The sequence below is a fragment of the Myodes glareolus genome, chromosome 22, assembly GCF_982192425.1.
Source record: "Myodes glareolus chromosome 22, mMyoGla1.1, whole genome shotgun sequence".
NCBI classification, from domain to species: Eukaryota; Metazoa; Chordata; class Mammalia; order Rodentia; family Cricetidae; genus Myodes; species Myodes glareolus.
In genome coordinates this window covers 24,359,907-24,422,112 of record NC_142047.1, presented here as the reverse complement: position 1 = coordinate 24,422,112, position 62,206 = coordinate 24,359,907, and the positions used below count along the sequence as shown (strand labels likewise).

Genomic DNA, 62,206 nt, shown 5'->3' with positions numbered 1-62,206 from the left:
CCATGTGAGTGCAGGATCCCGCAGAAGCCAGAAGAGGGCGCCAGAGCCCCTCCCTGGAGCTGGAGTTACAGGCATTTGTAAACTACCTAACATGGATGTGAGGAACTAAACTCAGATTTTCTGGGAGAAGAGCAAACACCCTTAACCATTAACCAGCCCCCTAGAGATTTAACTTCTATGTGATTCAGCATTAATTGTTGAAGTGTTTTCCCCCTCAATGTTAAAGTATTTTCTCATACTCAAATTTTCATTCCTACAAAAGAAGCAGAGACTGTGGGTCATTTAGGATTCTTTAGGTTGTATTTCTTTTCTCCTTGCCCTGAGTACACTTACCCAGCCTTCCGTTTTAGCTGTAATGAGCACTGTGATGGGAGAGGATATCACACCAGGGAGGAATTGCCATTTACCCAGATGGAAATGGCCCTTCCGGGAACAAGCAGTGCCTAAACTGAGGTGACTCTGGCTGTCAGTCTCCGTCCAAACTCCTTCTTGCCTGTTTTGGGAGACTGGTCTCTTGCCTGTTTTCCCACAGGTTGGTGGGACTTGGTGGTCTGAAGGCCCCCAGCTGAGGCATCTATAGAAGCATTCCCCCTGTGGGAGCTCTGGGCGTCTGTGTGTTGCCATTGCTTTTAAATTTATTCTATTAATAATGTGTATGTTATGTGCATGATGGGTGTGGGTAGGGGGTGATCAGGATTTGCCACAGCACGTGGGTCAGAGGCAGTTCTTGCCCCCCATATTTACGTGGGTTCCAAGGACCAGACCTGCAGAGTGAGCACCTTTACCTGCCGAGCCATCTCAACGTCTCCATTTGACCTGCTAAAGATGTCCAAATGAGAATCTGGTGACCAGGAGGCTATGGGGACAGGGGCAGAGCTGGGGATCCTTTGTGTCCACTGAAAGGCCAGGCTTCACAGCTCCTTGGGGAGCCAGGCCCCTGTTGTTATCATCTGCCAGATAGAGTCAAAGGGGCATCTACAGTCCTCCAAAGAAGGGCCAGCCCTCCGTCTAACCTGCCAGAGGTGTTACTTGACTGCTTTGCCTATGGGATCCTGCTAGCTCCACCCCCCCATCCCCCCACCCCCTCCTGCAATGGCTGCCCCGTCCTGCGACTATATGTCTGTGTCCTTTCCTGAAGTTCTTTGGTGGCATTTGTTTGGCTCTGGTTGCAAGCGGTTGGGATTCTGATATAGACCCCAGCCTGGCAGGGCAGTGCAGATATTGTCATTGCCACACAGGTTGTGGCCACATGTCCTTTGCCAAAGCCTGTCCCCACGAGGACTGCAGTTGAGTTCCAAGGTGTCGTTCCAGGTGCCTTCTCACTGAACCATACAGTGCCCAGGTGGTGCCTGTCGGAGGGCTGGGGCGTCGCGAGGATTAAGTCTGAGGCTGAGTGGATGGATGAATTCTGCTCTTCGGCCTTCAGTTTCTTCAGCTGCTGTGAACGCTTGTCATTGCCCAATGTTAAAATGCCAGGAACGACCCAGACACCCCATTCTCTCCTGTCCTTCCCCCCATCACTTATCACAGTGGCTTCTGCCCTGTGTCTGTCTCAGTCAGTAGCGTGGCCTCACATGAGCTGTATCTGAGCTCACATTCATCTCCTGTCCCGTGTTTGACTGACGTCAGTTCAAAGAGCAAGTACCCACAATGGTGGCATTCCTGCATAGCTAACCCATTTGTCCAAGTCACCCCACACTTCTGGGTTCAAGTCCTAAGTCTCTCCCTGGCCTCTTTCAGGAGTGTGGCTCAGCATCCAGCCATGGGATCTCACTTGAACTGTGCAGTGACCAAGAGGGTTGAGGGTCCAGTAACTCTGGGCTGAACCAGGCTTAACTCTTGTGGGGACAAACCTAAAGCCGGCAGTCACCCACCTCACTAGAGCCCTCATCAGGGACTGGGTAAAAAGGGAACTTCCACTGGGAGCCAACCCTATGCCTGTCATATCTCCTTCTTTGGGCATAAAATTGTCATGATGTCATGAAGTTCTCTGAGAGGAAACCCCTCAAGAGCAGGGGACATGTGCCAAAGCCCTGGGTGGGGACTGTTCTGGTTGGCCAATAGGCTCCTGAAGTTCTCTGAATGGGAAGAAAGGATCTCAAGAGAAGAGGGTGGTATGGAGGGAGCAAATAAGAATGAAGATAGTTAGATAGATAGATAGATAGATAGATAGATAGATAGATAGATAGTCAGACAGACAAACACAAACAGACAGACAGAACATGTACTTTTTAGAGTCACTGTTTATCATGAAGGAAAAGAACACCATACACACCACCTGTTTACCTCTCCCCTTTGGGACCCCATCAGTTTTGTGGGCCATCACACACATCTAGGCACCCCAAACCTTGATCCCACCCCTGCCTGCCATATTCACGCAAGGTCAGCATTATGGGGGCTGGGAGGCAGTAGCATCTCCAGGCTACTTAAGGTCAATCAAGGACAGTCACCGCTCCCTGCAGCCGGACTACTGTCTCCACTCACTACCGGAATGCGCTCCTTGACAGGGAGTAAATAAACCTCAGACAAAGATCTTCAGTTTCTCCCTCTACCAAGTTCTGTCATTTGACCCCCTCATCACCCGACTTTCACGTCTTCTTCCCTCACAAGCATCCCATGACTGAACAAGGCCTGGCTCAGCCGAGGGTCTCTCTGTACGAGAGACAGAGGTGGCAGCTGGACAGGGTACAATGGATCAATGGAAGCATGCATAAAGTCACACACTGGGCAGGAAGATGACATACACCAGGACAGACAGACGGATGGAGGGGTGGGAGAGAGAGCAGGTGGACAGTAAGTGGAAAGCAATGAATGGATAAATAAAGAGTGGACAGCTGAGCCATATGGAAGGTAACAGAGTCATGAATAGATAGACAGATACATGACGGCAAAGGAATGGACAAGTGTGTGTCAGGACAAACGAACACTCCACTTTTCTCCTTGAACAGAAATTAAATCAAGCCAGAACCCCAAATGCGCTCTAGCTGGAGAGTCCCCACCCGACAGATGGCGATGCTGGGTGCATTTCCTTTACCCTAAGCGATCCTCCCTCAGCTGCTGGGACACCAAGAAAGGCAGAAGTGGCCAATACTGGCCCCTGGTGGTCACTATGGGAATGACAGCTCCTGAGCCTGGCTTGACCGCCCTAGAGTCTCAGCCGACGCTGATGACAGAGCAGACTGTACCCAAGAGGAGGCTCCATCAAAGAAACATCAAAGGCACCAGTGCCCTGCAGCTGCAGAGTATACGGCACTGGTCCCACTGTCCCATCACACCCCGAAGGACCCACTCCTGGCTAGCAGCTCTTGGAGGATGCCGGAGGAGAGCTGCCAGGGATGTCAGAGACAGGTGCCCAGCAGTCTAGGCGACATAGCCAAAGGCTATATCGTGGGGAAGTGGTCCAGGTGCCTCACATCTTTCTCTCGTCCACACCATCCTGAAGCATCAATCAGAGCCGCCTCAGTGATGCAGTTATGAAAACAAAGTCCCCAGGAGACAACAGAGGCTGGCCAAGCCAAGGCAGGCGGGTGCCAGCCTAGATTTGAGCACGGGCTGCCTAGGATCCATGCCCACACTTTCTCAGCCCGGCAATATTATTTAGAAGAGCCTTCTGGTTACCCTGGTGTGAGCACACACCTGCAACCTCCATGGAGAGGGCTGCCTGGGGGCTCACGCCCACCCTCGCCATTCCAGTAAGCAAGCAGAGTCTGCACCAAGCTAAGACACTGTGTGGCCTGGGGTGAGCTACCGCGCCTCTCTGAGTGTTTGTCTCCTCCTGTGAGCTAGTGGGTACAGATGATTTATTTCACAAGTCTATTGTGAAAAGCAAACGAGCTGATAAAATATTTATAGACAATCTGAGACATGGAAAGTCTTTCCTTGAAGGAAGAAAATGGAGTCCAGAGGAAGAAAGGCTTGAATTCTCGAAAGTAGAGATGTCTAGAGCTGGAAATGACTCAAGAGTTGAGAGAGATGGCTGCTCTTTCAAGGGACCTGAGTTTCGTTCCCAGCATGCACTTCGGACTGCTCACAACCCTTGTTAAGGCCAGACCCAGAGGATCTGATGCCCTCTCCTGGCCTCCACAGGCAACTGCATGCCCACGCACAGATCTTCACATAATTTTAAAAAATATTAACAATCCTTTTTTAAAAACAGAAATTCCCTACTCAGTACTATCTTTCCCCATTTCTCAAAACCTCTGTGAAGGGCTGGGGTCCTAGTACTTGTCCTCCACACACAAGGATCCTGAGCACCACAAGAAAGGAAGGAGAGAGAGGAAGGGTGAGGGAAGGAAGGAAGGAAGGAAGGAAGGAAGGAAGGAAGGAAGGAAGGAAGGAAGGAAGGAAGGAAGGAAGGAAGGAAGGAAGGAAGGAAAAGCAGCAGCCTCCTCCTCCACCTGCAAATAGACCATAAATTCCCAGGATTTCTCTGTCACCCGGAACTCTGTGCCCTTGTTGCCTTGCTTTGCCTAGATAACTCACTTAGCACAGTGTGTGTGCTGACTTCTTGGTTTAAAGGACACAGGGCTGTGTTCCCCAGGACTGTTTGCTCTTCAGCTCTTTCCCGCAGTGAGCAGAGCTGTGGTGATCAGCATTCACGGGTTTATAACGTTTCATTGTGTGGTGGGCAGGTGGCTTGTGTCCCACATTCTGCCATCACCACCAATGCTGTTAGGGCCTTTCGTGGGACCATGAGCGTCCTGCTGGGATCCTGAGAGAAGAGTAGCCAGAACAAGCTTGTGCCAGGGCATCGAGCTAATAAATGGGCTGGTTTGTTTCTACCACCAGCAAGCCTATCTGGGTTTCATTTGGGTTTTGTTTGTTTGTTTGAGGAGTTTTATATGAGTGTGATTTTGAGAAAAGATCTTACTGTACAGCCTTGCCTGTCCTAGACCTCACTATGTAGACTTCGGCTGGCCTAGAATTCACAGAGATTCGCCTGCCTCTGCCTACCAAGTGCTGAGATCAAAGGCATGTGCCACCACACTGGCCTGGTTTTAATTTTTCAGAGGTATATTTTTTTAGTTTTTCTTCTTTGTTATTGCCTTTTTACGTTTTGTTAGTTTTGAGGCCTATGTAGCTTAGGCTGGTCTGGAACTCACAATCTTTCTCTTCTCAGCCGCCCAAGTGCTGGTATTACAGCCTGCACCACTGCACCAAGCTAAACCTGCTTGTTTCTGTTTTGTCTCACTGACAAAATCAGTCTTGCCTGAAAAGAACAAAGGAAAATATCAAACACCGCTGGTCAAATGACCTCCTGATCAAGGATCTTTCTAGAATGTTACACCTAAACAGCTGGTAGTGGGTGGACCACAATGGGACTGCAGGAATGACATCCCAGTTCCTCTGAGACTGCCAAGAATAGTCTTTCTGGAGACCCACGTACATTGCACCCATGGCCCCTGGCAAGGTTGAATCTGAGTGAAGCCCTTGTCTTCCACCCACAAGACTCTTTCTCCCCCATCACTTTGTCTCATAAGTTGCTGGCATCTTCAGTCATGGGTGGCTTTGGACCCAAACTCTGAATGGTCACATGTCTGTCTATACCAAGTGCCTGAGCCCCTTACCCTCTTACTGTTGACTATACTCTTGACAACATTTAATAGTGTCGGATTTTGTCAGTTTGTGTGGCCTTGACTTCCTTTTGCTTGTTTACTTCCCAAGCCCTTTCCCTGGAGCCGTGTTCTTGGGAACACAGAATCCATGTGTCTGCTCTCTGCATTTAATCCCAGTATCCTTACCTTTCCTGTATGGTTTTTTTTTAAATTTTTTATTCTGTGAGGTTTTGTTTTGTTTGGCTTTTTATTGTTTTTATTGAGCTATATATTTTTCTCTACTCCACTCTCTTCCTCCCCACTTTAGTATCACTTACTTTTATTTATTTATTTATCATTTATTATGTATACAATATTCTGGCTGTGTGTATGCCTGCAGGCCAGAAAAGGGCACCCAACCTCATTACAGATGGTTGTGAGCCACCCTGTGGTTGCTGGGAATTGAACTCAGGACCTTTGGAAGAGCAGGCAATGCTCTTAACCACTGAGCCATCTCTCCAGCCCCCTCACTTACTTTTTAACACTAAATTTTAGTCCACTTATATTTAATGTAATTATTGATACATTTGGACAAATATTTACTATACTGCTTTTGGATATTATTTTTTATTGGTCTCACTTTTTTTTCTTTTCTTGCCTTAAAAAAAATAAACTGAGGGGGGTGGAGAGATAGTTCAGAAGTTAAGAGCACTGACTGCTCTTCCAGAGGTCCTGAGTTCAATTTCCAGCAACCACATGGTGGTTCACAAACTTCTGTAAGGAAATCTTCTGTAAGGTGCTCTCTTCTGGCCTGCAAGTATACATGCAAGCAGAACACTATGTGCACAGTAAATAAATAATTAAACAATAAAAAAATAAACTGAGCTTTGGGTTAGAGAGTAGACTCAGTGGTTAAGAGCACTTCTTGCTTTTGGAGAGGATCAGAGCTCAATTCTCAGCACCCATGGTGACTAACAACCATGTGCAACTCTGGTTCCAGGGAATCTGATGTCTTCTTCCGGTGTCCATGAGAACCAAGCACTCACGTGGTACACAGACATACATTCAGGCAATAATATACCCATACACAGGAGAAAAAAAAGCATTTTTTAAAAAACTGAATTTTATTTATTTTCTTTTCCTATACTACTTTTTCCCTCTCCCAGAGTGAAACGAATATCTCTCAGTTTTATTTTCTTAATTCTTACCCTTGAGGTTTTGTCATGTACATTTAAATGACAGCATCTAGTTGTATTAGCTCACTTTCCATGGCTTTAACAAAATACATGAGTCTAGGTGTTTTATACAAAGTGAGAACTGGTGATCAAATTGTTGTGACCTCTGTTAGCCTCAAGGTAGTGCCAGGAGCATGCCCAGAAAAGATCACATGGTAAGACAGGAAAAGATGAGGATCAGAGTTTACTCTCTGCAGAACAATTACCTGTCTGGGCGTGCTGACGTCTGCCTGTGACCCTAGCCTGGGAGGAGGTAGCAGGAGGAGCAGAAGTTCAAGGTCAAGCTTGACGTGACAGCACACGCCCATAATCACAGCACTCAGGAGGCTAGGCAGGCAAGTCTCTGAGTTCACAACCACCCTGGTCTACACATCGATCTCCAGGACAGCCAGGGCTACACAGAAAAACTCTGTCTCAAAAAACAAACAAATAATCAAAAAGGGGGGGGAAAAGAAAGAAAAGAAAAGGCCAGCCTGACCCCATAGTGAGTTTGTGCTCAGCCGGGGCTATGTGAGACAATGACAAAACAAAATAATCCACTCTCCTGGGAATCATATGGGCCCACGGATGCCATATGAATCTCTATCAAGGCCAGGTCTCCAAGTTACCTTCCACTAGCCCTTTCTGCCAGTGTCAGCCACACTTAAATCCTACACAAACCACAGCACTAATATCAATGTCTCAACAACCCACAAGGGCTGCTGACCGGCGCAGCACTCTTTCCTCTCTTGACTGCCACGCTATTCTCTGGGGTTTCAGATCCGTCTGTCTCTAACATCACAAATGAAGACACTATTTCACACACGTGAATGTAAGGGACCGTGTTACACCCAGTGTCCTGCACTCACCGTTCCTTCTTGTGTCTCAGCGCGATCTCCTGGAATCCCTTTCCTTGTTGAAATACGCTCTTCCTGAAATGTCGTAGATTGCTCTCAGCTTTTATTGACATTTAAATGTTAGAAGGAAAGGATTTTCCTTTGGGTCTTAGTTCATGAAAGGGCTGTTGGCTGCAGGCAATTCTAGCTAACATTTCCTTGTTTGTGGGGCAGTCTTTGTAGTCTCCCAGCCATGGTGGCTAAGCAGAAGCTCACTTAGCGTTCTGTCTATCCTGTCCTTTCTCAGTGACTGCTCTCCTCACTTCTCCAGATGTGTAAAACACGACTTCATTTTCACGCGTGCTACTTGAGACGCGCCGCACTCCCTGGTTCTGTGGGTCTGTTTCTGGTCGCTTCTAGAAAACCTGTAACTACTGCGTCTGTCATTCCTTCTAGTTTCCTCTTCCGGATTCCACTGCGAGATTTTCTGATTCTGCTCTCTGGGCCTGTGCCACTCTTCCCGTATTTCATGCCAAGGCTCTGTCACCGTGTAAACAATTCCCAGCTCACACCTTCATTCCCCTGTGGATTGTCTGTTAAATTTTAGATTTTAGAATTAGCCGGGTGGTGGTGGCGCACGCCTTTAATCTTAGCACTCGAGAGGCAGAGGCAGGCAGACCTCTGTGAGTTCAAGGCTAGTCTGGTCTACAAGAACTAGTTCCAGGACAGATTTCAAAGCCACAGAGACACCAGTCTTGAAAATAAAATAAATAAATAAATAAATAAATAAAACAAAAAGCAAAAAAGAATTTTTTTGTTTTTTGTTTTGTTTTTTTTTTGAGACAGTTTTTGTTGCTCCTCTCCCTTCCCTTCTTCTTCTTCCTCCTTCCCCTCCCCCCACATTTTTACTTGTCTTACTTATGTACACTTCCTGTCATTGAAGCTTTTATGTCTTTAAGCATCTCCCATGGCCTCTCAGTATTCCATTGCTCTTCCTTTCCCTTCTGTGGCCTGCCCCTCACGGTGACTCACCTCTAGTGATTTAGGAAGATAAATTTGAAAGCTTTTTTATTTGATATTACTCACAGATAAAATCCTCCTGACATAACCTAGGAATGTTTTCCTCCAGGTTGAGACCATCACCAATCTCTTATAGAGGTTTTCCCAACCCGAAACTACCCCAGCTCCTGGGAGCTTAATTTCAGAGGAGACTCACCTTCCCAACCTCCCTACCCCTAGGTTCCCCAAAGTTCACTACCACCAGGTGGGAAAAATGCTTTAAGAAACCCTGTCCCTTGGGGCTGGAGAGATGGTTCAGAGGTTATGAGCGCTGACTGTTCTTCCAGAGGACCCCAGTTCAATTTCCAGCACCCACATGACAACTCACAACTGTCTGTACCTCCAGTTCCAGGGAATCCAATACCCTCGCACAGATATACATGCAGGCAAAACACCAATGCACATAATATACAAACAATAAATTATTAAAAGAAGGAAGGAAGGAAAGAGAAAGAAAGAAAGAGAGAGAGAGAGAAGGAGGGGGGAGGGAGGAGGGAGGGAGAGGAGGGAGGGAGGGAGGAAAGAAAGAAAGAAAGAAAGAAAGAAAGAAAGAAAGAAAGAAAGAAAGGAAGGAAGGAAGGAAGAAAGGAAGGAAGGAAGGAAGGAAGGAAGGAAGGAAGGAAGGAGAAGGAGGGAGAGAGAAACCTTGCCCCAACAATGACCAGTTGGGGTCCACTTATTGACCCTCTCCTGCACCCCAAGCCCAATACCCCAGCACCCACCTGATGAAACCAGGGTTTCAGCCCCCACTTCTCACTTCTTTCATGTTTCTTCACAGTGCGCGTTACCAGCTGTCATATTTTATATCCGTTTGCTAAACTGCTCCTTGTAGGCCACCCCCACACTAGAATGTGATGACTTGTTCATTTATATATCCCTAGCAAGTAGTGCAGTGCCCAAAATATAAGTGCTAAACCATTATATGATGGCTGAATGAGCAAATGAGACACAGCACCTGTCTCCCAATGCTCTCCGTCTGGCAGCGGAGCCAGACAGGGACAGTTAGCTGCAAGACGGGAGAAAAGACTTCTGCTGTGGGGGAAGGGAGCGTGAAAAGAAAGCTCCATCCAGACTGCAGGTCAGGAGCTTCTCTGCCCGGGCTGGAGGGGGCTGGGGGTGGACCAAACTGAGATGCTGAAGACATGGAGCCATCATTCCACAAACAAAAGTCATCGGGGAGAATATTCCAGAAAAAGACCAGCTTCAAAGAGGAGAAGGATGCTCTCTGGGAAAATGAAAGTTGTTTGGTGTGGCAAGCCCAAGGGAAGCTGGGCTGGAGAGAGATGGCAGGTCAGACCTCGCTGTGCTCCCGAAATCCACCGGTAGTTTAGGAGTGAGGAGGAGAAGAGTGTGGGGTGCTTTCAGCTGTGGAGAGAACATGCTGAGGCTGCGGGGCAGGAAGTTCCCTCTGGCTTCTGGGGAGACAAAGGGGCCTAAAGGAGGCTCTGTTCAGAGGGGCGCTGGTTCTGAACCAGGGCTGATGAGGCAGTGGGACCCCTTGGGGATTCTGCTGGTGGAAGGACACACTGAGTGGGCTGAGTGAGTGGGCTCATTTGATGGGCAGAGGGGCTGCTCAGTTGGTGTTGGTTAGGGTGATCGGAAAGATGAAGAGCCCACAGCCCAGACTCCTGAACCAATACTTTTTAATTAAGGTTGGATTTAGCAAAACTAAAAATAGATATATGGGACATGAGGCGGAATTTGAATTTCAGATAGACGAGTTAACTTCTTAGTGTGAGCATGTCTTCAAAAGTAAAATCCCTTTGCATTATCTGGAATTCTCTCTTCAACAGCCACCGTTCACCCACGCCCATGCCTGATGAAATAACGGTGCTCAATAGTCCCAAGCCTTCCTGAGACCACGCCCACTGTCAGCCCTTCCTCGGAGCCTTTCTCTGAGCAGCATCCCCAAACTCCATCCCAGACCCTCCTGCCTTCCTTCCATCTGAAAGCCCAGAAGCTGGTCCTCCACCTATGCTGCATCTGTTGGGAACACTAAGGACGGCTAGAGCAGACCTGATGGCCCATACCTCCTCTAGCTGACCTAACTTCCCACCCCCACTGGGGTAGTTACTTGAAGTACTACTCCAGAGCCTGGACCTCAGTGGGGTGCAGAGCCACAGGCTAGGACTGACATTGTGATCATGTCCTCCTTTGGGTGGCTCTGGGTTTACCGGTTCTGAGAGGCCAGGTCCTTGGCTCAAGCAAGGCCCCTGTTTCACCTGGGTCATCTCTCCCACTCACCCAGTTGTCCAAAGATTCCTCAGTAACATGGAGACCAAACCCAAGGATCTCTATGTTGAACTAACCATGGGGGGTCTGGGGCAGGATCCAGCCTGGAGCCAGAGTGGAAAAGAGGCCTTCCCTGTGGTGCACATGAAAGATGTGGTAAATGGACCAGTGGAGGACTCAGAAACGGGGGGTGGAGACATGGCTAGCCTGGAGTTGTAGAGTGTAGGGAACATCATTGGTACAGTAGGGGCCAGGGTGGCTGAACAAGGTCCTCCTCCAAAAAAAGTCGGGGAGGAGGCCACAAGATGGAAGGATATACCTAAGGAGAAGCTGTGGGTCAAACAGCGCCAGGCCTGGGACCTAAACAGCTTCCCTCAGTTGAAGCTGTTCACAATAACGGGGGGTTTGAAGAGATGGTTTAGTACCCAAGAGCATTTGTGCACACACATGAGATCCTGAGTTCAGATCCCAGCACCTATGTAAAAAGTCAAGTATGTCACGTGAGCCTGTAACCCCAGTGCTGGGGGGGGGGGGGGCAGGAGGGGTATTGGGTGAAAGTAGAGGATTGCTGGGGTTGCTGGCCGTCAGCCTGGCTCCGTGATCACCGAGAAACCCTGTCTCAAGGGAATAAGGCAGAGAGTCAGAGAATAGGGCACCCAATATCCTTCTCTGGTTCCAGGACATATGTGTAAGGCTATTGCACCTGCATACATGTGTACACATACACCATACACAGAGAGAGATAATTAGAATAAAAATTATAATATAAATCTAATAATAGCAGTGACCACTTATTGAGGCCTCATGTAGTTAGACTTAAGTGGATTTTCTTTTACTGAATCTTCCAAATAGTTACTACTGCTGTCCCTGCTGTAGATGGGGAAACTAAGGTACAAAGAGGCTGAACAACTTGCCCGCAGCCACTGACCTGGCGTCTGATCCCAGGCAGCCTGGTCCAGAGCCTGTACACTCCCCAGCCAGTGAGGAGCTAAGTACGTGATTACCCAGAAACACTCAGAGGTCCCCCTGGGAAGATGGAGACATGATTACCCAGAAATGTCCAGGAAGGCAGAGGACCCTCCAGGAGGACGGCATCCAGCTCTGATTCCCTTTCTGTGGTTCAAGTACATGGTATACTTGATGTCTACCCCAGGCACCTACTCAGGTGCCAGGAACCCCCAACCATGACCTTGTTTGGCTGCACAGAGAAAGAGACAATGGATGTGTGAAAGCCAATGGTGTTGTAGGCCCCAGACTCTCCTACTGGTCGATGGGTCCTCAGACAGGTAGGTAACAGCTGCATTTCCAGGGGCAATTTTGGCACACAAGCCAACAGCGCCCCCTACTGTCCATCCTGGGGAAAGCACTGCCTCGCATCTGGTCTGACTGGCAGCACAGATGCTCTCCCATTGTGGGCAGAGTTTGTAGATTTTGAACACACACACACTCTCATGTCCACCAGGAAAATTTGGCCTACACAGTGGGCTAGCAGCTAGAGCCCTCAAGCCCAGCAGGCTCTGCTTCAGGGAAAGACACAGAGGCCTGGTCTTGGCTGTGTGGTTAAGGAGGGGGAAGGGCTGGATTTCTTGATCTTTGGAAAGATAGAAACTTGAAGTTTTCATCAGTTGGGACTGGCAAAAGGAAGAATGGCCCCAGAAACAGGCCACAACGCTGTATCTGTAAGCGCTGAGCAGGGTGCAAGGTGTGATCCAGTCTGGCGTAACCTCCTGGCTGGTAGACCATAGCCTGGCCAATGGAGTTGCACCCAGGCATGAAGGACCAGGGCGAGGAGACCCATGCTGCCTTCTGCCCTAGGTAATTCTGGGAGGTGAAAAGGATCCCTTGAGGGTACAGTGGACTCCGGTGTTCCACAACCTGCCCACCACCGTCCCTGGATGAGCCAAGGCCGTGGGCTGCTGGAAGCCGGAGAGGCTGAGGCTGCAGGCCGGAAGCTGGGTTAATGTGTCGTCTGGGAGAAGCTGACTGCCTCCATCTCCGCCTTGGCTTGGGCATCTGAGTGACGTCTTTGCGAACAGAACCACAGGAAGAGGAAGAAACCTGCAAGACAGGCTGGTCAATGAGAACGGCACCAGAACTAACAACCTCCTGTCGTTGGGGGATAAAGGGACAGACCCGGAGGGCACCTTCCTGCAGTTCAAAGGCCACTCTCGGGCTGGAGAGATGGCTCAGTGGTTAAGAGCACTGACTGCGCTTCCAGAGGACCTGAGTTCAATTCCCAGCAACCACATGGTGGCTCACAATCATCTGTAATGAGATCTGGTGCCCTTTTCTGGCAGGCAGGCGTACATGGAGGCAGAATGTTGTATACATAATAAATAAATCTTAAAAAAAAACAGAAAAAAAAAAAAACAAAGGCCACTCTCTCCTCTGGGCAGATATATCCCCAGATCAGCTTAAATGGAGCTGTGGACTCAACCATCACCCACCCCTTGACCTAGAGACCCTTGGTGACCAGCCCCCTACCAGTGCTTGCCACGCTGTGAGCTCCCGCAGCCCTACCATAGAGCGAGTTGAAGATGGTGAAGAGGAAGAGCTGAGGCAGCAGGAAGACACCAAAGGAGAAGAAGGCCAGGGCCCAGGTGGTGCCCAGGAGCACCGTGAGGCCCAGTACCATGACGGTGTCCCGGCAGGCCCAGGAGCTCAGCGCCTTCTTCTGCGCCCGTAACCTGCACAATATCCGCAGAGCCCAGGCCAGCACTACCAGGTTGAACAGAGAAGTGAGGCCACCATAGCCCATGACCAGGACTCTATGTACCATGGGACTGCGCACCCAACACCTGCAGGATAGGAGGAAAGGTCAGGATTAGCAGGACCCCAAGACCTGCAGGAGGGCAAGTGCACCTGAGCCTTGGGGCTGACTCTACCCCTGCCTGGTCTTGCTGTTCCAGGGATTGTAACTTGCCTGATAGTTCATATGCCCAAACCCCGAGCCCAGTTTCCCACCAGCCACCATGACGGGATCATCCGACACCGCCATCCACTTCCTGAAGTGCCTCCTCACAGCCACGGTATCTCAAGTCTCCTTTCCTCATCCTGCTGCCTCACCTCCTCTATGCCAACCTGATCAATGTCTTGTAGATCGCTGGTCTGGGCTCTCATTCTAGAAGCTTCCTCTTCCACTCCACCCACCACCGCCACCATCTTGCCACCACCTCTGTGTAATGGGACACACCTCCCTAGACATTTCCCCACCTAGAGCTAAGCAGTACGTGAAGCACCACCCCATGGTTTGCCGGGCAGATGCTCTAGCATGAAAGAGCTGGGGAGCAGAAGAGCGGTAGGGAAATCCCACAGAGGACACTGAACCTAGGGGTGCCTGCTGGGCCCTGACCTGGGCCTAGACCCTCCAAGAGGCCTTGGACTTTTCCTCTCTAGGACACTTCAAAAGAGGTGCTAATCTTTGCTTCGATCAGAGCATGCCCCATGGTCAGCATGGGTGATCCCAGGCAATCCTCATGACAGACCAGGAGCAGGCACCTAACCATCTCCATTCCATAGTTAAGACTTCTGCTTAGAAGCATACACGGGCTGGGGCAAGGGTTGAACTTGAAGCCCCTTAGTCTGGGACCTGAGTCTGGGTTCCTGTCACAATCACATATAGATACCCACCTCCTGGGGCCCTGATGCTGGAGTCACAGTGGCCTTGAACATCATTTACAAGAGTCATGCACATGGGTAAGCAGCATTATGCATCCTTCGCTTTTGCTGCTACAGAATATTCTAGCACGAGGCTCTACCACTGCTCACTACTCCAGCATCCCTGCTATATGACCAGACTGCGTTTGGAGAGTCATTTTAGTTTAGAGATGCAGACAGATGAAGGTGGGTAAATAACAAGTAGATAGAAAAGTAGATGATAGGTAGGTAGATAGATAGATGATAGAGAGATAGATGATAGATAATAGATAGATAGATAGATGATTGATAGATAATATATAGATGATAGTTAGATGATAGATAGATAGATAGATGATAGATAGATAGATAGATAGATAGATGATAGATAGATAGATAGATTGATAGATAATAGATAGATAGATAGATGATTGATAGATAGATGATAGATAGATAGATAGATAGATAATAGATAGATAGATAGATAGATGATAGATAGATAGATAGATAGATAGATAGATAGATAGATAGATAGATAGATAGATAGATAGATAACAGACAGACAGACACTGTGTGGAAGGCAGGCCTCTGGACATTATCTTATGTTAACTGAGGCAGGAAGACCCTCCCACTGGGAGGGTGTGAATGGTGCCACTCCCTGACTGGGATCCTGGGCTACAGAACTGGAGAAAGGCAGCAAAGCAGAAGCACACGTTCATCACTTCTGCCATCACATGCAGACATGTGACCAGCTGCTTCCGCTCCTGCCACCTCCACCTCTCCACCATGATAAGGGCTGCACCCTGAGACAGACAGTCAAAATCAAGTCTTCTCTGTTAACCTGCTGTCGTCAGAGTATTTTATCACAGCCATAGAAAAGTATCTAAGACAAAGCTGGGCGGTGGTGGCGCACGCCTTTAATCCCAGCACTCAGGAGGCAGATCTCTGTGAGTTCGAGGCCAGCCTGGTCTACAAGAGCTAGCTCCAGGACAGGCTCCAAAGCTACAGAAAAATCCTGTCTCAAAAAAAAAAAAAAAGAATCTAAGACAAATGATAGATCAATAAATGGATGGATGATGGATCGATGGATCAATGGATAGATCGATGGATGGATGGATGGAATGGATTGATTGATGGATCAATGGATGGATGGATGGATGGATAAATGGATGAATTGATGGATCAAAGGACAGATCGATGGATGGATGGACTGGATGAATGGACAAATGGATGGATGGATAGATAGATAGATAGATAGATAGATAGATAGATAGATAGATAGATAGATAGATAGATAGATAATAGATAATAGATAGATAATAGATAGATAGATAGATAGATAGATAGATAAATAGATAGATAGATAGATGAATGGATAAATATGTAGATATATACATAGATGGATAATACAGTTCTCTGAGTTTTTAATGGAAAATAAAAGTCACCAAAGCAGAATAACAATCTCCTGAAAGACAGAAAAGGGTGAGAGAAATGTAGTGTGAAGGTCCCCACTGGTTCACTGCTGTGTCCCTCTTAGGCACCTGTCAATGAAGCTCTTTTGTCCACACTGCACATGATACAATGAGATACATCTCTAAAGGTGCTCACCCCTTAGCAATATCCCTGCCACTTCCTACTCCTTTCCAGACTCCGGATCTGGGCAGTGTCCGGAGGACTGCCCTGGAGCTGCTGAGAGGCTAAGTCCCCACATTTAATAGATAACCTGGGATCTCACAGATGAGTTATTGAGCTGTCTGTGCCTCAGTTGCCCTATTTTGACCTAGGGCTGGCAGTGGGACTGAACCCTCACTGTGAGCATTGAACATACTCATCTATGAAGCCTGCCCCCACGAGCCCTCAACTATCCTGAGCTGCCAGAGAGAGCCATGGTGACTGGACTGTCAACTCTCCAGATGGCTTCAAGCGGGTCTTATTATTTTATTTACTGTTGTTATACATGCACAATGTTTGTGATGTGGGGGTCAAAGGACAGATTTGGGGTGTTAATTTTCTCCTTCCACCATAGATTCTGGGGATAGAATCAGGATGTAAGTTTGTGCTTTTACCCACAAGCTGTCTCACCCACCCTCCACGGGGGTCTCCTACACTACCTTGTACCCAGCTGTTGAAGGGTTTTGGAATAATAAACTTGATGTCCCTGGGTGTGAAAAGTCACAGCAGAGTTTGTCTTCACCCCAGGCCCTGTAGAAGATGAGTTTATTCCCCCATGGCATTCCCCACCCCTAGGCCCTACGCCAGCAGCACGGGAGCTGGAGTGCTGGCATTGTCCTTGCTCTGTGCAAGGAAGGAAGAGCTAAGCTGAGCCTGTCAGCTAAACAAGGTGGCCTGAGAGCCCAGCAGTCAAGTGCCAACTGAGCGAGGCAGCTCTGGGGCCTGCACTGGGTCAAACAACAAGACTAACCTTGTGGCCGTGTTATATATGGCCAAGTGTTGGCAGGACCTCCTAACTCAATGATTCTCAACCTTTGGGTCAGAACCCCCACAAAGGTGACTTACCAGGTATTTACATCACAATTAATTAACTGCAGCAAAATTACAGTTATCAAGCAGCAACGAAAATAATTGTATGGTTGGGGGCCACGGCGACATGAGGAACTGTACTAAAGGGTCACAGCATTAGGAAGGCTGAGAACCATTGTAACTGGCCTTGGAGGTTCTGCAAGTATTGGTGTCCACTCAATGGCTTCCTAGTCAATCGGCACAGAGCAAGCAGCCATCCCTGCAAAGACCTCAGGGGCATAGAAAGGGTGGGCAGAACCCACTGGAATCCCCTCTGCCTTTAAACCGTGGCTCTTTGCCCCTCAGCCATCACATCACCTTAGAGATCCCAGGCCCGCATGGCCCCTCTACCTCACCAGGCACTCACATGGACACATTCTGGAAGCCTGTGCCATTTTCCTGGCTTTTGGAGAAAGAGATCACGTGGGGTCCATACACTGAGCTCTTGATCACCAGAAGCAGCAGCACCAAGAGGGCTGGAAAGCCTGGAGGGCGAGACAAAGACAGGAAACCCCAAGATGAGCTGGTTCCGGTCCTTGGGCCTGCTGACGGGGGAGGGGGGGTGCACACTATGCTGAGCTGCAGCCCCACACAAGATCCGGCTTCAGAGCCAGCTTAGCGGTCTTGGAAGAGGCTCATCTCCAAGGTGGTATCAGTGAGATTCCGGGGCTGAGTGGCAGCAGTGGTGGTGGTCACCAGGGAGGTGGCAGGGAGCTGACAGGAGATGGGGGTGGCCAGGGAACTTGAGAGGAAATAGAGACCACAACAAGAGGTTATTGAGGTCATGGTGATGTCCGTGATGGTCCCGCTGTGGTAAAGAAGGGTAAGGGGAGGGTGGCGGGGTGCAGTGAAGGTGAGAAAGGTGATGAGGATGAAGGAGATGGGGTGCTGGAAACGGAAGTAAAGGCAGGTGTGGGCAGGGACATGGTGGGGGTGATGGTGGGGACAGGGGACTGGGGACTGGGGACTGGGGGTGACGGCAGTGCCAAGAACGGAGGTGATGAAGTCACAATAGTAGAAACGATAGTGTTGGAAACAGAAGCAGATCCAGAGGTGAGGACACACAGGGGCAATGGTGCTGCTGGGGGTGGAGGTGGCGGCGGAAGTGATGCCATTGATGGAATAGAGATTGTAGCAAGCACTTAGTGTTGACAGGGATGGTGGTTCATGGTCACACAGCGGTTGCCATGACAGGCAGGGGGACTCGGGGTTAGTACCCGTGCTCTGGAAGATTCAGAGGCAAGTTAGATAGATGTCCCTTACCCCAGCCCAACGCGCAGAGCTTGAGCAAGTATCGGTGGATGTAGACATTGTAGACGCGCCCCAGGAGAAGGTAGAGGTTGAAGCCTTCGACGGCCATCCAGGTAAGGCAGCTGAGCAGCGCATAGTGGAGGGTGGCAGCCAGCACCGTGCACACTGACCTGGGCACTGTGGGCAGGGCCATCTGGGAGCTCAGAAGGAAGGTGACGTTCAGGAGCAGAACAGAGCCGTGCAGGTTCATGTGGATGCGTGTGACGGAGTCACTTTGCTTCCTGTGGGTGGAACATTGCCCAGATGGTGCCAGGGCCTGGCTTACAGATGCACAATGATGGGGAAATTGAAGCTGATAGGAAGCGACCCAATAACTGCCACGCTGTTAGGATGGCTCATGTCCTGCAGCCCTTCCCTCTTAGTAGCATCGCCTACCCCAAGAAGCTGGGGCACGAAGGAAAATGTGCAGCGGAAGTAGGTGGGCTGAGCAGGGCGAGGATTACCTGGAGTGGGCGTACAGTAGTATGGTGAGCAGCGCGGCCACGACAGAGATGCTGCAACCCACCAAGGAGATGTACTCAAGAGGCACCCGTAGCTCAGCGGGCACGGGGTCTCCAGAGAGCTGCTATAGGGCAAAAGGGGCTGAGGGGCTGAAGCATAGAAATGCCCAGCTCTCTCTGGGTTCCACCAGAGACGTCTCCCAGACCTCAGTTCCAAATCCCTTCCCCACAGCCCAGCCCAGTCCTGCCCTGAATGAAGCCATAGCCCGCACTGTGGTTTTTTTCACCCACCACCTCCCGAAAGCACACTTATCCCAGTCCATACACATAGCTGGGGTGCCCACCAAGCCTGGACCGAGACTGGGTAAAGGAGGCTCTTGAGTCCATTGGTCTAAAAGCCAGCAAGGCATGAGCCTGAAGGGGCTGGCAGCTGTTATTACCCCCAGGACATCCTAGCTGAGGGCCAAGCCAGGACAGAGTAAGCAGAGTTGAGGGACAGAGATCAAATCCTGTCTTGGTATGATTTAGCCCCTGGATCAAGTCGAGCCTGAAGCCTACAAACCTTTAAAGGAAAGCAGGTTCCTAAGTTGACTTGTGTGACTCCAGCCTAGGAGGGTTGGGCTGACCTTACTCCTGTACCCACCCACCCCGGGGCTCCTGCAGCTCCCGTCCCCCTCGCTCGTGGCGAATGCCGGCATACCATGAGAACTGCGAAGTAGGTGAGGTGGTTGCAGCGACAGAGGACCTGAGAGGGTGAAGGCTGCTCTGTATAGCAGCCCTCGGGGCTCCAGGCCCCCCAGCTGTGCTGGCCGGCTCCCTCCTTCCAGAAAACACAGGTCACCGTGTACCCTTCCTGAAATGAGACGCGGGCGCAGGGGGTGGGAGGTGAGTCTAGGGGTGCAGGATGAGATCCCATGTGAGGGGCTGGGGTCCTGGGGCCCAAGAGAGAGTCAACTGCACCCCGTCAACATTTTGTGGGTGCTGGCTGGGCTTTAACAATCCCAGATACCAGCCCCACCTTCACCGTGAGTTCTCAGTTGTCCTGGACAAATGGGCAAGCCTCTCTGAACCTCAGTTTATTCATCTGTGAAATGGACTATACATATCCAAGTCCCAAGGTTGGCAGAAGCAAAAAAGGCCATTCAGGGGGTAGGGGTGTGTGTGCAGTGCTGGCTCTTCCTGTGACAGATCTTCTACAAACCACTACTGCCTCCTCCCAGACCCATGATGATGGGAGACTCATTGGCAGCCAAGTCCTACGTTGGACGTAAGGGGTGTGACACAGACACACTATGGACAGCAGAAGAGGAGGGACAGAGGGAAGGGAGGCCTTAGGGATACAGGGATTGAATGGAAGTGGAACTGGACACTCATTCCAAAGGGAAAGGCAATGGCAAATCTCTGAAGGTGAAAGGGGAGGTTGCTGTGAAGTTGGCAATGCCAGCCTTCCTGCCCAGACGGAGGCAGGCAGAGCCAGAAAATAGCACTTTGGTTCCTCACAGGGAGGCAGGCAGATGGGGACCCAGAAGCAGCAGCAGCAGCAGCAGCAGGAGGAGGAAGAAGACTTGTGCCTCCCGGCTACTCTTTCCTGTTCCAGCATCAGCACCAGCGCTACCCCCACCCCATGTGGCCCAGCCTAGCAAATCCACACGTCTCATCCTGGCCACCACCTGGTTCAGCCACAGACACACGAGTCAGTCAAACCTTTTGCACTGGTGGGAAAGAACCTTCCTAGAATGGATGTGAACCGGTATCTTCAGCATCCATCCCATCTTACCATAGGAATGAAAGCCAAGGCAGGAAAACACGGTTGAGACTAGAGAAGACTGAACTCTAACAGTATTACGTCCATGCCTGGATCCAGCCATACCTGAAGGCGGAACTCCCCTGGACATTCCACTGATAGGGACGTAGAAATCCCCTTTGGTGCTTAAGCTGATTCTCTACAAATCACGACAAAGTTCTTTCTCGTTTCTTTACAGAAATTTTTCAAAGAACAGATTTAAAGTTGTTTCCCATATGGTGCCACAGTTTAAGTTTGGCCAAACCGGGGCTGACGGGAAAGCTTCAGAGGCTGGGGTGGAGGTGGGCCTAACAGTACCAGACTTCGGTTGTGCCAGAAGCTGATGTTGACGGGATTCTGAAGGTTGTTCACAGCCCTGTGATCCAGCTGGGCCCCCAGGACATAGTTGTTGAGCAGGGATGAGTTACTGTCATCCTGGAAAGGCAGTAGAAAAGGGATCAAGTGTGGGGGGGTCAGATAAATCCTGTGTGAGATCAGAATTCTCATCCCAGCCCTCTTCCCTTCTGTCTGTCTCCTGTCTCAGCACAGACATTGATGCACTAAGGTCTTGGGTCTCACTTGCAGACTGCAAGCCTACCTCCCTCCTATATATTATGTTTGAAAAGACGTCAGATTGCCTTGAGTCAAGCCTCTGGGCAGGCTGGTGAGGGATTTTCTGAAATAGGTTAGGCCTGTGCACTCCTGCCCACCACGATGGACTGCCCCCTCGAAACCCATTCTTCTTTCCTTAAGTGGCTTTTGTCTCTCCCTAAAGCAGGTAGGGAAAGTGGGTCCCAGAGTGGCAGTGGCCACCTACAGTTGCACAGTGAGCTGTCCCCACTCACGGGCCAACCTGTGACACAGAAGCGTCCTTGGCCACCTTCTGCTGACCTGGAAGAGCTGTGCCGTGAAGAAGTAGATGCAGATGAGTCGAAGTCTGGCAGGCTGGGAGGCCACACAGGCATCCTTGGTCAGCTCAGCAGGAAATTGCATGCCATGCGGGGCCCAGGCCTGTGGAGGACAGCAGATGGGCTGAGGCCTACTGATCAGAGACCACAGATCCAGTCCCAACACCTTTGGACTCCCGCCCCATTAAACATTTCCAGACCTCACCTGAGCTCCACTTTTCGATAGCACCCTCCTCCCAGACCTCCCCACCCATCTTCATTCCCCCCAAGAACAGAACCACCCCAGCACCAGACAAGCATCTGACCCTGTGAACACCAGAGTCCTAAAAGGAAGGACACAGGTGGCCCTGGCTGCTACCAGCGCCAGGGACCGGCCCTCCACCTGCCTCCGAACAAAATCAGGATGAAGAGCCTGACCTGGGGGGTCCTGGGATACCTCCTCTTTTTGCTCTCCAGACAGCAAAGCAGAAGAGGCAACTCCCAGCAGATCAGGGCAGAGCATGAACAGGGGACTGGGGGCCCAGGCAGTGGGGGAAGGTCTTGACCGTAAGCCCCTGCAGGCCTTCCCTGGCTGCCTCTGACCTGGGGGACACTTGGTAGGGTGGCACTGGACAGGGAGAGGCCAGGAAAGCTGCAACCCAGCTTGAAGATCAGAGACTGGATGGCGTTTGTCTGCAGCGTCAGGTTGTGTCCGCAGAAGCTGGCATTGAGCAGCTTCTGCTCCAGGTGATGGATATGCCTGGGACTGGGCAGGAGTGGGGGAGGAGCTGGAGACAGCCTGGGGGTGGGGCCTTCCACCCCCACCCAGCCCTCCCACCATTACATCTCTACTCCCTGCACCCCCCCGCCCCGTGTAACCCGTGTCCCCAGCCCACATCTTAGAGTCCCTACCTAGGAAATGCAAGGACCTGTTTGACTGGTAACACTTCATCAAGGGGCCTCAATAAACTCTGGAAGGGCTGAGGCAAGCCTTTGCTAACACTCCAGGCCCTGGTACCAGGCAGACAGCGAGTGGGTACTCACACAGTGGGTACTCAGTCACCACTAGCTGGATATGTGTATGGCTGACTCACTTCACTCTGGAAGATAAGGTCCGGCCTCTGGGCCGCTCCAGGTTCTTCATCAAGGTCAGTAGTTCTGGTATTGTTTCTGTGGATAGTGGGACTTAGGCCTTGAGCCGGCTTCTCAGCACTCCTCCCCCCGGAGGTCACCACCTACCTGCTGGGATACTTTGAGCAGCCAGAAGGCCCAGGCAGACGAAAAGGGACACGCGTGCATCCATGTCCTCTGCTGGGATCCTCTTGGCCTTGGAGAGGGGAGACCACGGTCAGTACCTCTACCTTGTAGATATTTCTGTAAACACCCCCACCCACCACCCCCGGCTTTCTTCTTTTCTTCTTTTCCTTTTCCTCCTCCGCCTTCTCCTTTTCCTTCTGTGGCTGTTGCTGAGATAGGATCTTCTGTAGCCCAGGCTAGCCTCAAACATGCTATGTAGCTGAGAGAGATGGCATAGCTCATCCCAGTGCCCAGCAGTACTGAGGATCGAACACAGGCTGCATGCATGCCAGCCAAGCACTCTGCCAACTGAACTACATCTCTAACCCAGTATCGGCAGCTTCTTCACTTCTGTATTTCCGGGGGAACCCAGGCTGAGGCCAAAGACTCTGTCTTTGCTTGAAGATCGTCAAAGCCAAGTGTCCCTGACTCCAGAAAGTTTGACTCACTGAGTATAGCTACCATTAGCTGCTCAGCCTGAGAGTCTCCCTGGGGTTCCTCAGCCTCAGTGGATGGGGGTGGGGTACTACTATAAGCAAGCAAGGCATAATCCTGACCCATCCTGTCACTAACTGTACAAATAGGGATCTTCCCACATCCTTCCCCAAGTTTCTCTCCATGTTGACGGACCTCGCTGAGTGTGTCCAAGGCTCTGGTTCAATCCTCAGCACCTTAGGAAAAGAGGGGAATAGATGAATGAACTTCTACCTAAATACAGTAAGATTATGTCGACCCCAAAAACCCTTCCAAAAGGAGACTAAACAGATAAGGTAAGCTCAAAGCAAAGGGCATGATGATGCATGCCTTTAATCCCAGTACTCGGAGGCAGGGGCAGGCAAATCTCTGAGTTTGAGGCCAGCCTGGTCTATAAAGAGTTCCAGGACAGGGGCTGGAGAAATGGCTCAGCAGTTAAGAGCACTGGCTGCTCTTCCAGAGGTCTTGAGTTCAATTCCCAGCAACCACATGGTGGCTCGCAACCATCTGTAATGAGATCTGGCACCCTCTTATGGCCTGTAGGTGTACATGCAGACAGAAGACTGTATACATAATAAATAAATAAATCTTTAAAACAAAAGAGAGAGAGAGAGAGAGAGAGAGAGAGAGAGAGAGAGAGAGAGAGAGTTTCAGGAGAGCCAGAACTATGCAGAGAAATCCTTGTCTGGAAAAACAAACAAAGCTAAGCACAAATCTACAAGACGGAAAATGGGGAGGAGGGTGACAGCTGAGACTTTCTAGTGACCCCGAGCAAGTGGCTGCCTGGGAAATCAATTTGTCCATTTTATCTAGTATTGCAATGGGCAGGGGAGGGATTCATGGGAGAGATGGAGAGCAAGGAGACACCAGCTAGTACAAGGCTCGTGGCCTTGGAAGCGCTTGAGAATGGGAGGCATCAGGGGCCTCTGAAGAGGGGCATGGAAGATGAAGCTAAACACGAGGATTTAGTCTGGGAGATAACCCAGTGGGTAGGGAGGACATAGCCTAGAGGGTAAGCCCTTGACACAGAAACAAGGGGACCAGAGTTTGAATCCCCAGAACACATGGAAACACTGGGTGAGCAAAGTGATCATCTGTTATTCCAGCCTTAAAAGACAAGGGATCCCCAGAGCAAGCTGCCTAGATTAACCACATTGGTTAGCTGTGGGTTTGACTGGGAGCCCCTGCCTCATTGAATATGATAGATAGATAAATAGATAGATAGATAGATAGATAGATAGATAGATAGATAGATAGATAGATAGATGATAGATAGATAGATAGATAGATAGATAGATAGATAGATAGATAGATGTAAAAATAAATTAATTTTGCTTTGTTATGTTTTTGAGACAGGGTCTCACTATGTAGCTCTGGCTGTCCTGGAACTCATGTAGACCAGGCTGGCCTCAAACTCCGAGAGAGCCTCCTGCCTCTGCCTCAGGAATGCTGAGATTAAAGGCATGGTCACCATGCCTGGCTTTACCACATTTTTCAGTGATATGGCAACATTATTCATTTAAGCCAAGAATCAATTTGATATAAAAATCTTTTCTTAAAAGATTTATTTATGAATGGATAAAGAACGTGTGGTACATTTACATACTAGAGTACTACACAGCAGAAAAAAATAATGACATCTTGAAATTTGCGGGCAAATGGATGGATCTAGGAAATATCATATTGAGTGAAGTAACCGAGATCCAGAAAGTCAAACATCATATACACTCTTTCATAAGTGGCTTTTAGACATAAAACAAAGAAAAACCAGCCTACAAATCACAATCCCAGAGAACCTAGACAACAAAGAGGACACTAAGAGAGACATACATGGATCTAATCTACATGGGAAGTAGGAAAAGACAAGATCTCCTGAGTAAATTGGGAGCATGGGGACCTCGGGAGAAGGTAGAAGGAGGGAAGGGAGAGGAAGGAAGGGGAGCAGAGAAAAATATGCAGCTCAATAAAAACAATTTTTAAAAAAGATTTATTTATTAATTATGTATACAGTATTCTGCCTGCATGTATTCTTGTAGACCAGAAGAGGGCACCAGATCTTATAGACAGTTGTGAGCTACTCATGTGGTTTCTGGGAATTGAACTCAGGACGTCTGAAAGAATAGTCAGTGTTCTTAACTTCTTAACCATCTCTCCAGCCCTGACATAAAAATCTTGAAAGAAGAATAAAATAACACGGCAAAAATTCCATGTGTCTAAATGAATCTGAAGAATTTTTCTTGGTCCTTTTGCCAAGCAAACGGGATGAAGACATTCATGACTGGTGGCCACCTGTGCTGCTTCCTGCTTTTGACACATCACGGCATCAGACCTTGATGCTTCCCAAACTGTATATCTGCGTTGTGACTTCATTCAGTAGAATGCAAACATGAGTCCCAAAGGATGAAAATTCGGAAAGAAAAACAGCTTAGCAAAACTAAGCAAAGCAATCCTTCACGCCGCTATACACCGTGCACACGATCTATTTCTGCGATCATCTGTTTAGAATGCGCCTAACCTGATCAGTGGGACTTACTTTTCACTAAATTACTTCAGGAATTAATTAAAGCTATTAAGGAAAGAATTTTTAAAAATAGGACCAGTGAGATGCTCAGAGGGTAAGAGCACAGGCTGCGTGATAAACATCATGACCAAAAGCATCTGGTTGGGGGCATTTCAGCTTACAGCTCACATTCCACCATGAAGGAAAATCAGGGCAGGGGCTGGAGCAGAAGCCATGAAGGAACGTGCCTACTGACTTGCTCCTCGTGACTTTCCCAGCCTGCTTTCCCATAGAAGCCAGGACCACCTGCCCGACAGGGGCGCTACCCACACTGGCCCTCCCCTCTCATGTTAGTCAAGACAATGCCCCACAGGGCAGTGTGACGGAAACAGTTCCTCAACGGGTGTTTCCTCTTCCTAACATACTTCTAAGCAAAACAAAACAAAACACAACTACACAGCATTTTGCGCAGGCCTGGCTACCTGAATTCCTTCTGCGGAGTGCATGGTGGAAGGAGAAAGCCCACTCCCAAAGGTTGTCCCTTGACCTCCACATACATGTTGTGTAGGAGCATGAGTGCATACACATACGCACATACACACACACACACACACACACACACACACACACACACACAAAATAAATAAATGTTAAAAAATAAAGTCACACACATATCCACTTTTGTGCAACATGATAATTAATTAATGTGCTGGCTAGAGTCATTGGGAAGAAGGAACCTCAACTGAGAAAATCATCCTACCAGGCTGGCCTGCGTGGCGTTTCCTTTGCTGATGGATGTGAGAGGGTCCAGCTTGCTGTGGGAGACGCCACCCCAGGGTTGGTGGTCCTAGGTGCTATAGGGAAGCAGGCTAAGGGCTGGAGATACAGCTCAGCAGTTAAGAGTACTGAGTTTTCTTCCAAAGGACCTGGGTGGGTTCAATTCCCAGAACCCATACTGGCTCACAACCATCTGTCATTTCAGTTCGAGGGGATCTAACACCCTCTTCTGGCCTCCCTCAGCATCGGGCACATACAAGGTGAATAAATATACATGTGAGCTAAGCATCAATACACATAATTTTTTTTTAAGTTTAAAAAGAAAGAAAGAAATCGGGCTGAGCAAGCCATGAAGAATAAGCCAGAAAGAAACATTTCTCCATGGCCTCTGTTTCAGTTCCTACTTCCTGGTTCCTGCCTTGAGCCGCTGCCCTAATTTCCCTTCATGATAGACTGTGAACTGTAAGCTGAAATAAATCCTTTCCTCCTCAGGTTGCTTTTGGTCATGAAGTTTTTGTCACAGCAACAGAAACCCAAAGACAATAAACAAAATAAATTCTAGCCGAGCGGTGATGGCGCACGCCTTTAATCCCAGCACTCGGGAGGCAGAGGCAGGCGGATCTCTGTGAGTTCGAGGCCAGCCTGGGCTACAAGAGCTAGTTCCGGGACAGGCACCAAAGCTACAGAGAAACCCTGTCTCGAAAAACCAAATAAATAAATAAATAAATAAATAAATAAATAAATAAATTCTAAAGATTACAAAAATAAAAAGACTGCAGAATATTGCTCAGTGGTAGAACATTTGCCTAGCATGTGTGAGGCCTTTGATTCAGTACCACAAAAAGAAAAAGAGAGAAAGGGAAAGAAAGGAAGGAAGGAAGGAAGAACGGAAGGAAGAAAGAAAGGAAGGAAGGAAGGAGGAAAGGGGAAGGAGGAAAGGAGGGAGGGAGGAAGGAAGGAAGAAAGAAAGGAGTTAGTTTGCAGATGAAAATATGGCTGCACAGTTAAGACTGTTTGCCCTACCGTCATGAGGCCTGGAATCCAGATGCCAGCACCCATGTAACAAGACACTGTCCCCCACAAGCACCTGTACCCCAGTGCCAAGCGGAGAGAGGCAGGGAGACGTCTGGGATTTGCTGGTTTCCAGCCTAACCGAGACACAAACGTCAGGTTCAAGAAGCTCTGCCTAAGAGGAACAGTTACAGAGGATGTAAGATGCCCCCACATCTTTTTTGGCCTCTGTGTGCATGCATAGGCAAACTCTTACACACAGAAACAAATGAAAATCTTCCATAAAAATAATTGGCTCCAGCAAGATGGCTCGGTGGGTAAGGGCACTTGCCACAAAAGCCTGGTGACATGAACTCAGTGCCTGCAACCCAAGTGAAGGTTGGAGAGAGCAAAATCCAAGACACTGTCCTTTGACATCGACATTTCAATGGCATGTGTGCATCCCACTCATATACACAACAGCCATGCCATAAGAACTCAGCAATTCAGGGAAATGTATTTCTTTATAAATCTATATACTTGCCAGGTATGGTGGCACATGTCATTAATCCCATCACTTGAGGCAAAAGTAGGTGAATCTCTGTGAGTTCTGGGACTGCCTGGTCTACTTAGTGAGTCCTGTATCAATCAAAGACAAAACAAAACGAAAAAAAAAAAAAAACAAGAAACTATATACTTAGAAGTATCTCAAAGGAATTCGACTGAGTAAACAAAAAAAAATCTCAAAATGTTAAGACTTTTGTGATGTGACGAGCAGAATATGCTTGAAATGATAATTACAGAGACACAGAGAGATCAGTGGTTGCCACGGGCAAGGGAGGGCTCCCGTGCGTCTAGGAAGGGGGACCGCGAGGACCCATGTGGCGATGGAGCAGTTTGTGCCGTGACTGTGTTTGTTGACTGCTCCGGGAGTTTACATTTGATAAACTGCATAAAACTTGATCCCACCCACACTGTACTGGTGTGCAAGCAAACACATACTGAGCTGGTGATCTCCGAGAACCGCACTAATGTGAATTTCTTGAGCCAGAGATTACACTATAGGCATCCCTATAGGAGAAAACTGGGTGAAGAACACACAGAATATTTCTGCATGATTCTCTTTTTTTGCAAGCACCTGTGGATTTGAAACTTCTCCCAAAATTAACACTTAAAAAAGGAGAACCAGAGACGTGGCTCAGTGGTAACTGCTTAGCAACCACGGGGCTTAGGTTCGATGACCAGTGTTGAGAGAGTACAATGAATTAAAATTTTACTTTTGAAAGTTAAAAATGAGCACAACATAGCATTTTGAGTGAAAGAGATTCTGAAAGTGACACACACCGGGGCCAAGGTGTGGCTCCGTGGCGGAGCACTTTCCTAGTGCATGCAAAGCCCTGGGGATCATCAGCACTAACAGAGAAAAATAATGCTTTACAGTTATAAACACCGGGGCCTGGAGAGACAATTCAAGAAGTTAAGAGCACTGGCTGCTGTTCCAGAGGACACATGGCAGCTTACGAGCACCTGTAACTCTGGTCCCAAGGGATCCAGCACCCTCTTCTGACCTCCTAGACACCAGGCTCGCAAGTGGTGCATAGTCATATATGCAGGCAAAACATCCTTACATATAAAAAAAATTTAAGGTTGTAAAACAATGTAATTCCATCCTTGCAAAAGCAAGCTGCCTTTCTCACATGTGCGAAAGAGGAAGGAGTGCATCTGTGTAGGAACGACACCGCTTCTCTGCCGCCCTCATCTGTGCTCCTCGGGCTTACCCATACGCTACGCTTGCGCGTCTCTGTTTCTAGTTACTTTCCGGACAGCTTAGACATTTACATCTTTCAAATATAAACAGCAAGTAAAGAAATAGCCACAAAAAGCTGTGAAACACCAAGCAGTCCTCCATTCTGCAAGCCCAGCTACCCAGTGGCCTGCGGGAGACTCCCTTTCTTGGAGTCTGCTCAAGCTAGCTTCTGATGTTTCTTTAAACAAATATGGACAAATGAGACTTCGGCCATCAACTATACAAAGTGGCGTCTGGGTCCTACTAGTCTGCCTTCGGCTCTTTCTCTTGAAAACGCATCTGGGAGCATCTGCTACAGCTGTATCCAGGGAAGCCACTTCTCCAACTGCATGTGCTAATGCTATCTCGGGGATGAGTCAGGATTTAGCTCACAGCCCGCTGTGACTAACATTTAATGGGACAGGGATTCGGTTCTAGTCTTTTGCCCTTACAAACAAGCAGCCAGGCCAGGGTGTTGTTCAGTGGTAGAGCACTTGCTAAGCACAACCAGGCCTAGGTCCCATCCCCAGTGCTGCCAGAAACAAAAATAGTTGTCACTGTGTGTGTGTCACCCGAATGTGTGCAGGTTCACCATTTGCACACTGGGGTACAATGTACCTATCACTTTATAGGAAGTTTCTGTAACAGGAAAATCAATCCCTGTCTATTACATGAGCATAAATAGTTTCTAGTCTGACACTTATTATTTTTTTAACATCACATGGCCCTTTATTTTGTGATGTAGAAGCATCATTTTTAATCATTTGATTTGGTTTGGGTTGGGTTTTGAGGCGGGGTCACGCTGTGTAGCTAGCCTCAAACTCACTTTGTAGCTGAGGCTGGTCACCGTCCTAGTATCCTCCTGCCTCCACTTCCCAAGTTCTGAGATCACCGGCATGCACCATTACACCTGGTTTTCTGTGGTGCGGGGGGGGGGGGGGGGGGGGAATCGAACCTAGGCTTTGTAAAATGTTAGGCAAAGCACTCTGCAAGCTGAGTCGCATTCCTAGCCCACAGTTTTTTCCTAATACTATATTAACATATAAGCCAGTTTTAAGAGAGGAATTAAGCTAGGTTGCTAGATGGCATGATTCACTTACCTTCCCGAGATCTCAGAGAAGGGATGCGGGGCAAGCTTTGGGAAGACCGGGGAAGCTTTGGAAGGGACAACATAGACTGTTTCCAGTGAGACAGCCAGGACCTGCTAGTGTAGAAAACCTCAGCTAAGGAGCTCACCAAGGCCAGCTAGACTGGGCGTGTTGGAGCATGGGATCAAAATGGACATTCTGAACGTGGCTGGCAATGAAGGCTGACTGAGAAGCCAAGGACAATGGCACTGGACTTTTATTCTACTGCATGGACTGACTTTGTGGGAGCCTGGTTTGTTTGGATGCTCACCTTTATAGACCTGGATGGAGTGGAGAGGACCTTGAACTTCCCACGTGGCAGAGAACTCTGACTGCTCTTAGGACTAGAGAAGGAGGGGGAGGCGGGGAGGGGGAAGTGGGGAAGGGGAGGGAAAAGGGAGGCGGGGAGGAGGTGGAAATTTTTAATAAATAAATAAATAAATAATAAAAAAGAAAACTAAATAAAAAACAAACATTGTTACTAGCTCAAAAAAAAAAAAAAACCTCAGCTGACAGAACTATTAGTGGAGAAACTGAAACCCAGTGGGCAGAAGAATTTGACCTCGAGGGGCTGGGCCCTGAGGCTTGGTATCCAGGCCTCAGCTATGCCACTCCCAAGCAGACTCAGAGAGAGAGCAGCCTGACTCCACTTACAACTATAAAAATCAAGGCCAGAGCAGAAGTCCCCCCTCCCAAACAGACAGAAGTTGCGGCTTCTACCTCACTCCCAGGGTAAACCACTACCTTTACTGTAACCTCCAGGTACCTTTCCTGCCCCTGCTGAGCAGGACCCATGCACCATTACCATGTCCCCTCAGCCATCAGGTTTCCAACCCTGTAACTTATCACGTGAAGCCCCCCGAGAAACAAGAATCCATGTCCTGACTTTCCAGATGGTTCCAGAATACTGCAAGACAATACACACCACGAAAGCAAAGCGTTTGCTTGGGGTTCAGTGGCAGCCTTGTAGTTAAGCCAGGACCCAAACCTGGGCTCCAGGCTCTAAGCCTGCACCAGTACCAGCTTCCCAAAGGTGGCTGGAGAGTCCAGTGGAAGTAGACAAGACCTATTCTAGGTCAACAGGGAGATTAAGATATCTGTGAACAAAAGAAAGCTCTGGATTTAATAAGCAGCTCCACTATCCAGTGCCCAAGCTATGTGACACTGGGTTAAGAACTTGGTTTCAGCCAGGCGGTGGTGGCGCACACCTTTAATCCCAGCACTCGGGAGGCAGAGGCAGGCGGATCTCTGTGAGTTTGAGGTCAGCCTGGTCTACAAGAGCTAGTTCCAGGACAGGCTCCAAAACTACAGAGAAATCATGTCTCAGAAAACCAAAAAGAAGAAGGAGGAGGAGGAGGAGGAAGAGGAGGAGGAGGAAGAAAAAAGAAAGAAAGAAAGAGAAAAAGAACTTGTCCTCACGACCCTCCAAGTTTCTCATGTGTAAAATGTGACCAAATAGACCTACTTCCCCGGAAGAACTCAAATAACCCCTTCCAGAATCCTTACTTGTGGGAATCAGGCCCTGCCTTAGGTCTGGTTCTCTAACTAAAGGCCTTGGGCAGGAAGGCATCTGTGCATGAGGCTTGGGAGCCCCTGTTTCCTCCCCAGAACAGATCGTGTACCCCACCAGCAGCACCAGGGCACACCCAGCACAACGCTCCTAAATACACGCTCCCTCAAACAGCTACCCCTGTCAACCACAGGAAGGGACCCTGATTCTGGCTTCCTCTAGCTGCCTCTGGCCTGGGTGAGAAATGTACCAGTGTGGATCAGCAAACCGCAGCCCACAGAGACGCCACTATGAGCCTGTGCCCCCGCTGGGTAAGGAAGGCCACAGCAAAACACCAAGGAGTCTACTTTCTCTGAGACACTGTCCAGGCTGCTCAGGAACTTCACCAGTTCCCATTCGCCGGACACAGGCTCTGTGTGCCAAGCCCAACGTAGAGCACCTAACGGTCCACACTCTGTCACCTAAGATTCAGGTTACAGGGCTTTATAGATGAAAAACTGGGGTCCCAGAAAGCTAGGCCCCAAAACAGCCATGTCTTGACTTCAGCAGCTACTTTTGAAAGCAAGGGTTTCTTTAGAATTGGAAGGAGGCGGGTCCCTAGCTCAAGACGCCTGGGACATCCTGAACCTGGGAAGGGGCTCGTGGGGTCTGCTGATGGGCGTCAACCGGTGGGAAGGTGGAGGGATCTAGGGGACTAACCTGTGGCAGCTGCTGCAGTCACGTCCTCACTGCTGTCTTGATTCAGCCTTCCAGCATCTGCAGGGAGAAAAGGAAGTTGGAGCGAGCAAGAGAGCTGTGGCTTCTCTGTTCACCTCAGCTCCCTTGTCCCCTCGCTGCTCTGGTCTCACTTCGCCCCATGCTCACGCCTCACTTCTTCTTTCGTGGTAGCAGCCTCTGTTTCCTCTGAGCTGTTGGCCAAACCAAGGTCTCCTTGAGCTCACTCTGGGGCCCCTCACGTACTTCCTGGGAGGGGCGTGGGGTCAGGGTGGGCTGTAACTCCAAAGATGTGCCAGGAAGGGCGGCATGGTAACGTGGAGGGTTCGAGATGCTGGCTGGCAGCTCTGCAACCTTGGGCAAGCTATGGCTTCTCCCTGGTCTCAGTTTCCCCATTTATAGAAAGGGGGAAATGGCCAATGAGTGCATGACAACCCGTGGGATTGATCCAGAGATCTAAGGCTGGGAAATGCTGGGTTCAAGTTCCAAGCCTCCCATGGGCTAGGAGAGTGGGGGTAATGTCTTTAAACTGACTGAGCTTCAATATCCCCTCTATAAGATGGAGGTGTGGTAGTAATATCTTGGGGTGGGGACATATCAACAGTAAGACTGACAAGTGTTCCAGATGCTGAGTTGATCTCCTAGAGAGAATAAAGACCCAGTTCCAGGTAGCCCAGGGCAGAGCTCAGAAAGTATGGCCAGAGCAGCAGGGGAAGCGAAGCTGACCAACAGCCTCTCCTCTAGCCAGAACTCCCACAATTCTACCCTGTAACACCAGCCTTGGAGGAAGTGATTCAGGAATGGGGACTAGAGATGCTGTCCCTTGCCCAGTCTATCCAAATCTCTGGAGAAACCATAACCCAACAACATGCCCTTCTATGCCCCATGTGGAGCAGAGGTGGGGGGGGGCAGATAGAGATCCAACCAAAGGGAGAAATCAGGGAGGTCCCAGCACGGTGTCCCCCCTCTCTGTCACCCAAACCACAGCTCACAGTGGGTGCAGTGGGCTCAGAGGGAAGAAGGGGCACTGCCTCCCCGCCCAGATGCCATCAAAGGTTTTGCAGGAACCCTGCTACAACTGTGTCTCAACTCCTTGGCCACACTCCCACTGGGTGACTTAGATAAGCATTTACCCTTTTTGGATGTTGTTTTTCTTTGCCTTGTTATTGTCTTTTGTGGCGCTTGGCCTCAACCTCAGGGCCTTGTGCACGCAGGGCAAGTATCTGCACACTGAACCACACCCCTAGCTCCCTTGCTCCCTTGCTCCCTTGCTTTAGCTTTCTGCTTTTGTTTTTTGGCCATTATAACCAGATATTCATCTGTCAGCCTTTCATATCAGGGGTCTCCCTGGCTGCCTCCAAGATAGAACTGGATGGCCAACTCCTTCCTGCTCCCCAGTGAGCACTTACCCTGAAGGCATAGATAGCTCTGATCCCCAGGTCCCCATAGTCCCTATGTTTACTACCTCACTGTTCTTGCCTCAGCTTGGGATGCTTGTTATCCCTGCATACCACACCTTAGAGCTCGCCTTCAGACACTCTCATGTTCAGACACCAGAAACGGCTCCCTATTGACTTCGTGATCTACCCACCCTCCAGCCAATTCCTACTCCTGCCCAGCTCTGTCCATACCAGCCCCATTCAGCCATGTCTGCTCTGCATCAGCTGTGACACTCCTGCTCCCCCAAAACCATTTTGGAGTCTGCAGCATGAAGAAAAAAGAAAGAAATATTAATTTTGGTAATATATCACAAAATTTGCTATTTTATCCATTTATAGCTATAGAGTTCTGCAACATGAAGTAATGCATTGTTGTGCAGCCATCACCATTGTCTATCACCAAACCTTTTTGATTTTCCCAAACACCAGATTTGATTTCCCCACCCCACTCACCAGACCCAAAGGCCTGGCAATCACTCTTTTTTTTTCTTTTCTTTTCTTTCTTTCTTTCTTTCTCTCTTTCTTTCTTTCTTTCTTTCTTTCTTTATTTATTTATTTATTATTTTTTTCAAGACAGGGTTTCTCTGTGTAACAGTTTAGCTCTCCTGGAACTTGCTCTGTGGATCAGGCTGGCCTTGAACTCACAGTGATCCACCTGCCTCTGCCTCCCGAGTGCTGAGGTTAAAGGTGTGCCAACACCACACCCGGCTGAAGCACTCTAATGTGTCTCTATTAGTGCAACAACTGTAAGGCTCCTATAACCAGGATCACCCAGTGGGCGTGTCCTTCTCTGACTGGCTGACTTCACATTGCCCACTATCGAGATTCAGTCGTGTTATACTAAATGTCCTTCCAGATGGAGTTGATGGCATGTGCCTGTGATCCCAGCATTTGGGAGGCCAAGGCAGGAGGACCAGGAATTCAAGGTCTTTGCTAGCTGTGTACTGAGGCCAAAGTGAACTACAGGAACCGGTTTCCTGCCTTCGGGGGAATAAGGCAGCAGAATCAAAGGTTCCAACCCAGCCTGGGCTATATAACCTTTGGAAAAACTGTCCTTTTAAGATGTTTAATAATATTCCACTGTGTGTAGGCACAGTTTTTCTACCCATTCACCTGTGGATGGGCAGGGTCTCCTGCTGCTTCCTGACTGCTGTTAACACTGCCAGTGCACAGGGGTGAACAAACAATCTTTTTGGACAAAAGAGAATGTTTCTAGCTAAATTTTATTTACTTCGTTTTGTTGAGATAGGATCTTACTACGTAACCCTTGGCTGGCTTGAAACTCACTATGTAGACTGGGCTGGTCTTGAACTCAGAGACTTGCCTGCTTCTGCCTCCTGAGAGTTGGGATTAAAGGCATATGCCACCACACACAGCTTTCTAGCTAAATTTTAAGAGCTTTATTTTGTTTGAATGCTATTCATTCTTATGGATTTTCTTCTATTTATAGCAACTTATACACGGATCTTTATTTACTCTAATAATATGAAGCAGTCCTTTAAAATATACTTACATTCTAAAAAGTAAAATGACTCAAAGAAAAAAGTCAATGTGTTGATGGGGTATAGAAGGGATAAACTAACACAGGCCGCTATCAGTCTTCACTGTCTTGAGTCTAAAAGACAGAACCGCATGCCCTGTCCACTGGTGGGGGAGGCTAAAATAAGATTAGTATTTCACCAGAGATGCCTAGAGAAGTACAGTGATCAAACTGAGAGATAAGGGCTCTGTGACATCCAGGGTGAGCCTAAGCCATTGTTTCTGATATTCACTGGGCTCATCGTGACATGACACCCAGTACACAGGATAACTGTGCAGCTAGGTAATTGGGGGCGGGGTGGCTGTCCAGCCTATGGCTAGCATATACTAGGTTTCGTGAGTGAGTGGCTCCCCTCACACACCCTATGCAACACACATACACACACACACACACACACACACACACACACCAGGGCGGTATTCAGCACTTCTTCTCCAAAGAAAGAGGGCTCAGTTGTGATGAAATACAGCCAGCAGCCTGGTACACCATCAGCCTCCCACCCTTTACCACCTCCAAACACAAGGGAAAGAGCTCTTAATTCAGGGCAGTCACCGCTGGGACATCCTGTCTCACTGGGACAGCTCACTGCTGTCAGAGATCCTATCTGAGCCAAAAGCCGATCTGAATTTTCATTTTCCCCACTCTAAAAGGAAGACATCTTTGCCCTGAGTTCTCAGTGTGTGAATCTCACAAGTTGCATCTGGACGGGAAGCAGAGGGCAGCCCCCGGAGCGTCTGCAGGCTGGTAATCTGTAGACGCTAACAAAGCACAAACATTCCCACCCAAACACGTCTCCTGCAGATTACAGCAGCTGTCGAGCGTCCGCCACACACTACCCACACGGCAAGTGACAAGTGAAACTACAGAACTTGCAAAATCTGTGGGATTTCATGAAGTCGGTGGAGGCGAGGCAGAAAAGGGAGCAGAAGACCACAGAGTGGTCTCTGGGGGAAGTGACTGCCTTCAAAAACAAGTACTGAGCTCCCAGAAGATGCTGAAGAGATGGTTCCGAGGTTAAGAGCACATGGTACTGTTTCAGAGGGCCCCAGTTTGGTTCCCAGCACCCTCCTGGTGGCTCACAACGATCCCTAACTCCAGTTTCAGGGGATCTCACCCTATCTTCTGACCTCCGAGGGTACCAGATACACACATGGTGCCCTTGGGAGGGGGGGAGATTCAAAGTGATCCTTGTTTCTGAGGTAGCCCTTGTCTGTTTTGTAAGACAGGGTTTCTCTGTCTTGTAACTCACTATGTAGGTAGTACAGGCTGGCCTTGAACTCACAGAGATCTGCCTGACTCTACTTCCCAAATGCTGGGATTAAAGGTAACAAGTGTTGGGATTAAAGGTGTGCACCACCATACCTGGCTAGCCCTGACGGTTTTTGGGGGAAAAAAAATCTTACAGCCAATCAGCTAGGAAGGCTGTTCCTGCCCGATTTCCTAAGAAAAACCGTCTTCAACACTCATACTTGATTCGATCTTCACAAACTATTAAGCACATGACCACAATAAGAATTGAAACATTCTTTAAGCGTTAACAGCACATTTTATTAAATACCCAATATATTTTTTATTTTTTCATTTTATTGATTTTTAGTGTGCTCTACACTTTTCTCTGCCCCTCCCTGCCTCTCCCCTCCCCTTCAACCCTCTCCCAAGGTTCCCATGCTCCCAATTTACTCAGGAGACCTTGTCTCTGAATTGAAACATTCTTAATCAAAAGGTATGACTCATTTATCTTCACAATCTTTATCTTTTCTAGACAATAATCAATGCGGCCTAGCTGCCCGGATATTTCTGTGACTTTTGGTCCTGTCTGGAAGACAGAAAGACCTCGCACCAGGATGTGGTGGAGAGACACAGCCTGCTTGACAAGGCTACAGACACTCTATCCCCAGGAGAGAGATAGCCTCCCCCCAACCCCAAGGGCTGTGCACAGTGGGTAGGAGGGCTCTGCCAAGCATCATCGCACACCAGAGGAAAAAAACTCCACAGTGTAGGTAGGTCCCCATCACGGGTCACTTTGGTTGTACAAATATGGGAAATTGAGGCCCGTTGAGGACAGTCCATGACAACGCTGGCACTGGAAAGAATGCAATTAACCAAAGTGAGGACTTGGTGACGCTCCACGTGGGCCCGTGGTGCCCACTCCTGTCCCTGGTTGGCGGGAAAGCCGAGGTCGTGGAAGATGCGTGGGAGATCCCACGCTTGGGTGAGCCAGCGGGGGTCCCGCGGCCTGGCCCCAGTCCGCCGCAGGCCGCGCCCCACACGGGGCCCCCGCCCGCTCCCCTTCCCCTCCCCTGGCGGGAGGAGGAGACTCGGCGGCCCTCCCCCGGCCTCCCGACGGTCGCTGCACCCAGCCCCGCGCCCTCTCTACCCTGCGCGGCATCTCGGACGTCCTGGACCCGAGGTGAGAGGGGATCGCTGGGCCGGAGGTCACGGCGGCTGGGGATTTGCTGCGGCCCGGAGCCTCTCACGCGCGGGACGAGCTCTGCTGCCGGGACAGGAGCCGGGGCGGGGCCCGACGAACCCCAAACTCTGAGCCCAACTTTCTAGTCCCCTCTTGGGGGTCCCCCAACCCTCCCCAGCCCCGGCGGAGGCCGGGTCCCGCGGCCGGACAGTGGGGGAGGGGGCGCCGGTGGAATGCCGCTGGGTCGGGAGGGGCGGCGGGCGGGGGCGGAATGTGGAACTCTCCCGGGGGACCCAACGTGGTCACCATGGCGAGTGCCGGACGGACGGGTGGCACTGGCCAATCAGAGCCCGGTTTCACTCCCAGACCCTCGGCACTGCCAATGGAAGCAGCGCGGTGGGGTGGGCGGGACCTGCCTTGCAGGACCGGACCCCCGCACCCCCTCCAGCCGCTAGGGGGAGCGGGGCTAGTGGCCCGCGAAGGGGCGACCAAGTAGGGATTGAGGCTGCACTGGGCCCTGGAAAGCAGAAAACTAACTTCGGGAAGTAATGGGGACAGGTGGAGCAAGGGCTCGGGGGCTAAGAGAAGGGAGGGGCCTCAGCAGCCCACTGCCTTGGCAGTGCCGGGGTGAAGTCTGCATGCCTATTCCCCATCCCGCGGCTTCAGTCTGTGTAAGTGAGATATGTCCCTTATTCGGCCGGTTCCCTGAGCTTTTGTGGGAGTTGGATTGGTTCTTATTGGCGCGGAGTCTGCATACCTGCTGGAGGTCTTAAAAATCATGTTGGTGCCTCTCGATTCTATACATAAGGAAACAGGCCCAGAGATCAGGGACCTGCACATTCCACACGGAATATCGATAGCAAAGCTAGGATTAACGTCTGTTGTACACGACTGTGCCATCCCAGGAGTTGCTGAGTCCTGGGACTGGAGTCGGTGTCCACGAAGGCTTTCACTTTCCCTTATCCAAGCCGCATTTGTTTGGTGGGCCTCATGCCTGAAAATCCTCCCCAGTAGGTGCTCCCAGGGAGGTGGTGCTCCTCAGGTAGTCATGACCAGTCTCAGAGGCATCCAATTCCACTTTTCCTGCTCCGTTTACTACTCGCATGCTGTGCTGTAGCAGGCAAGTAACTGTCCATCTAGGCCTCGGCTGACCCTGCTGTGAAGGAAATGTTGGAATTTGTGACTTAGGATATTTTTGTGACTCTTTAGTTCAATATTGGGCTACCTGGGCTCTGTTCCAGCATGGAGACCTAGCTCTCCCCCCTCTCTCCCACTCCTCCGTTTCTCTCCTGGAGGTCCAGCAGCTGTATGCTGGGCTCTCTCAATATCCCACAGTCTGTGGGCTGACCAGCCTTGGGCCCTGCACTTATCCAATCAGGCAGTCCCCCTGTGGTTTCCTACTGGGCTCTAATCCCTACCCACAGCTAGGCCTGTGGCCCTGGGCTTAGCCCAGAGTCCACCTGAAAGATTCTAAGAGGATGCAGGAGGAGTCTGAGTTGTGGAGAGGTCCCTGGGTACCCCAGCCCCTCAACTGGCCCCCGTCCAGGTCTTAGTGATGCCCATTCTTCTCCATGGATACTGAGAGAAGCAACCAACCACTGAGAACAGAATACAGAGTTGAGTATCTCCCTGCTCCCCCCAATCAAAGAGACTTCTTCGGACAAGAGCTCAGATGTGTGACTCTGACCTTGACCACGGATGGGCTTAGGCATCTACTTGTATTAGCACTGGGCCAAAAACCGACTTCAGATTTATGGGATGATACAACTCTCCCAAACTGTCTGATCCCTTAATAGGAGTTTTGACCATCTTCCCTGAGCTCAGGAAACATTGACATAGCTTCCTTTCTGGCTCAGCTCTGTTCAGATAGCCAACAAGACCAAGAAACCTTTGAGAGCGTCACAGTGTGTTCATTCCCCCAAAACAAGGCAGTTCTGGGCTTCAGGAAAAACTTGTATGAAATACCCAGAGACTAGGAAAGACGAGGAAGTGATGCGGGCAGGTCCAGAGGGATGTGCGGGAGTTTGCAGATGTAGACAAGAAGAGGGAGAGAGGCTCCCAATGAGTCCGTGAACGAAAGAAGACAGTGGCCACTTTCTATGGAGAGCGCTGAATCTGTGACCTGCAATGAGTGTCCTTGTTTCCTGGAACAGGCAGGGACTGAGTTATGGCTGGGGTTCAGGAGCTCCGGGACCTGCTCAGCTCTGCTGCTCGGCTCAGATGCAAGGCCATACAATACAGCTCTCCATCTTCCATCCCACTAGCAAGTACTTGAGGCAAATACTATAAGCTGGAAGTAGCACGGATGTCCCTACGGAGTGGCAGGCAGTGCTAGAAGAGGTCTTTGGCCAGGTATGGCTGCGGGATGGGACAGGCTGTATCAGGACATTTCCTAGTGGCATCCAAGGGAAGCGTGGGCTGGCTGGCTTAGGAAGGGATGTAGGTAGGAACTCTCTGAGCCTGTGGGGGCTGCCCCCACCCTGAGCTACTCCTCGGAGTGCAGTGGCAGCCCAAGGTAATCAGGAGCCACCCCCCTTAATCTCACCACAGGAAAAAGGCACCGACCCTGGGGAGGGAGGGGCAAGTGACGGGCAGCTGCGCCCTGCCTGCCTATCTATAGCATGAGGCATGAGCAGGGCCTCTGTGTACCTGGGTTTCCGCAGCTCCTTGAGTATTTTCAAGGCTGTTATGTGAGTAGGGGGTGGGGTGGGGAAGTGTTGCTAGGCAGAGGCCAGCTGCACAGGGGTCTGCACAGGTGTGCTTGTGGGGGTGGGGTGGATGTGCTCCACCTCTTCCCCCATGCATGTGCATACCTGTTCTGGGCCTGAGGAGAAAGGCAGAAGGTGTTCACAGCCTCCCTGCCCCACCGTGCACCCCAGAGGGGCCAGGGCTGACTTTGGAGGCCCCAGCCTGGAAGCCATTAGGGGCCTGGATGATGTCTGCCCTGCTCCTGTGCCAGGGGCTTAGAATTTCTGGAAGGAGCCAGTTGGAGTCCTCTCTCAGCCAAGCAGAGCCCTATGCCAGGCCTGGCAGCTTCTAGGCCGTGGATGTGGCAGCAGCCCCCACGCCACACTTCTACTGTAGGGCTGTGGGAAGACCAAACTTCAACACTGTGCTTGGGCTTCCTGCCAACTCCCTCCTCTCCTCTCCCCTGCAGATGCTCGTATTGTTTCTCTTAGGGCTGTTCCAGTGGAACTGGGCCAGGAAAACGGGGAAGAAGGAGTGTGTGTTCAGAGTTCACTTCAGAGTGTATTTTTGGGGGTTCATTAGTGTGCTGGTGTATGTATACATGTGTATCTGTATGTGTATAGCTGTGTGCATGTAGGTCCGCCTCTGACTGTATGTGTCATTTATCCCTGTTTTGTGTGGCTGGGGTTGCTCATATGTTCACAGATGTGTCTGTGTGTGCAGAAATGTCTAGATGCTTGTGGGCGCCAAAGCTACCAACTCATCACACAGGCCGAGACACTGAGTCAGAAAGGAAGGGTACACTGCCTGTTAGGAACTAGAGCTGGGGTCCTTGTGGCTGTCTGGTGACTCTCCATGCAGTGCCTTTGGGGTTGAGATATGTATGGAACTTCAAGGAATGAGGGTGACACGGGCTTGGGGCCATAGCTCAGTAGGAGAGGGCTTGTTAATGGCTTCCCATGGAGGAGCTGGGGAGACTGAGAGACTTGGACCTGCCCAGAGGTTACTTGAATATTCCCAAGCCCCAAACATGGACTCTTGAAATGTAGTCTCTGCTGAATACCTGCCAAACACCTCGGGCCATGGAACTGCTAATTGTTAAGCAAGGCTCCAGGTGAACCTGAAGCACATGCTGATGAAGGTATTCTGGGTTTCCTTACCCTGCACCCTGTCCCCATAGTACAGGAGGAGAAGCAGAAGCCCAGAAAGGCCCTGTGGCTTACATGAATCTCAGACAACAAATCAAGGGTTCGGATCAACTGCCTTGAAGGGATGAGGGGAATTGGAGCCAGGGAGACAGTAGCTGAAGGGTGCCGCCCTGGAACACACCTCCCTCCTGCTTCTGCCAGTACTGCCCACTTCTTCCCCTGAGCCTACACAGGGCTGGCTGATTGGGTGACTGTCGGTGGAGGTCACAGCCCAATAATGGTTGTGTTCTCTCTCAGGTCTGAAGAGGCGTCCCAGACGGGTATCCAAGAGAGCAGTGGGTCCCGGCGTCCATCACACACAGTGGTATCATGTAGGTCTCTTGTCCCACGTCGTCCTTGAACCTTGGCGAGTTCGCACCCAAGGCCCACCCAGCCTCACGATGAGCCACGGCCCGAGCCCGCGACTGGCGGAATCCCCGCAGCTGTCCAAGAGCAGTCTGCTTACCATCCTGGGCAGCCCTTCCCCCGATCGCATGGGCCCTGCCGACTCGCTGCCACCCACGCCGCCCAGCGGCACGCCGTCACCAGGGCCGCCACCCGCGCTACCCCTGCCCGCGCCCGCCTTGCTAGCCGACGGCGACTGGGAGAGCCGCGAGGAGCTGCGGCTGCGGGAGCTGGAGGAGGCGCGCGCACGAGCCGCGCAAATGGAGAAAACAATGCGCTGGTGGTCCGACTGCACGGCGAACTGGCGCGAGAAGTGGAGCAAGGTGCGCGCCGAGCGCAACCGTGCGCGCGAGGAGGTGCGCCAGCTGCGCCAGCGCCTGGACACACTCACCAAGGAGTTGGCAGGCGCGCGCCGCGAGCGCCAGGAGGCTCAGGGCGAGTGCGAGGCGCGCGGTCGCGAGCTGGCCCGGCTGCGGGGAGCGCGTGGCGCAGTGGACAAGACAAACGATGGCTCGGAGCCTGAGCGCGAGAATGAACCTGTGCGCGACATCGGGGCGGAGAGGCCGCCTGGTAGCCAGGTGCGCCCAACTACACGACTTAGAAGAAGGCTGGCATTTGGGCCAGCCTTGCACAGGGGCACAGGTGGGAGGGAGCAATGAAAAAGAACTAGTAAGGATCTGGTTTCCAGTGGGGAGTCTCAGCCTCACGTGGTGGTAGTGGAGAGGGCAGGTAAAGATCATCTTGCATTGGAGAGCTCCAAGTTCTGGCGGTCTGCCCACCCCCGCCCCCACATACACCTTAGATGTCATCAAAATCAAAGAATCTTCCACACCAAGCACAGGAGAGATCCATGGACTTGGCTTAGATTAGTGGTAGAGCTGGCTCTCTGGTCCTGAGCCAGGCCTTTGGGAGGGGCGTCAGAAAAGCTTCCCCCAAAGAAGTTAGTTAAGCCCAGACTGATAGGTATTCAGATCAGCTGTGGGAAGTGCCAGAATCTATAGTAAGTAGTTGGTGGTCATTGCTAAAACTGGGAGGTTGGAGGCCTGCTGAACCTGGGGGGTAGTGGTATCTATACCCTTCACTTCGTGCCTATAGATGCATTATCTCCTTAGTCCCTATAGCAGTCTCTGAGACAGGAAGAGTCAGAGCCAAGCAAGGTCTGTGTTGCTTCTCCAGCTGCTGGGCTTGCTCCTGATAGTGAGTGGTAACACATAGTATGGCTGGGACAGGATAATGGTACCAGGGCAGGCCACACAGGCAAGGCCTGGGCTTTGGTCCCCAGGAGACCGGATCCTAGCAATGAGACTCTTAGCTGACACCCTCCTCTCTGGCCTAGCCCTCTCCCTGTGGCCTGGTATTTGAAGACGTTCTCTAACCTAGCGACCAGGACCTCACTCATCCTCTTCTTGCCCTCTTTTGGTTTGGTTGTCCTCACAGCCCCAGAGTCTCTAGGGACACTTTAGGAAGCCTCAGGTCTACAGTGTGAGTTTGCACACCAACCCACGCACTCTATAATGCGATCCTCCTTTCTGGTGTTTCCATCTGTCCCAGGTGGCAACCAGAGTGCCCCGCCAGGACCACCTGAGGTCAATAGGGTGGGAAGTCAGGCCTTTAAAAGTCCTCGGAGCCACTAATCTCCCTGTGACCATGTTTGCCCCGCCCCCCGAATTGGAATCCTAAGCCCTAGTAGGAATCGCCACTTCAGCATCTGTTCCAACTAGTTCACCCAATGTTTGCATCCTTGGGGTGACAGGGGGCCCTCCCAGGGTATAGGAAACTCTGGGGGCTGGCAGTGTACTTCCAAGATGTGACAGAAGAGGCCCAGAGAAGGAGAATGAAGTAAGCAGCATAAGAAACCAGGGCCCAGAGGCCCTATGTCACCAGCCCCAGGTCACTTAGCAAGCTCATTCCAGAGCAGGGCCAGAGATGGCCATGAGGATGGTGGCCAGGCTGGGCCCGGTGCAGTCCCTACCTTGGTCCCCACAGGAGCTGGACCTGGTAGAGAGCCTGCTGAAGAGCAGACCAGAGGAGCCTGAGGGCTGCTGGGATGTCTGCAGTGTGGCGGCTGGGAGCTCCCGGGCTAGCTCAGGCCGCCAGGATCGCAACCGCCTGCCCTGGGAGGACACAGCCAGTACAGAAGAGGATGCCTCCAAGCTGACTGCCCTGCGGCTGCGGCTGGATGAATCTCAGAAGGTGCTGCTCAAGGAACGAGAGTGAGTCCAGACGGGAAGGTCGGGGCTGGGGCTGGGCACCCTGGGATCCTAAGTGATTATATGAAATCTACTGAGGCACAAGCTTGGATTTTAGTTCCCTTGGGGTGGTTTGGGGGTTTTGATTTTGGGGTTTGCTTGGGTTTCTGTTTTTGTTGTTTTGTTTGGTCTTTTTCCCATTTCAACCCCCAGCCCCTGCGAGATGAAAGAACCCAGGCAGGGCTTTGGACTTGCGAGGCAAGCACTCTACCATTGAGCTAAATCTCCAGCCCCACAATCTAAGATTTAAGAGTAGTGAGCGAATCCACTACGACTGCATCTTTTTCATTTTTTTATAAGGATTTTAAAAGATTATGTGTGCCTTCTTGACTGGGTGGTGATGGCAGCACACATCTTTAACACCAACACCAGGGAGACAGAGACAGGGAGATCTCTGTGAGTTGGTGACCAACCTGGTCTATAGAGTGAGTTCTAGGACAGCCAGGGCAGTTATACAGGGAAACCCTGTCTCAAAAAGTAAATTATATGTGTGAGTGATTTGTATGTATGTGTGTATGTACGTGTACCATGTGACTGTCTGGTGCCCATGGGTACCACCAGAATAGGGTATTGGATCCCCTGGAACTGGAATTACAGGTGGTTGCAAACTTCCATTTTAGATGCTGGGAACCAAACCTGGGTCCTCCATAAGAGCAGCAAGTACTTTTACCTCTAAGCCATCTCTCTATCCCACATCCTTTGTTTTTAAAGTAGAGCCTCAGTACATGAACCCCAGCTGACCTGGAGCTTGCTGTGTAGTCTCTGGTGACCTCAAACTTCTGGTGACAGAGGGTAGCAGGCTCAGGGAAAGTGAGAAGGGGAAAGGATGTTGGGAAGGTCGGTTTTAGAGGAGTTGTGTTTGGCACAGGAAGGTAGCAATTTGTGGATGGATCTGGAGGCCCCAGCAAATCTGGGCTAAAGGTAAAAAGCAGGGGTTCTCAATGAACAGGTTACTTTGAAAGTCAGGAATCAGAACCGGTAGTGGATGGGCAAGGAGTAGGCTGTGACATGGAGTCCTGCCTCGGTCAGGTTCCGAGGCTGGCTAGAGGAAGGGGTGGGGCGAGAGGAAAGGGAGCCCTCTGCAGGGAAAAGGAACCAAGAGAGACTGTGGAGTAGGAGTGGGTGGATGCGCTGAGCACTTAGCTGGCCAGTGAATTTAGAATGTGTCGCTCATCAGTAACTTTGATGACAGCACCTAGAGGGTATGAGCTGATGCTCATGAATATTCTGCAGCCCTGGTAACCCGGAAATAAGTGTATAGATTATATACTTGGTTCACACATGTGATTTTACTTTTGAAAAAATCAAAATAAGGGCTTGGGAAGAGGGGACCAGCTCAGTGGTAGAATGCTCGCCAGGCGTGTATAAAGCCTGGGGTTCCGTGGGTCGGGGGAGGGAGGGGAGGAAGAAAGAAAGCATGCCCTGTGATGACAGTCAGAATGATGCCTCTGTGGGTATCATTGCATCTTTGGCTAAGGAAAGCCAAAGGGACCAGTAACCGGCAGAAGCCGGGGAGAAGATGGAATGGCGTCTTCCTGACTGCCTCCCCTACCCACACCTCATCTTGGACTTCTAGCCTCAGAATATGGGAGACTACAGTCTACCGTTTAAACAACAACAAAATCAAGCTAATACAGCCCCTGAAATATGAAGTCAAAACAAAAGGAGTCTAATAAAGTCCATGTGCTTGCCTGTTCCCCTCCCCAGGGACAAACTGGCCCTGAGCAGGAGCATCGAGAAGCTGGAGGGGGAGCTTAGCCAGTGGAAGATCAAATACGAGGAGCTAAGCAAGACCAAGCAGGAGATGCTCAAGCAAGTAAGGCTGGGGGCTGGGCGTGGGAGGGGGGCTCCTGGTGGTGGCAGCTGCATGCTGGGGAGTTCCAGTCTTGGGGACAGGTTAGGGTGGAATCCCTTCACTTGGCCATGGTTCTGAGTACCAGCACCAGCGCAGGCAGGGAGATCCTGGTAACCTAGCAGCTCAGGTCTGTGTGTTGAGAAGGCACCAAAACAGCATGGAGAGCCAGGCAGTGGTGGTGCATGCCTTTAATGCCAGCACTTGAACACAGAAGCAGGAGGATCTCTGAGTTCCAGGACAGTCAGGGCTACACAGAGAAACCCTATCTTGGGTGGGGGGAAACAGCATGAAGGAGATGGCATAAAGAGGCTGAGGAGGATCTCTATAAGATGATGTCCGAGCCAGGCGTGGCAGGTCACACCTGTAATCCTAGCATGTGGGACACTGAGACAGGAGGATTGCCTTGAGTTCAAGGCCAATTTGAGACAGAGTGAGCCTGTCTCAACATCCTTGCTCCCCTATAAGATGCTGTTTGGAGTAAGACCTATAGGGGTTAGATGAAATCACTGTGAGAAGATAGGGGATCTGGGTGCTCACAGCGGCAGTCCTGAAATAGGCAGACACCAGTGTATCTGCTGGACACAGAGAAGGCTCGTGTGGCTGGAGAATTGTGTCAGAGGTAGGATTTCAGAGGGTTTGTGGCCAGGATGGAGGTGTCAGATGTATGGATGTCAAGTGAATGTATGTCAAGTGAAATTGAAGTTCCTTGCGGTCAAAGGAGCTGTGTCCTCACGTTCCTATCTTAGCAGTGAGGCCCTTGAGTTTGGGGAGTTGGCTGCCTCTGATACAGATTGGGTATGGCCACCAGGGGGCGCAGCCATCCTGGGAAAGCCTTGCCGGATCCTCTGGGATCACAGAGATCAAAGAGCAGAGACTTGCATAGGAAAATTGTCCAGACCTGGTCTTCCCTGGGAATCTCTTCAAGCTCCTAAAAGAGTCCCAGGCCCCTCCCTGCCTACTTGACTCTCCCTTCTTCTTTTGGGGTCCAGGAACCTGGCCCCCACACTTTTCAGACTACCAAGTATAGTTGCGGAAGGACACAAATGGAGCACCAATGTACAGTCGAGCAGAAAAATCCTCTTGTGCCTGGCTTCCTTCCACAGCATTGTCTTAGAGGCTCACTGTGTGCTTGTGGGAAGCAGAGCTTGGAGAAGTGCCCACAGCGGCTCTTGTGTCTATACATGCACACTGGTGTTTAGAGCCACCAGTGTGTGTTGAGAGCCATGGGGAAGGCAAGCAAGTTCCCTAGGCTTGCAGTCGTGGGCAGTGGGACGAGGCCAGGTGGGTGGGAGGAGCACACAGGAACGTGATGTTGTATGTCTTTGTGAGAACACAGGAGTTGGGGGTCTATCTAAAGGAACTGAGAAAAACCTCAGAGGGGCTTTGGTGTGTGTGTGTGGGGGGGGGGGGGTTGACTTGGCTTTGTTAAAGTTCACTCTTGATTCCCATGATGGACAGTGAGCTGACCAAGTCACGTGCAGGTACCAAAAGGCCAGATTGTGATGAGGTAGGAGGTGACAGACATCTGAAATACCGAGTGGCCAGATTCAGCCTGCTCTGGTTCCCTGGGGACCCCATTACCCTGGCTGGTACTCACCTTCATCCAGCATTGCCTCTGGGCTATATCCTGGTGGTCCTCGTGACCAGGCTGGGCGATGTCTTTGCAGCTCAGCATCCTCAAGGAGACACACCAGGATGAATTGGGCCGCATGTCTGAGGACCTGGAGGATGAGCTGGGGGCGCGCTCTAGCATGGATCGCAAGATGGCTGAGCTGAGGGGTGAGGTGAGTGGCTGGCAGGAGGGAGGGGCAGTGCCTGGGGCTCAGGGGTTCAGGGGACCTATTGAGCAATCCGTGGAAAACAGACAGAAGCCTGTGCTGTGCCGTGAGGGGCCAGCCACACCACACTCCAGGGGCCTAGCCTGCAGGAGGCACCCCCTTTCCCAAACAAAACCCAGAAGCGCCCCCACATCCTGAACACTATGAAAAAAGAAAGCCCAGCATAATTATAGCTGCTGCAGCTGGATCTGCTTCCTGGTGCCATTTTTGGCTGCAGGATGGGGGGGGGGGTACATCTAGCTTGTCTCTCCACCCCTGTCCCCCAGGAGTCTCACTGCATCCCTCGCTGTTGCAGATGGAAAGGCTTCAGGCAGAAAATGCAGCCGAGTGGGGCCGCAGAGAGAGGCTGGAGACGGAGAAGCTGGGCCTAGAGAGGGAGAACAAGAAGCTGCGTGCACAGGTCGGAGACCTGGAGGAGGCGCTGGCCCGCAGACGGCGGCAGAATGCCAGTGCCCTGGACTGTGACCTGAGAGCCAGCCAGGCCGCTCTCTTTGAGAAGAACAAGGTGGGGCTGGGGGCGATGCCCAGGGCTCCCATCCAGCTAATCAACACATTTCTTGTATGTCCTGCATGCGGATAACTGCAGTTCAGGCTGAGCCTCCTTGAGCCCCAAACCAGACATCCAAAAGGCTCTCAAACTCCCAACTTCGGGCATCAACAGGATGCCTTAAAAGATCAGAAATTTCACTCTTAGGTGTGGTAGGTCCCAGTCAAAATGCCAACGCAATAAAAACGCTAAAGAAAATTGCAGTCAGGCCCTAATGACATATGCGAAACTAATGGATTCTATGTTTAGACCCAGGTCCTCTCCCCAAGAGATCTCCTGATATATATGTGAATACCCCCAAAGTCCAGAAATTCTGGAATCTAGGTTGAAGATAAAGTTTGGTAGAGTACTTGCCAAGCATGCACAGAGCCCTGGGTCCCATCCCCAGCACCATGTAATGTAGTGCGATGTCATCCCAGTGCCCAGGAGGTAGAGGCAGGAAGATCAGAAGTTCAAAGTCATCCTTGCCTACAGAGAGAATTCAATGAAAACTGAAATATTTTTGAGCCTAGGCACTTTAGATAAAATATACTCAGCCTATAACCGCATTTATTAAACAACTATAAGATTGGGCCATTGGTAATTATGGTGGCTTCATGGACTGAACGCCTGCTGTGTGATAGTGACAGCAGTGGACAGACTGGTGTGTCTACCTGTTCCGTGAATCTGATGGCTTAGAAGGACATATTGCTCACATCACATGTGCTTAGGCCTAGTCCTGAAAAGACTTCGGGCGGGTGGTGGGGAGCTTGAAGGTAGCTGGTAGTGAACTGACTTTCCAGAGGGTAGGGCGAGAACTGGGGAGTCACAGAAGAAATGGGGACTCCCGACTGGACGGGTGTGCCAAGGGAGCCCAGGCAGAGGAAGCAGGAACTGTGGGCCGTGTTGTGAGAGTAGTAAGCAGAGTGGGGTGGGCGACTGCCAGGTGGAAGGCAGAGGAGGGGAGCCACTGCAGTTCCCACGGCTGCGGGTGACAGACAACCAGACGCTGCTGGAGCTGGTGTAGGAGAGAGTAAAGACAGGGCTGGACTCCCCTCCTTCTGTAGATGGGAACTGAGACACCCCAGAGCGGAGTGGCCATCTCTCTTCCTGGCTGTCCCACTCTGACCGTGCCACATACTTACTCCACAGTCTGGCTCATCTCCAGACTTAGAAGTTTAACATAGGCTCGTCACCAAGACTGTAGACCTCACTGCTTCCCCAGATCCTGACCTGAAGCTCCCCAGCCCACTGGACACCTTCCTGGCTCATTGCAGTTATACATCCAAGTGGAGCCACTGAGTCACCCACCCAGCCTTCTGACCTCACTAGATGGCACTGCCAGCCGCAGTTGATCACTAAGCCTTATCGTTCAACAGCAAGTGTGACACTCCTGTAGAGGAGACGCCAGGCCCCCCTACCTGACTGATCCACGGGCCTCCCCGAGTGAGCATGTGACCTGAGCCTTCCCACCCCTGTAGGAGCTGGCAGATCTGAAGCACATGCATGGCAAGCTCAAAAAGCAGTTCCAGGAGAAGGTGGCAGAGCTGGCACACGCCAACCGGCGTGTGGAGCAGCACGAGACGGAGGTAAAGAAGCTGCGGCTGCGGGTGGAGGAGCTCAAGAAAGAGTTGGCCCAGGCTGAGGATGAGGCAAGTACCGGCAGCCCTGAGAGGAGTGGGGCGCATGTCCACCTGTGCTGCTGTATACGGGGGTCTGGCACCTAAGGCGGGGAGCGGGTGACGGCAGGTGGAGGGGTGGGTGAGGTGAATGGCGGTGTGGATGGTTAGGGGGAAGGCAGGAGGATTCCACGTGCACGGAGGATTAGACGGACGGATGGATGAGCTAGAGGAACAGGTGGCTACTGGGTGATGGGTGTACAAACAAATTGATGACTGGCCGGGTGAATGGACAGGGCCTGAAAGCCATCTGATGAGAAGCAGGTGAGTAGGGGGAGAAGCCATGTGGCTGGGCAGTTGAGTCGGTGCTGGTTAGACTGAGGCATGCTGGGTAGATTTGGAGGCCGGAGGCCGACAGCGATGGAGAACAAACTGGGCACAGAGACCAGGGGATGTGACTGAGCAGCCAGGCAGCCTCTGCCCAAGCTGATCCTCCTGTTCTCTGTCCTGCTCGTCCCAGCTGGATGAGGCCCACAACCAGGCACGGAAGCTGCAGCGGTCCCTGGACGAGCAGACAGAGCAGAGCGAGAACCTGCAGGTGCAGCTGGAACACCTGCAGTCCAGGTGGGCAGGGGTGCTCTGCGGGGGTGAGGGGACCCTAAATGCACAGGGCAAGGGCCAGAACTCTCAAGAGAGCCAGAGGGGAAGGCCAAGAAGGAAGAGCTCCTGGGGCCTGAATCCTGTCCCCTCTGAACAGGAAGGGCCAGGGCCAGGAAGCTGGTGGGGAGTGGCTGCAGGAAGGCAGCCCATCTGTGGGCTCTGGAATTGTCTCCTTGGGGTGGGCCGGCCGGTGGTGTGAGTACACGGAGGGCTGCCAAGGAGGCCGGGCTCTGGGCAGAGCCAGTGATGCTGGGCGTCCTTGGCAGGAAGCAGCATGTGTTGGGGTCTTAGGGATGGGTGACCCCAGGGTCAGCAGGAATACGAAAGGTTGAAGGGCAGGGAATGGCAGAGAGTGACAGGCCAAGTCCTTCAGCTATAGCAGGAACGGTCGGTCCCTGAAAGAAGTGGAGAGGTGCTTAGATCCACCCACCCGGCACACCGTCCCCTTTCCTGTCCCCACGCCCTGTCCCAACACTCAAAATCCTGTCTCCTTCGTATACTTCCCACTTCCAAGACCACCTGGACGTGTCAAAGCCCTTCAGGCAGAGCCCTCCAGAATCAGAGCTAAGAAGCCCCAAAGCATGTGGCTAGTGTGGCCACACCCATACTTGCCTTCTTACCTGTGGTCCTGCAACCAGAATTCTTGGGTAGGGGAAAGACTGGGAGATCTTCGGACACTGAACCCTTGCGGGTCAGCTCTCCCCACTGTAAAATGGAGACCAGTCACTGTGGAAGTGAAGAGGGCTTATTGAATCTTTAAAAAGCTCCTGAGCCAACAGACAGCCTCTGTTGATGTCATTTGCACCTGACGGGGGATGTAGCTCGGCAGCTTGCTGCAAATATTCTACACCTGGGTTTGATTCCCAGCGCCACATAAACCTAACTTGGGGTTCCACGGGTGTGATGCCAGCACTCAAGAGGTAGAGACATTGGCGGTCATCCTCAGCTACATAGGGAATTGGAGGTTAGCCTGGGCTGCATGAGAACTGGGGGGGGGGGGGGGGGAGCATCTGGACCAACAAATACTGAGTTGCTCTTGGCACTGATTGGCCACTCTCATTGTCTTTCCTGGAAGGGGACTTAGGTGTGGGCTAGGTAGATATTGTGTCAAGAGCCCTTCGATGACTGCCCAATAGTGGGTGGCCTAGTGGAATCTCCTGGTGTTCCGCAATGGGTTTATTGAGCATCTACCTAGTACTACTGTGTCCTGAGAGTTTGTGGTTGGGAGAAGTTTGGGAGCCAGGCCTCACGGTTATGTGGCGTAATGAACGGAGTCTCGGTTTCCCTATAGCCTGGAGTGACACCTGAAGTTTATATAGGGCCCAGGCACTGATCCGAGTCGGGCTTATTGCATGCCCAGCTCCACACGGTCTAGCCCTGTACATACACACCCCAACAGGTCACTCACAGCCTGGGGCTTTCCAGAAGTCTCCTCCACATTCCTGGGGAGCCATAAACTCCCAAAATGGGCAGCCTGGCTCTGCTCAGCCTCCCCAGCACCTCTGCCGGGGGTGGGCAGGGCCACCCAGGATTGCTGCCTCGTTTTAGTTTGTAACTTCTCTTGCTTTAATGTTCCGGGACAGCGCACTAAATCACTGTGCAGTAATGGAACCTCACTCTCGCCCCGCCCTGCCTCGTTAATAATTCATGCCTTCCAGTAAGATGCGCGGAGCAACTGCCTGGTTGGGGGCAGTGTGTTTCCTCCACCTCCTCCTCCTCATCGTATGGATGAAGTTTGTCTAGCACATTTTGCCTTTGGAAATTGTACCGTGAGGAACTAGGGCTGAGCAGACACTAGGAGCGTAGTGAGCTCCACGCCCTATCTCTTGGTCTCTTGGATCCCTATGAGGGACCAACCCCATCCCAGTCACCTCTCTAAGTCTGCCATCTACATGAGAGCTGGCACTGCAGCTCAGTGGACAACCCCACTATCTCCTGTCTGAGTGACTTTAGGCAAGTCATTTAACTCCTTTGTGCCTCTTGTCCTTGTGCATAAATTGGGGTGGCAACAGCAGTCCCCCCATCTGAGTGCACTGCAGCTGGAAAGGGGGGAGCCACTACCAGCACAGCTGCTCTCCGACTCCTGCTCTGACCTGTCACCCCCACCCCTCAGGCTCCGAAGGCAGCAGCAAAATGCCCCCCTTTTTGGGAAGATCCGCAGTACCCGATTTGGCACCGAGGAAGCCGGAGATGGAGCCAGTGACCTCGACGAGGATGAGGACCTGCAAATCCAGGTGGCCTAGAACATCCAGGGCGGAACAGGACTGGCCCGATGCCACGGGTGCCCAGCTGAGCATCCACTCAAACCAAACTGTGCAGCTGGCCACGCTCTCTGCACTCTCCTGGGCCCCACCCCCCTGCTGTGGACCGCTTCCTCCTTTCCCAGGAAGCTGCAATCTCACCCACTCCATATCCTGTTGGATATGTATATTGTATATATGCCTGGGGTTGCTTGGACCCATTCGATTTTATAAACACAGGATAGCCCAGCACCCGGTTCTTAAGACCCTACCCGAATAGGACTTCGCGCAGGGATGGAACATGTTGAGGGAGGCTTGGTGGTCTTGCAGGGGTTATTCATGATAAGATACCATGAACTCAGACTTTTGTAATAAATGGAGTTCAAGCTCTCAAGGCGGAGTCCTGAAACTGCAGGAGGCATGGTGGGTCCACATCACCTGCACCTAACGCTGAACTGGAGTCCAGGATTGTTGCATGAACGAATGAGGGCCCGAGAGGCTGGCCGATCTGGGGTCCAGTGTGGCAGGAAGGAAGGAAGTGTGGTGCCTGTCTGATGTGCACAGGGAGAGGCCTCAGTTCCACGACCTCGCGGGCTCAATCTCTGCTCTTCCCTTTACTGATTGCAGCCTCAGGGACATCCCTCACCATCTGTGAGCCTCGGGGTTTCCACCTGTAGGTTAGTGTTCTGTGGGTCGCTGGGGAAACACTTGCTGGCAAGCCTGAGACCCTGGACTCCGTCCATCCTTAGAACCCACATAAAGATGGAAGGAGGGAATGAGCCCTTTAAAGTCCTCTGACCTCAGCCAGGTGGTGGTGCCTCCCAACACCTGGGAGGCAGAGGCAGGCGGAGCTCTGGGAGTTCAAGGCCTGCCTGGTCTACAGAACTCATTCTAGGACAGATAGGGTTACAAAGAGAAACACTGTTTCAAAAAACCAAAAGAAAAAGTCTTCTGACCTCTACAGGTGCACACACACTAATAATTATAAATTTTGTAACTAAAAAGCTACGTCAAAAATTCTTGGAGGTTTATGGAGGTTTACTGGGGGCAAGAGGATTTGCTAGCAGGGTGAAGAGCTGGTTGCTGCAGGATTAGCTGATTGGCAGAGGTTTCCTCAAAGGAAATAGGAAACCTCATTTTGGTTGTTTATTTGAGGTAGGGTCTGGCTAGTATGGAACTATGCAGCCCAGACTGTCCTTCAACTCGGTTCCCCTTCCTCAGTCTCCAAGTACTAGGGTTATAGGCACGTATTACCACACCCAGATGGTAATTTTATTTTTGACATCTAATTTCCAAACTTAAGTAGCATATTTATATAGAATATGAAGGAAATCAATATTGGAGCCACAGCCGCAGACCCTTGAATTTCCCGAAGTCAGAGGGAATCTGCAGAAGTCAGGGTTGATCCCATGGGCAGGTGGTGAGCTTCCTGTACTCAGGGGATGCAAGAGGGCTAGGGCTCAGCCTAACACCAAGAGAAGTTAAATTGAGCTCATAAAAAAGCTCCCTGTTCAGAGTGGAGAGCTGCAGTAAACACTTTATCTCTGTGTGATCTGGTCACGAAGGTCCCTGGAGGCCACACTGCTGGGATCCAGAGGTGCTGTGAGCCCCGGGGACCAGGGAAGAAACAAGGCTGCCGAGGGACCCTAGCTGGGAGTCAGGGCTCAGAGCCTGAGTCTTTGTCCTGACCAGGCCTAACTGATGGTGTTGGTGGGGTGTCAGAGTTCCAGGTCTCCTCCTGGGCTCCCAGGTGAAGGAAGAAAGGGGGGGGAAGGTAGCTGCACCCCCATCCCCATCCTACCTCACACACCCCCCGGAAAGCTGTCCCCAGGATCTGGCCCAACAGGAAAGGACCCTCTCCTGCCAGGGATCTTTCTTCTTCCTCTCTCAAACAGGAAATGGGCCCAAGGAAAGACTGGGAATGCTGCCCTTTGACCCCCAGGAGCTAGAAGCCAGGCCCCCACCGGCAGCTGCTATTCCCAGACACAGAGCAGAGCCTTGGCTCCCCCAGACTCCCTGGCACCTCCAGAGAGATAGTGTGGAGCGGGGGCCTCCTCACAGTGCCTATCTTTCCACCAGACTGCTTGGAGAGTGGCAGTGAACAGAGGATCAGGCCTGGGAAAGGGAAGCCTCGGAGTAAGGCTCCAAGCATCTGGGGGATGTGGAGGATGGGGGCTGGGCGCTTCTCACAGCGCTTCTGTGGGTCACAGCTACTTTGCGTCAAAGTCACCTAGGGGTCATGGCCCACAGAAGCATTAGCTTTGGCTCACTTGGTGCCTTAAGGAAAATCTTTAATGCTCTGCTAATATTAGTCCTGGGAAATTTGCCCGTCCAAATGTGGGTTTCCCTCTCCTGAGCCGTCAGCACCTCTGACCGCACAGCCCCTGCTCCCATGTGGCCACAGCTCCCACGTGGCCGCAGCTGCTCTCAGGAGATGAGAGGCATTTGGCACCCCGGTTCCCACCAGCCCCTGCAGCCTTAGCTTTTACCTACTTTGGGAAGCATTTGGGGCAGGATCCCTTTTGGACAAATGCAGGGGAGAGACGGAAGGCAGACAGTGTGAGGTACAGCCATGCCAAGTACACACACATCGCTTACAGGCTTGGGTCACTGGAAGGGTGACGGCCGAGCTTTACAGCAGCTTCTTCACCAGTCTTTCCCACCAGCTGGTGAGACGGGTACCACTATCGCTGTCCCATTTATGCCGAGATCCAGGCTCTCAGGGGGAACAAGTGCTTATCCCACAACCACACAGCCTTGTCGCCATGACCCCATCCCGACCCCAGCTGCCTGAATGCCGAGCATCCCATGTTCCCCATCCAGGACATGGAGCCTATGATTTCACCCACTTCTCTGCATATCTGGCCTCTCTGAGCCTGCCTGAAGCACTCACCTCCCCTCGCCCCGGCCTCACCCAGGATTACCCTCCCTCAACAGCCCCCCTCAGCCTACCCATTTCTCTCTTAGTGTGAATGGTGGTTTGTCTGCTACCCCTGCCCCACCAGCCAGCAGCACAGTGTCCTGGGATAGTAGGAAGGAGGAATGAATGAGGGATAGAGAAAGTTAGGATTAACTGGGTGTAGTGATGCTCACCTTTAATCCCAGCACTCAGAAGTCGAGGCAGACAGACCTCTGAGTTCAAGGCAAGCCTGGTCTACATAGTTCCAGGACAGCCACAGCTACATCTTGAATGGCAGAGGGGTATTATGAAAAGAGTGGAAGAAAATGGATGGCCAGGTGACAGAAGGCTGACGCCAGATCCCGGTCCACCCCAGCTACTTGTCTGGGGAGGGGGCATCCAAGACTTTTGGAGAGAGCAGGCAGCCCAGGGACTCAGCGCCTCTTATCCCAGGCCTTGGAGTTCCCAGATAGGCTGGAACCAGGTCTAACTCGTCACTCTGCATTGGGACTGAAGGTTGGGGACCCCAGAGTCTGTCCTTGCTGTCTAGCCAAGATCCTTAACTCAAGAAGTCTTTATCAGGTCTTGTCTCTCCAGGAAAGCCGTTCTCACTGAAGCACTCCAGGTTTACATGACACGGCTCATGATAAGCTTTAGTTTCTCTGTACAAAGCGGGGCTGAACCATGGGCTGGCCAAGCCCACCTCCTGTAAGACCACTGCCCAAGTTCTTTCTGCCTTCCTCCACTGCTCTACCCAGCCACCCAAGATCCTAGTGCCTTGCCCACCTAGGAGGTTGACAGCCATTCCTGCCAACCAACCTGTCCAAGGCATCGGGTGGGGACTAGAGGCAGAGGTAGTCCTCAGGAGCCAGCTGCAGCTCAGCCTGCTGCCCCCACTGCCACCATCAGCAGAAGACGCTGACTTTGTCTACTAATTGCAGGGTTGTGAGATGCCAGCTGCCTCCCTGGCCCCAGGCAGGTGCCTCTCAAGGGAGCAGGGGCTCCCCGGAAAGGCCTTCCAGCCCTCCTCCCGTCTGTGTCGTCCCCCGCCCCCCCCCCCACCCCGCTGTACTGGGTAATCTCTGTGATGCCTTGTCCTCCCAAAGGAGGGGCCTGGTAGGCTGTAAACAGAAGCCTCTGGTTCCCACATACAGGCTTCCCTCTCCACCCAAGAACTAGCCATGGTTGTCCTCCGCTATACAAGTTTCCACCCACAAACCCGGGGACCCACTCTTGCCCTGAGCACATGCTCTGAGTGTTTTTATCACCCTGGCACTCAGCCCAGCCCTTCTGGCGGGGGCGGGGGGGTGTCCCTCTTTGTCCGTCCCTTACTGAATTCCCAAACACCGTCTCTGAGCTTGCCTTGTGGGCCAGAGCATCCCTGACCAGGTCAGTCTGGATACTGGATGCCGGACTGTTCCATGGGACTTGGACTGGATTTCAAACTCTAAGGAAGGGGGTCCTGCCTACAGGACTCCTGGTCACTCCAACAGAGGAGTGGGAGGTTTTGGATCATGCTTCTTCTTTCTACTTGTGCTGTTGAATGTTAATCTTCTCAGCTGCCTGGGAGGTGGGGGGAAAAAAACAAGACCACGGAGGGGAGGGGCCAGCCACTGATTCAGAAGCCTGATTATGAGTAGTTGCTGGTTAACTTGTTGGTGAAGAGAGGCAAGGATGGGGGAGGGGAGGCCCGAGCTAAGGATGCCACCACAGCCACCACCGGGATTTGGGTCCTCTGCAGAGCCCTTTCTCATCCGAAGCCTCATTCCATCCTTATTTAGGAATATCAAACTAGGATCTTCCATTACCTAGAAGCTGAGATCTGGCGAGGTTATCCCTGACGCTGCAGGTCCGTCCTGGGAATCATAGCTCCTTCCAACAGCCCCTGATCCTACGTTCAGGTACCTCAAGAGGATGGAGCTCAATGGTAGAAAATTTGCTCAGCTGTGCAGGACCCTGAGTTCCATCTTCAGCACCGCAAATAAGGAAGGGACCCTAAGACATTAGGGTCACCGTTGCTGTGATGAAACAGCCCGACCAAAGCAATTGGGGAGGAATGGGCTTGTTGGGCTTACACTTCCATATTGTTCCTCGCCAAAGGAAGTCAGGACAGGAACTCAAGCAGGGCAGGAACCCAGAGGCAGGAGCTGATGCAGAGCCCAAGAGGGGGCTGCTTCCTGCCTTGCCCCTTATAGCTTGCTCACAGTGAGTTCTTAGTTCAGTGAGAGATGCTGTCTCAAAAAATGAGATGGGGAGTGATTGGATGATGCCTGATGTTGTTGACCTTTGGCCTCCATGTGCATACACAGGAATGCACACATACAGACACACATAAATACACACGCGCATTTGTGTGCGCATGCACAGATGGGATGGATAAAGTTATTAACTGGAAAGGGAGCAACCAAGTAGGGGAGGATTGGCTAACTGCTAACTAAGCAAGAAACACCACCTCTCTGAGCCTTGGTTTCCACATATGCCTTGTGGGAAATGAGAAGAGACACGTGTCAGGCCGCCACCTTTATCCTGTTTGGGTGGGAAGCCAGTTGTCCAGAAAGGGAACATGTATGTGTCTATATTAGGGTTGGAGTCTTGTCCAGGGGCAAGGACCACCCCACCCAGGTCCTCCCACTCTCTCCCACTCAGCGCCATCTCAGACTTCCAACCTGATGGTCACTCGGGTGTCTGGTGGTTAGTTCCATGAGGGGGTGGATTGGAGCAACCGCAGTGAGCAGCCTTAACTGTTTCTGATTCCCTTTGTTGGTTGGGGCACTGAAGCTTGGGGGTGTAGCTATCTGCTTGGGAACTTGGCTGGTGGGAACCCTTCATCAGACACAGCTTATCTGATCCCAGAGTCCCTGGGGGGTAAACTGAAGAGGCTGCCAAGAGAAGATGGGCAGAAGAGGAGGCGCTGGGTGGAGCAGTTTGCCTGGGTCAGCTGCCACACCCCTGACAGCCCAGGGGGACAATCAAAGTTGTTCTCCCACCTTGCAGGTGAGGAACTCAGGCCAAGGCCTTTTGCAGCCTCCCGAATGTTGTAGCAGCTCGGAAGCACAGCCTGAACTGGGCTGCTCTCCAGAGCAGGTGTGCGCACGTTGCTGTCCCAGAGGTTCGTGGGGCAGCTGAATGCTCCACACACCCCTTCTCGACTGCAGGGCCGTGATGTTCATGGTGTTCTTTTCCAGGCTCCCTGCTCCCCCCACAATCTCTTGTTCGTTCGTCGCTCCTGCCTCTGGCCTCCTTTCCATTCCTGTAGGACCCCAAACCCCTTCCTTCCTTGGAACCACCAGACACATTATTCTTTCTGCCTGGAGCCTTCTTTCCATCCTTACAGGCTTCTAGTCTCGTTTCAAATGCCACTGCCCAAGGACAAGGGAGTAACAGGTGTTTCCCTGGCTCCTCCAGCCTCCCAGAGATTCCCTCTCCTGTCTTCCATGGCTCCTCCCTTCTCTTCCTTGGTAGTCATTTTTCCACATGGGTCCACCTTCTGTGACAGCTGACATGGTCACCTGGCCGGTGCTGCCCTCCAGGTCCCTCACTCACCCGTGATTCCTCCTCTTGGCTTACTAGGTTACCCAGCACAGCTGAACTCACTGCACAAGATGGGTGGGTGAGTTAGTGAGCAAGTGAGCGAGCGAACTGTTGAACAAGTGAGCCAGCACTTCTGTTCTGCTTGGGCCCAGCTACAAGGAGTGCCCACTCAGTCAAGGCAGCAGGAGTCAAAGTCAGAAGCAAGCAAGCTAATGGGCCTGGGCAAAGTTTTTTTAGAGGAAACTCAAAGATGCAGGGCTATTAAAAATTGATATTTCAATGAGATAATCTCTCTTCTAGGCTTTTAATTGATTGTCTAAAAAGCCTTCCTCTGCTGTTGTGCCTCTTTATTTGCAGAGACCATTAATTTTTTTATGGATGAGCACACCCTGGTAGAGTGGAAAGTCTGCCACACAGTGCTTCAGAACAGCGGCCAAGGCGCCAAGGATGCACAGCTGGGGGCCACGGCCATGGTGCTAGCTTTGGCTCTGGATGTTAGCTGGCTGGGGCCCGACTCCATCAAAGAAGGTGGGACACTGCCCCGCATACTCTCCCAGACCTAGCGAAGTCTCACAAAGGCAGGAGAAGCAGAGAGCCCCGTGGAATGAGTTGACTGAGGACCCTGGGTCCCCCCCAGCCACACTGATGGCCAGGCCTCACCCACTCCAGGCACTTGCTCCCTTCCCCTGCCATCCCTGGCTGGTGGGCTAAGAGGTGAAAGAGGAGATCAAGTAGGAGACAGAGCATCCATTCTGCCCCTTTCCCCTCCCTGAACCTCTGCTTCTCATAGGTCCAAGGGTGGGTTGACTCAGGACTGCCTGCTAAATAACAAATGTGCAAGGCAGCTTCGGGTTGGTCCCAGCATCCTTATGCTGGCTCTGCAGAGAGCCTCTAATGGATCTCTCTCTCTCTCTCTCTCTCTCTCTCTCTCTCTCTCTCTCTCTCTCTCTCACACACACACACACACACACACACTGTACTTCCCAGCCTTGTTCTGTACTCTAGTATGTGGAGCCCCCACACTCTAGCCCCACCCAAGCTCCAACCACCACCATGTGTTCAGTCCATCATCCTTATCCGCAGCCGGGCAGCAGTGGGTCGGGACTGGACTGGGTCAGGCTGGAATAACCCATGACCAATGACCACTGGGAGAGAAGGCACGTAGCAGGCATGGTGGGCATGCAGACAGCCTGTGCTGGCGCTATCTTGCACTTCTGGAGGCCCCCCTTATATGGCTTAATGCTCTGTCTGATTTGTGATGGGGTGGTTTTGCACAGAGCCACACAAATTACATAGCTGGATTTATTGTCAAGAAACAGTGTTGTTTCGGAAAATGGCCACAGGCTGGGTCCCAAAGGTAGTTCTCTGCTTCTTGATCATAGGCTATTCCTGCGGAAGGCTGGCATAGGCCCTCCCTTCTCCTCTTTTGTCTCCAGGTCCCGCCATGTCCTGCCAGATGCCATCAAAATCTCACATATGCAATGTACTACAGCCCTCTAGGTTCCCATCTAATTGCTAACTAGTGGGGACAGACCTTTGCGGGCACTGCTGGGTGCTCCCGAATCCCTGTGTTCGTAAGACTCACTTGTGAACTGAATACGCATCCTTTTCCCTTCATCTGTACAACCATCATCCAAGGAACGTGTGAAATAACACATCAGTGGCGGTATAATAAATTTAAGTGACCCAGAGACATCACAGTGACCTTTGGGCAACTTGTGTTTGGGTTTTTTGTTGTTGTTGTTGTTTTGTTTTGTAATTCAGGAATGTATATTAAAGGTACAAGGGCTTTGGCCTTAGGCCTTGGGAAGGTTTCCTACACCAGTGATGCCTATCCTTAGATGGCAACAAGGCAGTCTGGCAAAATGCATCAAGAACAAAGACCTTTCGTTTTTGGGCATATCCCCCAGGGACATGTGTGAGCACACGCAATCTATAGGCGTGGGTGCAAATATTCAGCCGCACAAGTACTCACTGTAGTGTTGTTTACCAATGTATAAAGACTTGGGGGGGTGGAGAAGTGGGTGTCAGTGTCCTCTGGGGCACTCGGACACTCACAAAGCTGCCTTTTTAAAAGAGGAGGAGGAGGAAGGCCGGAGGGGCAAGTCAGACTTGCAAAGGCTTGCAGTGGGGGACCTCTGGGGCGGGGGGGCACTGCAGTGGAGTCCTGAGGTCATTGCTTTTCTGACCTCTTTTTAAATCTCTGGCTTCCTGGAGCCAACATCTGTGGTCAGGGATGCTGGTCTTGCTGAAGAGTCTCGGGTCTTCCTGCTGTGTTGACCCGATACCTCTTTTCCGAAGGCTAGCCTTTACTTCCTGACTTCCTCTCTGTTACGTGCAGGCCCCTCTGTGTATTCTCTATAAGCAGCCACAGGGATGTTTTTCAAGATGCCAATGGAATCCTTTCCTCTTCCCACCTTGTTTAGCCATCTGTTCCTCTTCCGATGGAGACTGATCCGTAGACTGTCCTTTGAGATCCTGTGTGGCCAGGCTC

General features: G+C 51.3%; 2 protein-coding genes across 14 annotated transcripts; one reads left to right on the top strand and one right to left on the bottom strand.

Annotated features, from left to right (window-relative positions):
• Positions 1-11,618: 11,618 nt before the first annotated feature.
• On the bottom strand, positions 11,619-32,834 carry Adgrg5 (adhesion G protein-coupled receptor G5). 11 transcript variants are annotated; one of them, XM_085681987.2, is made up of 16 exons: positions 32,784-32,812; positions 32,612-32,668; positions 30,674-30,746; positions 30,376-30,479; positions 23,379-23,419; positions 22,692-22,779; positions 22,547-22,622; positions 22,056-22,218; positions 21,457-21,576; positions 20,884-21,000; positions 19,483-19,635; positions 18,786-18,907; positions 18,295-18,563; positions 17,399-17,516; positions 13,396-13,673; positions 11,619-12,933 (listed from the first exon to the last, which is right to left on the bottom strand). In XM_085681987.2, exons 6-16 carry the CDS (start codon positions 22,753-22,755, stop codon positions 12,833-12,835), a joined length of 1,581 nt encoding a protein of 526 aa, XP_085538113.2. In that variant the 5' UTR covers positions 22,756-22,779; positions 23,379-23,419; positions 30,376-30,479; positions 30,674-30,746; positions 32,612-32,668; positions 32,784-32,812; the 3' UTR covers positions 11,619-12,832. The 11 variants fall into 11 exon arrangements, with proteins under 11 accessions (XP_085538113.2, XP_085538110.2, XP_085538109.2 ...); XM_085681984.2 differs by having other exon boundaries at positions 32,777-32,793; XM_085681983.2 differs by having other exon boundaries at positions 32,761-32,789.
• Positions 32,835-37,920: 5,086 nt separating this feature from the next.
• Ccdc102a (coiled-coil domain containing 102A) lies at positions 37,921-53,676 on the top strand. 3 transcript variants are annotated; one of them, XM_048432688.3, is made up of 9 exons: positions 37,921-38,015; positions 42,149-42,873; positions 44,282-44,508; positions 46,252-46,360; positions 48,067-48,183; positions 48,533-48,742; positions 50,245-50,415; positions 50,903-51,006; positions 53,156-53,676. In XM_048432688.3, the coding sequence occupies exons 2-9, from the start codon at positions 42,292-42,294 to the stop codon at positions 53,283-53,285; spliced, it is 1,650 nt and encodes a 549-aa protein (XP_048288645.3). In that variant the 5' UTR covers positions 37,921-38,015; positions 42,149-42,291; the 3' UTR covers positions 53,286-53,676. The 3 variants fall into 3 exon arrangements, with proteins under 3 accessions (XP_048288645.3, XP_087756367.1, XP_087756366.1); XM_087900241.1 differs by lacking the exon at positions 37,921-38,015 and adding an exon at positions 38,546-38,680; XM_087900240.1 differs by lacking the exon at positions 37,921-38,015 and adding an exon at positions 38,554-38,686.
• Positions 53,677-62,206: the final 8,530 nt, after the last annotated feature.

What these genes read in the sequence shown, in the direction of transcription:
- Adgrg5 (XM_048432112.3), bottom strand. Translation starts at nt 22,755, where the DNA reads ATGGATGCACGCGTGTCCCTTTTCGTCTGCCTGGGCCTTCTGGCTGCT. An exon ending in TCACGGCACAGCTCTTCCAG is followed by an intron (nt 21,001 to 21,456) that starts GTCAGCAGAAGG and finishes CTGCCTTTCCAG; the next exon opens with GATGACAGTAACTCATCCCT. An exon ending in CATCTTCAACTCGCTCTATG is followed by an intron (nt 12,934 to 13,395) that starts GTAGGGCTGCGG and finishes CCTGTCTTGCAG; the next exon opens with GTTTCTTCCTCTTCCTGTGG.
- Ccdc102a (XM_048432688.3), top strand. Translation starts at nt 42,292, where the DNA reads ATGAGCCACGGCCCGAGCCCGCGACTGGCGGAATCCCCGCAGCTGTCC. An exon ending in AGAGGCCGCCTGGTAGCCAG is followed by an intron (nt 42,874 to 44,281) that starts GTGCGCCCAACT and finishes TGGTCCCCACAG; the next exon opens with GAGCTGGACCTGGTAGAGAG. An exon ending in TGGCCCAGGCTGAGGATGAG is followed by an intron (nt 50,416 to 50,902) that starts GCAAGTACCGGC and finishes TGCTCGTCCCAG; the next exon opens with CTGGATGAGGCCCACAACCA.